A 72089-nucleotide genomic window follows, 5' to 3' on the forward strand; every position below is an offset into this window, starting at 1 on the left:
AGGTTACAGGGTCGCGCCGATGTTCTGTGTTGGTGAAACGAGCGGGAGTCTATCTGGCTGTGCGTCCTTTTCTTCTTTTCGTCATGTCGCCAAGGCCATGGACATAGACCGAGGGTAGGTTGCCCTTCACACGGTTTATGTTATTCTCCGTATTCTGAATGTGCCATGACTCCAGTAGTAGTCTCTTTCGCCAGTTCGTTTCTGTTTGAAGGATTTCAGTTTCCTTGAAAGCAATTTTGTGATCGGCGACTTCAGAGTGTTCAGCGACGGCGCTGCGAATACAGTTGAATGTCCTGACGTCGTTCTCGTGTTGTCTGATCCTTTCTTTTAGATTTTTGGTTTCCCCGATGTACGACGCCGGACAGTCAGCACAACTGATTTTGTAGACGACGCCTTGAGCTTTTTCTTTTGGTGGACGATCTTTTGGTTTAGGGAGGAGGATATTGAAAGTGTTTATTGGTTTGTGCGCCACTTTGAGGCCTTCTTTTTTTAATATTCGGCTGAGCGCTTCGCTGGTACCTCTGATGTACGGGATGGACACTCGCTTCTGGGGTTGGGGAGAAGTAAACGGCTGAAGGTCCCGCATTTTGTTTCTTCTTTTTTGTTGTCTGGTTGTCTTTCGAATGAAGTCATCTGTGTAGCCATTCCTCTTAAGTTCGTTGAGAACCGTTCTCTTTTCTTTCTTTAGATCCGATTCCGATGAGGAATGAGTTTCGGCTCGTTTGAATAAAGAATTTACAACAGACGCCTTGTGGTTTGCCGGATGGTCGGATTGGAAATGAAGATAGCGGCCTGTGTGGGTTGGTTTTCGGTAGACTGAAAATTTTAGAATGCCGTCTTTTCGTGTAACTTGTACATCTAAGAATGGGAGTGATCCGTTCTGTTCGCGCTCATATGTGAACTGTATATCCGGTTCTATGGAGTTTAAGTGTTTCTGCAAGTTTTCGACTTGGCTCGTCTTCACGATGCAAAAACAATCATCCACGTACCTGAGGAAGACTTTTGGTTTCGGGAAAAAAGTATTTAAAGCTCTCTCCTCGATGCTCTCCATAGTCAAGTTAGCCATGGCAACGGAAATTGAGGCGCCCATAGGAGTTCCTTTAACCTGTTTGTAGTAGCTGCCTCGGAAGGTGAAATAGGTATTGGACAGGCACAGTTCGAGAAGGCGGCAGATCTCGTCTACACTCAAAGGGGTTCTCTCACTGAGCGTATCGTCACGTTCCAGTGCATCTCTAGTTGCGGAAACAGCCAACTTAATGGGTACTCTTGTGAACAGAGAGATTACATCAAAAGAGACCAGACATTCATCATCTTCGATACGGATTTTTGATGTGAGTTTGATGAAATTCTCGGAGTCGCGCACGTGCGATGCTGTCCTTCCGGTGAGTGGTGATATGATCTGATGCAAGTAAGTGGATAGTGATCGTAGTTTCCACTATCCACTTACTTGCATCAGATCATATCACCACTCACCGGAAGGACAGCATCGCACGTGCGCGACTCCGAGAATTTCATCAAACTCACATCAAAAATCCGTATCGAAGATGATGAATGTCTGGTCTCTTTTGATGTAATCTCTCTGTTCACAAGAGTACCCATTAAGTTGGCTGTTTCCGCAACTAGAGATGCACTGGAACGTGACGATACGCTCAGTGAGAGAACCCCTTTGAGTGTAGACGAGATCTGCCGCCTTCTCGAACTGTGCCTGTCCAATACCTATTTCACCTTCCGAGGCAGCTACTACAAACAGGTTAAAGGAACTCCTATGGGCGCCTCAATTTCCGTTGCCATGGCTAACTTGACTATGGAGAGCATCGAGGAGAGAGCTTTAAATACTTTTTTCCCGAAACCAAAAGTCTTCCTCAGGTACGTGGATGATTGTTTTTGCATCGTGAAGACGAGCCAAGTCGAAAACTTGCAGAAACACTTAAACTCCATAGAACCGGATATACAGTTCACATATGAGCGCGAACAGAACGGATCACTCCCATTCTTAGATGTACAAGTTACACGAAAAGACGGCATTCTAAAATTTTCAGTCTACCGAAAACCAACCCACACAGGCCGCTATCTTCATTTCCAATCCGACCATCCGGCAAACCACAAGGCGTCTGTTGTAAATTCTTTATTCAAACGAGCCGAAACTCATTCCTCATCGGAATCGGATCTAAAGAAAGAAAAGAGAACGGTTCTCAACGAACTTAAGAGGAATGGCTACACAGATGACTTCATTCGAAAGACAACCAGACAACAAAAAAGAAGAAACAAAATGCGGGACCTTCAGCCGTTTACTTCTCCCCAACCCCAGAAGCGAGTGTCCATCCCGTACATCAGAGGTACCAGCGAAGCGCTCAGCCGAATATTAAAAAAAGAAGGCCTCAAAGTGGCGCACAAACCAATAAACACTTTCAATATCCTCCTCCCTAAACCAAAAGATCGTCCACCAAAAGAAAAAGCTCAAGGCGTCGTCTACAAAATCAGTTGTGCTGACTGTCCGGCGTCGTACATCGGGGAAACCAAAAATCTAAAAGAAAGGATCAGACAACATGAGAACGACGTCAGGACATTCAACCGTATTCGCAGCGCCGTCGCTGAACACTCTGAAGTCGCCGATCACAAAATTGCTTTCAAGGAAACTGAAATCCTTCAAACAGAAACGAACTGGCGAAAGAGACTATTACTGGAGTCATGGCACATTCAGAATACGGAGAATAACATAAACCGTGTGAAGGGCAACCTACCCTCGGTCTATGTCCATGGCCTTGGCGACATGACGAAAAGAAGAAAAGGACGCACAGCCAGATAGACTCCCGCTCGTTTCACCAACACAGAACGTCGGCGCGACCCTGTAACCTCCCCCCCCCCCCCGCGGCCCATCAAGGGCACCCTCGTGAGCACTCCACCCAGCACCGGTCATCGCAGCTCCTTGGAAGCGGTCAACAACACAAACCCCCCCTTTCCTTTTGTTCCCCCCCCACCTTTCCGTCTGTGGAGTGTCTCCCCACCTCCCGTGTTCCCCCCCCCCTCCTTTATTCAAAAAAGACGCTTTAAAAGCGGCACACCGCCACCCCCCGAAGAACAACCCCCTGAAGAAGGAGCCGAATGGGCTCCGAAACGTCGGGCTAATAAAATTCAGTTATTTGGTTGGAGTCAGTCTCAAGTTCTAATCAATTTCCCAACCAGACAGGCAATTCTGTCGAAATGTTTAGCTTCTATCTGCTCCTTTACGGTTCACACTTCCTTGCAATAAGAGCAGTGTCAAAAATCTCTTCCGAAATGACTTCTACGCAAACTGAATTGCTGTGGCACGCATGGAGAGAAGGGCGCTTGCCGCTTATAGGCCCGTAAATTGACGCTCATTACAGGCATCCATTAAAACAGCCTTGGCGCGAGCCCACGCGTACAATCACCCGCGGTTAATACACGACACGCGGGTGTGCGCGCAACGGCACGTGCACGCTGATCACGTCGGACTTATCGAGCCGAGAAAGCCGAGGTCTGACGCCACCGCTATCAGTCCCCCACCTTCGACGCCCGCTTCCCTTTCATCGCGCCGTCCATTGTTTCCGCCACGCTCCGCGCGGGACCCGACCTGTGACGACCTCGCCTCCAATGCAGTCACAGCACGCATGTCACCGGCTCAGTCGTGTGGCCCAGTAGTGACGCGCACCGCTGACCACGCCTCAACGGCTCTTGCTCAATAGCGATAGCCATACCCACCCGTCGACGAGCAAAATAAAAAGGAAGGGGAACAAGGCGCAGATCAACGGCGATAGCGCAAGCCCCTCGAGGCATCGCGTCAGTGTGTTGGCATGTGTTGGCTTGCTGGGCGGGCGCAGCTGTCAATTTCTGGCAAATGCGGAAGCGTGCTCTCCGGCCTTCTTTGGTGGCAGACACGTCACTGTAAGTGTGCAGAAAGGAGCGCCAGAAGTAGCAACCACATGGAGCGTATTTTTGGCATTTCATCGCCAGGCATCAGCAAGTCCATGTAATGCTGCGCGGTAACTGTGTCATCATCATGACCTCAAATGCGCGCCATGATATATTCGCTCTCATCGATAATCAAGTGGAACAGATTTCGGTTTTGACTACAGGACAGCCACCGCGCAGTGCGTATTTAAAAATAATTTCTGGAGTTTCTCATGTCAAAGCCCCGAACTGTTGTGGAGGGCCCCGGATTATCTTTGACCAACCGGGTTTTTATTTTAAGTGCATCTAGATCGAAGTACACAAGCCGTTTTGCATTTAGCCCTCGTCTAAATGCGATCGCCGTGGCCGGGATTTGATCCCGCGACCTCGTGCTCAGCAGCGCAACACCAATGCCCCTAAGCAACCGCAGCGGGTCGCGCTTGATCGTTTTAAAGTCCCATTTTTGGCTCTACCAACGCTGTATCGCCTTTTGCGAACGTCAGAAAAACGCTCCTAAACAATCCCCTGAAGTAAAAATTCCAGAAGTGTCGCGATGATTACCTTTGCTAGTGTTTTGACGCCAGCAACAACGTTACGTAAGTCATGCGCTTGCATGCGCATAACGTTAGATTACACCATAGGTCAAATTAACCATATTCTCAATAAACACGCCCTCAAGAAAAGCCATTTTCAAAGCGAGACTTCCAAACATTCCCCATGTCCACGCAAGACTGCGTAATCGACAATTCCGCCTGTAGTTTGGGGTGCGAAATACAGCTGTATATTGATTAAGCGGCATACGAAATGCACCATTATCAGCGGGCAATTTCGTTTTATCTTTCGCTTTTCTGGCAGAGATTCAAAGAGAAGACAACAAGAAAGAACTAAACCACGACTATCTTACGCTGAGATGTTGTTACATGTGCGGACAATGCCACAGTCAGCGCGAAAAAGGGTGCGTCGTTCGGTTACCTTGCGTGACATGAGCCACGACGCAATCATCGTTGCAGAACGAGCTCGGCTCGCTCGCTACCGAGAGACGCCGAGCACCCCTGCTTGTGTTTGCTCTTCCGGCAACGGGACGCATGCACGTTCCCCTCGACCTTCTCCTTACGCGCAGGAAAAGTGGGTCCCAGACAAGAGACGGATCTCTGCTTGGAGGATATTTGGCCACGTGGTACAGGTTCTGTCATACTGCCCATGGGACCTGCGGATGGCGGCGAAAATACGCGGCTAAGCCGCACTTCCTGAGCTTTATCTTCGTGGCCCTCACCTCGAAAGAGCCATGCATTGGAGGACACAGGGACCACAATTGAAAAGGAGTTCGCAGAAATGGAGGTCAGATTCAGGTGTTTTGCGTGCCAGAACCATGACCTGATTAGTAGACGCAGCGTGCGTTGTGGGGGACTCCGTATTGATTTTGTCCACCCGGGCTTAACGTACACCTAATTGTAAGTACTCGAGCATTTTCGTCCTTTTTTGGTATTTTCTTTTTGTTGTTTTTGGAAACGCATCCGCTACGGCAGAGATTGTACACGCGACCCCGAGTTCGCTATCTAAAGCGACTCGTAAGAACACACGCTTCTCAATCGCGCTAACAAACGGGTTATTTAGAGAGTGCGCGCGACCCGCTGAAAACAGTTCTCACGTACAAAAACATCTTTGGATTAGGCCCGAAGGCCAGAATTTGCAAAGCTTTTCCCAAAGTCTGCCATCTAACTGCACATGTCCAGGCCCGCAAGGAACCGTAGCGTGCCACTTCTGGTGAGCACCTGACTAGGAGCCCTATTGATCCTGGTCAAATATTAAAACCTTCCACTGAGGATCTCCTGAATTTTAGGCACGCTGCCGGCCTTCTATGAATTATTTATTCCCTTCCTCTAGGCAACCTTTGCTGCTGGGAATAAGCGAACAATCACTGACTCGCAGCAACGATGAAGAAGCTAAGTGGAGTGTGATGCCCGCTGCGTGCACAAAACAAAACAAAAACGAACAAACAAACAAGCAAAAAAAAGAAACGCGCGACTGCAATGCAAATGCAAGCGACGGCGAATTCAGGTCTTTGAAAACGCTATCTTCTTTTCCTCTCTTTTTTTTCTTTTGCTCTTTTGTGACTGCCTCAGTTTTACCTATGTTCGCCTTCGGTGATGTCATTTTCGCTGCATATATGCCACATAAACGTGCATGCTTCTGTACGATAGTTACTAAAGAAGGGCGAGGAGTAATCTGGGACGTAGGACGCGAGTTTCGGGGCATATTCTGGCAAGAAAAATGTGGGAAGGTTAGCCTAATAACGATCCTGCAAAGAAATGGATGCTTAGCATGAAGCCAGTCACAAAAAGAAACTGCTGGCGTAAAGCAGCCAACAGGCATATGAGACATGGGGTGTTCGAAAAGAAGCAGGAGATATTTTTAAGACAGCTTTGTGCCAACCTTCTCTCTCTTTCTTATGCGCCGCGTGGCAAAGAAATATCAACTGGTACACAGCGAATATAGTAAAAAACCCTAATTACACATTTCGTGCATTTCCAGCGCTTTAAATAAATGGGGAAAAGTAGTTAAACGCGCTGGAAATGCATGAAATGTCGATATTTCATTTAGCCCAGCTGTCCGCGTTGAGCTTAGTACTTATTTCTTTAATTACCTTAACCATCAGATTTGATTCGAGAGGGCGATAGTGATACTAAACATTGCCTTACGTAAGTCAGTGCGAAGCACACATCAGCATAAAATGTCCCTGAGTAAAAAAAAAATGGAATCTTGAACTTCGTTGAGCTACACAAAATGATATCCCTGAATAGAACATGTATGAGAAGTACATTCCCAGACCTTCCTCTTTACTTCTCTTCTTACTATTTCGAAGTTCTGTTTCTATCCCTTCCTTCCTAAAGATTAGACATTCGTTGTGCCCGTTCGTTGGCAATTGCCAGTCTGCTTCCCTTCTTATTTCCCCCTCTGTGCATTGTATATATGTTTTCAAACCGAATAGTAACAGCACCTCGTGACATCATCTTAAAGGAGTTGAAAATATTCACACATGACAACTGACATAGCATTGTTGGGACTTCGGTGAAACTAAAGAAAGAACAAAGAAAAGAAACATTTCCTTATTTTTGTTTGGTTCGACCTGTTCTTTTTTTTTTTCTTCCTTGCAGTGACACGCGGAGGACACTTGAAGTATATGACTGCAAAGCCCGCATCGGCCTTCGCCGCACTTCAGCGAGCCATGACTTTGGCAACAAACGTGCAGCACTCCTGCGGTAGCGCTGGTTCGTGCGGTTGCGTTAGTCACGTCAGTCACGTCAGTCACGTCCCATAGCGCTGATCCGTGGCTGTAGCAAGCGAGGGTTGCCGCCGGCACGTAGTCGGGTTATCAGAAATAGCTTACTATAGTTATACAACGAATATGGTCTGCAAACAAAAAAACAAATTAGGGTCTATAAAAAACACAACGTTTCGGTGTCAACTGTGCACCTACTTCGGGGATAAAACGACGGATCATGCCGGGGTGCAGTTTTGCAGATGTTGATGATAGATGGCAGAGAGTTTTAGGTAGACTGGTTCTGAAGGTTCCTAGCCGAAGCCTTCTAGTCCTTAAAATAAAGTTTACCTATAGCGCTGGGGCGCTATAACGTAAAACTATTCCAAACTTTTCTATTCCAATTCTGCTATCAGCCCTCCGCGATTGGTCAAAAACTTTTTTCGACCACCCCCCATTTCACCTGTCTGTCACGCGACGTTACAAAAACCGCAATACCTCCCCATCTGATATGATGTGTGCACACTGATTATGCATGATTTGACAGAAAAAAAGAAAAACAGTTATTTCTGATTCGACCCCTTTTCGCCACTAGCCCTCGGCTATTGGTAAAAAGTTTTCGGGCTGCACCCACTTCACCTGCCTGTCAGGCGACGTCACAAAACCGCACGAACTCACCGCGTCAAAGTGACGTGTACGCGATAAAGATGCATTAATATGCCGAACAAAACTGAATTTTTTTCGGAATAGCCGCAGGCTGCCCCGTTCTGAAAGGAATAAAAGATAGCTACCGCCGATCGCTGAGACGCTGGCTACTCGCACCTGCCGGGGAGCATGGGTGTATTTGCGTATAATAAAACTTCTTGCGTGACCTTGTAACGTTTGTAAGCACTTTCAGCACGTTTACTACCTCATTCTGCCAACCCTTCTTTGCTGAGGGTCAATTTTAGTGTCATTCTTAAGCTTCCGTTGCATGCCGCCGCGATTTTCGACCAGCCACCACAAGCTAAGTAAGGGAAAGCCGACCAATCGCAGACGCCGGCACCACCCTCTTCATCCGGTTATCGGTTTTCAGTGAACTGGCTCTGCCCTAGTGAATCCCTCTCCACTTGAGCGTTCTCCTCGCCTCTTGTCAGCCAATTAGATACAACAAGCCGCTCAGTGTAGGCAATGTTATTCGTTTTTAAAGCAAACAAAAGGGACCTCCTATGAACGAGGAGAGCGTTTGATTGGTCTGTTCAGACAACCCTATGGGTGACCACCCGGTGCTTGCGTCGGTGGTTACGCAAATTTGACGTCAGGAAATTGGAATAGAAACATATTGGAATAGTTTTACGTTATAGGGCCCCTGCACTCCGGTAACCCATCGATCATTTAATCCGAGCAAGGAGCTCACCCCCGAAACGTCCGATTCGGCTTTACTCCTTACATTTTCTTGTTGGGTAATTTGTTCACTCTGAAATTATAATAAATTATTCAGAAAAGCATTTACCTCTTCAGCCCCAGACTGATAACTGACAAAATCTTCAGAGCTAACAGCTCACCATGGTTGTACGGCTGGGTATCTTCGTGTCCACATTCATACCTACTACGCGTGCTGCCTGAACATTCCAAATAAATATATTTCAGATGTGACAGCATCCACATATAAAGCCAAGACTCACTCTAAAGAAAAGCCATTCGCGAAGGGGTTTGAATGGGAAAAAAGCAAGCACCAAGTAGCACACCGGCGAGCAGTACGTGTATATGTGTCATACAGGTGTCACCCGGCGTACCTTTGATCGCGATCAACCAGAACCGGATCGAATTTCTCGGTCGTGATTGGCTCCTTTGCACAATCTGAGCGAGGAAACCAATTGCAGTCGTGAATTTCCATTCAGATCGGGCTTGGTAATCGCAATCAAAAGTGGAGCGGTATTACTCTCGGTCAAAAAAAAAAGTGTTTGTCGCAAAACGCCACGAATTAAGAATATCTTCAACAGGCGGAGCAGAAGCACAGATACAGCTATTCAACTGTGTAGCTGTGCTTCACATTGAAATCAGTTTTATGAGCAGCCTTTTCATTCGCAGTGCGTTCTCATTTCTTGTACAGAGAGAAAAAGAGGAAGACTGGAAAGGTAAACAGGTTTACCCGGTAAAAAAAAAATATCCGGTTTTCTACCCTGCACAGGGGAATCGGGAAGTGTGATTTAAAGATATAGGGAGGGTGAAATATAAGTAGGGGAACAAGAAACTGGCGTAAGAAATTCTAAAGCGGCACAAGGCACATATAGCTCATTGGCGCGTAGACCGCAGAAAGCAAACACGCTTTACCTGCCTTTAGCGTATACGTCAGTTGTGACCACTGTCCTAATACTGGCCAGCTGTCCAGTGTCTCCGGCGTAGTCAGCCATGAAATCAAGGTCAAAGGCTGGATCAAAAACTGGCAGCTTGTACCCAGGCCACAAGACTGACAACTTATAAGATGCTTGTGCGCCCACTGTTAGAGTATGTGTGCAACGGTTGGGACACGTATCACAAAGAATCGGTGTCAAAACTGGAGAAAGTGCAGACACGCCGACTGGGCTTTATTTTCTCACAGTATAGGCGGCAAGACGCAGTAACACCGCTCTATGAGAAAGTAAACCTGCCTCTACATGGTGTTCGAAAGAAAGGAAAAGGACACCAGCTTTTCTATTCTATCATTAATAAGCTAGTCCTAGTCAGTACATAAATCGTAAGTTATGTACATTTTATGTTATCTGTACATAAATTGGACAAAGTCCAGAATTGTGCGTAATAAACACAATAGACCCGTTAAGGAAGGCCATTTTTCTAAAGATTGTTACAAATATTCCTTTTTTTATTTCTTTCAACAGTCCGTGATTGGGATTGTCTTCCAACACCTGTTGTAAGCGCGAGAACTTTCGAACAGTTTTTGTTATTCTTTCTGAATATTTGCAACCGTGGTATGATTATGATGATTATGATTATGATGATTATGATGCATGATTACATTGCTTCATCTTTTCATTCTCTCTCTTTTATTTCTTCTTATTTTGTTGACATAGTATGGTATATTTAACAATCATTATTTTCCCACCCCTCCCTTGGTCCTGATTTGGACTGACAGTATTTGTAAATAAATAAATCAACCAGAAAACGAGGTCGAGACCGATATCGAACTCAATCCCGGAGATGAAGTCAAAGGCAACGTATGCAGAGGTGCCGTCAAAGAAAGGACTGCATTGTCGTGATCTTAAATCGGTGTTTTTTTTTCTCTTATTTTCGCACTAGATGCAGTCGTACAGCTCCCCATTCTTAGCAATAATCCATGGCTTAAACATAATGTTGAAAGTCGCGCTAATTGCACATCGCGCGGAGGATCAGCGCTGCATGGCGAAATTGTGTTGATATCGTGTCAGATGATGTGAGCGCATTCATGGCGGTCGAGCTAGGGAAGTTTTCTTATGCCCAAAATTATTTCTTTCGCAGTCAGGAGGCCGAAACCATTCTTGAATTCCAAGGGAACCTGAAAAGAAAGTTACATAGGATCATGGAAGGCGGTGTTTAGGCCCAATCAAGACAACGTTAACTTGTCTCGAAATGACAACTCATGTGAGACTTTCCCTAAATTACGCGGCTGCTTTTCATTTTCTCTTCAAAATTTTGCGCACATCTTATTTTATTATTGCCATGACGTCGTTGCCAAGGCGGCGCAGTGATATGTGTTTCTTTTTGCGTGGGTTGTAGACGCATACGAAGACAGCAGAATGACTCCACAACTGCTACACCACACTAAACGAAGCACAAGGGACTAGATCAATTTGACTTGTTCAACCTCTCAACAATAACTGCAGTGACCACATTGCGCTTACATAATCTCAGCCGCTCGGATGTGCCTACATCGACACAAACGAGTCCCAAGGGTAACGCACCAATTTTCGTAAAATCGTTAATAAAGGCACGTCTTAACTTCAAAAAAAAAAAAAGACGTCAGGCATACAGGACCACAATTGATACAGATCCAGGTATTCGTTTGCTCGTCGACACTGCTCTACAACTTAGCGATACATCAATGAGGCCTGCCAGGGAAATATCGCGGGATGAAGGTGTACCATCGGAAGCGCGGAAGCATCACGTGCGCGTGCGCAAGCGCATTATTACACACATCTCTGGGAAATAAATCACGGTCGTAATGAAAATTCGCACAGCGCAATTCGCTTTCAGGGAGTACGTGGCATCCAGTGACAACGTTTAAGTCTTATCCATAGTTACGTACCTGCAAGATTATACGAGTAACTCTAACTCATTTGTTTGTCTGTGCTGAACCAGAAGCGTACATGTGGAAAGCGAGTGAGTTCGACGAAGAAATTCGGTACTTTTGTTTCTGAGCGATGTTACATTGTACATAAATCCTTTTACAGTCCACAAGTTCCGTCTGAGTACACAGGGCCTCTCAGGATGTATCTGATTGTGTGTTTATAAATTCACGAGCACAAAGTGCTAACGACAACTTTGATTGTCGAGAAACGCATCAAACGCATGAAAAGACCATGCTGTACAGTTCGTCATGTATGTTTGTTTTTTTCCTGAAGGAAAAATAAAGTGTGCTTGTGTGGGGGGAGGGGGGGAGGAGAAGGGGAGCGCGTAGTTCCCAACTCCAAATAAATTAGTATTTCACTTATGCGAATGACTACACGATTTAGATGACACTCCTCATTCGTGACTCCTGATTTTATGCACAGATGGGGGGGGAGGGGGGGAGCGCTCCTACTGAGCTAAATCGCCAGCTTTATGGTTGCATGTGGGGTACATAAACAGAATATAGCTTGACTAACGAAATCGGCTTTGTGCAAGGCTCCAGACCCAAATGCCTGCTCTGTGTGCCAACGGTGACTATAGCCTTCAATATCCAAATGATTCTTTACTTAAGAGACCTGAATTCGCAATTCCTACAGTCACTTGAGGCACCACAGTCCAAATCAAAGAGCTCCTTCTTAGAATGCCCACATTCACCACAAAAAAAAGAAAGCAAAAAGAAACAGCTCCACTAAAAGCGAATCCCCACAAAGAATACATGTTCTCGTACTCACTCTGGTTTTCTCGGTTCGAATCACCTGGATATTGCGAATGGTGTGAAGCACAGAAAGCTTCACAACTTGGAGGGCAAAGCGCAACGCCAAGCAATTCCGCGGTCCACCACCGAATGGGAGGTACGTGTACGGTTTAATTGAACCGACGTTCTCGTCGTCGAACCTGAAAGACATCCTCACGCTTGTGAAGCGCTCAAATGAGAATGCAAGCCACACAAGGTAAGTGCAACTCCTGACAAAATTCAGCCGTGGATAAATATTGCCGGAGCGCATGGTTAACGCCAGTAGAAATAAACATAAATTAAAAAGCAAATGCGGGGAGGCTAACCAGGCTGATCCCGACTGGCTACCCTGCCCTCGGTAAATCGGACTGAGAAACGATAGAAAATAACGGAACAAAATGTTCACATCACGCGCGCACGCACACCGACTGAAGCGTTCATTATTTAGTCATTCAACCGCGGTCACATGGGCTGGTGCATCATTGCAGCGACGCCTTTGTGGCTTCGTACATCGCAGACGCACGATGCCATGCATATGGTCCCAGAAACTTGTCTTCTCTAAAGGACACAGCGTCTAATTTCCCTAAAGTGATCCGAAGAAGTTTGAATTTCGTAATCATGGGCAATCACACAACAGGTGTTTTAGTTTCGTCCGTGCCACACATGTAGTAACTGGTGCTGTCCAATCGCACACAGATTTCAACTACTCTCTGTTACCATTTTCCGCGTTCTCGCACTTGTTCCCAAGTAATGGCGTTTACCCACTATTGTGGATTGGCCGATAAACAGGTAGCTTCGTCGTATATCTTCTTGGTGAATCTCATTCTAACAAAATTATAACTTAGAATATTAAACTATGGGTGTGTATGGTTGCTAGCAAGACAATAAGAAATTGCCGACAGGAAAAGAACTCAAATTGTATAATTAAATAATTAAATAATAGTCATAAAAAATAAACGGTAACGCTTTAGGAAATTAACCGCAGTAGTGGCTTTGTGTCGCAGATAAAGTTGTAAACTGCAGTACAAGCGATGCTGTGGCCCTAGCGAAGCTGCCCAAGAGGTTAAAATGAGTGGAGAACTTATAGGAAGCCTAAGCTGGAAAAATTCAATTTCTAAACAACTTTGTCTTGAAAGTGACGAACAAAATAAAAAAAGGCTTTTCAAGCTTTGATTCGGGGCTTCTTCCTTCTTCTCCAGGTCCCATCAACAAGTAACAATATGCTCAAAGGATGTGCCCCTTTGATCACCCGCGGGTGCCCCAGAGCGGTGACGAAAAACACTGTCTATAAGGCATCGCGCGAAACGGATGATTTTCCAACCTTATTAACTAAGCACCGAATTCTAAATTCCCAAAAGGTAAAGCCTCCGACTTAAAAAATATGAATTATACTCTGGTGTTTTACAAGCTAAAACAACTATATCGGATTACAAGGCACGCCGGAGCGTGAGACTCCAAATTGATTTTCGATCACCTGTGGTTCTTTAATGTGCACCTAAATATAAGTAAACAGGTGTTTTTACGTTTCGCCCACACCAAAATGCGGCCGCCGGAGCCGGGATCTAGCCCACGACCTGAGCAACACCGCAGTCGAACGCTCTCCTTCAATAAGCATGGAAATCAAAGGCCATTCAAACGAGCATGCCTAATTGGCTTATCCGTGCGAAGTCACGGAAGGTAGCCAACGGCGCTCACGTATTTCAATTTTCTTTGATATCGACGGTCATTGAAAGCGATCGGGTGAGTGCGGTATATGACATACAGAACAGCTAATGTGCATACAGAATATCGCTGTACGACACTGCGCTCTTCAAAGCGCGCGGTAGAAATTTGGTTTAATATGGAAACAAGCAGCTCGAGTAGAATGACCATTCTGTTCTCTGCGTACTTACAAGGAATTAGGAGATGTTGTAACGTACCTTTCCGGCTTGAACGTCCAGGGGTCAGGAAAGTATTGCGGGTCGTGGTGCATAGCATAAACAGGAATCGTGATTAAATCATCCTGCTTCAATTTCACGCCTTTGTCTCCGAGCGCGTAGTCACAGCAAGGCACTCGCTCAAGTCTGAAAAATAAATGAAGCAGAAATATTCCCATTTTTTGGTCTGAAAGTTTATTTTTCTTCATTATTTTCAGTAAAAACCGGAACTCACGATAACGATGCGCCATTGACGGGCGCGTTATGGCAAATTTATGTTTCGTACGACACTGCAAACACATTACTTGAATATAATCTCTTCCCCATATTGCCTAGAAAAATCGGCAAATAAGTTGTTAACTGCAGAAGCCTACGTTTACTCATTTTCATTCTGCATAAAAAAATTACATTAATCTCCGATGGAGTTGTTACCTTTTACTGCGAACGTCGCCCTGTAGCAGGCTCAGCCACTTAGTAAGTTCTCGCTTTCAAATACAGGAATTTAGCCCTATTGCTCATAGTTATAGCAAACTATTTAGCACCGTCAATTTGTTTACAAGCGGACATATAGTCAAACATCGTTATTATGTAAGCATCAGAACAATACGTGTGTGTTGCACAGTCAAAAACACATCAAAATGGTTTCATGACCGCTGAACCATAGCCGGGAAACCAAAGACTGTATAGCAATGTTTGCATAAAGACAGAACTCATAAAGTTCGAACGATGATACGCTTTCTTTATACTCACTTTCTTCAAGAACACCACTACGATTATTTTTCTGATAAACCAAACAGTTCACGTATGTTTCTTCGCTTACCTTATAACTGTTCTAGTTCTCTTGAGATTGCTGTGTTCTGATAGGAACATCTTCAACGTTCTTTGGTGCACGTCTAAAAAGGAGCCTGCTGTACTACTTACAAACAGACGGATTTACCTTATCGAAACAATTTAGTTTCCTTGCGGCGTTACCAATTCGGATAGTAAGATTGTTTCTCAAATAAGTGTTTCTAAAATTGAAACAATTACGAAGAATAAAATGATTTTTTTTTTGCTCCAGAACAACTTTCCACGTCAAAAAATGTATGGCGAGGTGCCCACAGATGGCAATAAAGACGCCAGCTACATAAATGCTTAGAATTGGTCTCTAACAAAATTATCACATGCGAACTGAGAAGTTGATGAAAAAAAACAACATTGCTGAAAATACAATTTTTCTTCTCTCGTAATCATGTCTTTTCAACGTTTTTTTTTTTTTAAGCAACGTCACTTTTTCCTAATGCAATGGAAAGTAACGTAACCTCATAACTGGCGGGTACATCCTAAGAGACTCGGAGATAACACAGTGCAGATATTTTAGCTTCGTGATAGCTTCCAGGTCAGGATGATCACCCTGGGAAGAAAAATACACATAAAATGCGTTCAAAATTATTCGTCTTAGAGTTCACTCTGAACACGATTTTCGTGCAATTGTGCCTGTGACGTAGCCACGAATAAATGCTCAAGCGACTTAGAAAGTAAAGTTGTTTGCGAATGAAACCAGGTGCCAGTTGGTGCGAGTTATGTATTGCATAGTAAAAAAAAAGCATGCTAAGGAAAAGGGCAAAATCCCACATGGTGACACTTTCGTGTTACACCACAGTTTATCTATTCTTTTTCTATCAAACCACTGCTAGACCAAAAACAATACATTTAGACAAAGCTCAGCGCTCCTTACAACTTCTAATACAAGGCGCTGTTTTTAGGACCATCAAATTTTAAATATCACCTGTGGAACACAGCATAGTGCTAGTAATTGAACTGAGCTACTCAAAGATGTGGACATTAACTTGCACGAGAAATCAAAAGAGATAATTGACTAGGGAAATTTGACTAGGGAAATTAGTTTACGGAACATATGGACATTTACGAACTGAAGCTGACGAATTCGCAAGGCATATCCGTTTAGAATGAATTCTCTGTATGACACCAGATTCGAGATATCAATTCCCAAAGTGGGCGATGAAATACATTGGTGCTCCAGTAATTTGTTGTGCTTCAGTCCGTAAAACCAACTTTCGATAAAAAAGCACAGTAAGTTATTATTACCACAAGGTTGACGGCTCGTATCTCGAAACAGCTGTCATCTTCAAAATTTGTTCCAAGTGGACAGGCCTTGCTAATTCACAGGATGCATTTCTTACAATAATTAGTGAAAACTTAATTAGTATTTATTTTATTTCGTTGGTTATGCATTTCGAGTTATTGTGCGAGTAAGGCCCGCCTCTTCGAGAAATGCCATTCTGTAGGATTAGCATTGCTCTACCTGCCAGATGCAATTATTTGAAAATTGTTAATAGCCTAACAAGAGATCTGGTATGCTATTTAAAAGCAAAGTTTACTAGGGACGCACTAGGGACGCACATGAGTTGCAAAACAGTCGTCGACTTCCTTCCTCAACTGTGTTTGTACGTCTGGATGAATAGCTAGCAAATACAACGTGTAGGCGATCGCTCTCGCAGTAGTTTCTTGGCCAGCAATGAAGAAAAGCAAGCACTGGGCCATGGCCTGGTCTTCATTAAGCTCTGCAAGACAAGCCACAAATAATAATTGTCACATGAGTCTTTTCTGAACGACATGATAAATCGTCTTTGTTTTAGCTACGTAAAATAAGTAATTGCACTCGAAACAACTTGAAAGCCTTTGTCTCGCTGTTTGTGACGCCTGTGAAGAAAAACGATGGAAATTTGAAGAATGAACTCAAGTCACAACATCAAATTTGCACCCCTCCTTAGATCAGTGCAAAATGTTTTGAGCTCTAATCAAATGCAAAGGTGAAAAGTCGTCTGTAAGACCACAAGTAAGCGCAAGCACAATTAACGCCTCAGATACATGTAATCCACGTGGTATCAAGTTCACTACATGTGATATACTGTCCGTACCCATGACAGCACCCTGCATATCAACAAGTGGTATGCACATCAGAATGAAACCTTTTCCACGTGTGTATCAGAGCCCAGTGGCAGATAATGCACCACTGTATTATCGGAGCTGCCCCAAGAATTTCCGGGACGATAATAACCATTCATTTAATTGCTACTCAAGCAATTCTTTTTAATAAACATGAACTTTTGGGAATGACAACAGGAACATGAAGCTTGAAATATATTCAGTAGACCTTGCAGTTGAGCTATATGATGAATGATTACTTTCAATAAACTTAACGCGGAACAAACGATCCCACATACGGACAGACAGGAGACAGGCGTTACCAAAGTTATACGCTCAAGCTCACAATACAAATCACAGGTAACTCGGCTTTTGCTGTGAATTTTTTTGGCATTGTTTTATGTCGCAGTAAAAATACCGCGCTTGAGCATTACCATGTGATAAAATATAATGAAGCTGAATGTTTTTGACACCGTGGGACGTGACGCATCCTGATTCGGGAAGTTGCTGTCATTCCATATATTTTTGTATATGTCAAGTTATTTAGCACAGTTGGGTAATTCACAATTCATGCAAATGTAAAAGCCGCAGAGCGTCATGCTGATGCTGTGAAGTGCAACCACGAGCTTTCCAAGCTGGTTTTTCGACCTTGATAAAATAATCAGCGTCATGAGCGTGAAACAGGCTTGAGCTACCGTACTTTAATTTCTCATGTTCAGGTGGAGAAGTCGAATTATACGCAACGTTACGATGTTACAGAGAACATAGGCAAAAGAAATGTTTCTGCGTGATGAACGAAATGCAATCTTTACCCCAATTTCTTTTTATGGCCACTGAATGCGCGTCTATCGTGGACCAAATAAAGTTTTTTCACTCACTCACTGACTCATGGCGACCGAATACACAAAAAAAACGCATTTGCACCCGGCTTATAGAATTGCACAAACACTTTCTTCACAGTTCGTGCCCTGACTTATGCCTCATATTCAAAGAAGGCCAATAAAAGGTAGTGAACATTAGCGCGGCGTTCTCCACAGTAACACCTGTGTTTCCTAGAGACGCTGAATCCCTTCAATCAATCAATAGTCCACCTTAAAGTGGGGAAGGAGAAATAACTCTGCTCAATAATACCATTCAAAATGTCAGCCGCAAGACTTCGCACAAGTGTCTGTTATGCTTGTAAGAAATATCCTTACTTCGAAGAGAGTTTAATGATGCATCTGGCTTCATATCAGAGCCAAGGTTGAACAGCCGCTGGTCCCTCTCAAAGGAAGTATCCTGTGCTTCTTCAGGTTTCTCTTGGGGGTTCAGAAACAAACGAAGAAAGTTCTCATCTTGCTAGGAAAGGAAGGAAGGAGATCACATGTAAGAAACAAGCACAACTACTTGGTTCTAAGGTTTTCAACACATTCTTACTGGTTCCTTCTCCGTGCTTTTGATTATATTCTGGCCTATGCTCCTGAAGTAGGCTAATACACTTGGGCTGAGCGGAAGAAGGCCAGTTGCTCTTGCTATGAACGGAAACAGTACTGAAATATAGAAAGGCACACATTAAGCAGCGAGGATTTTACGTTTACTTGTTTCTAGTTTAACGCCATTTAGCAAGTACTGTAAGGTCTGAAGAACATTGAAATAAGTCCGGCAACACAAGGCATCTGGTAACATCTGGCAGTTCGTAACACAAGGGCGTCCGGTGACACAAGGCACCAATAATGGTGAGGACATATTTGAGCCGCGACACGACATGCTGAGCGCCACGCGTTTCACGTCACAGTGCTATGTCACCCTCGAAACTCACCAGTCACACTCCAACTCAGTGTCACGGAGAAACTTCTTTTAGAGGAAGCCATACACTTCTCTACTGCATATACAGTGTCCTCGCGGGAGCAGAATGTCACTTGCACTTGTCAGTAAGACTATTTCACGGTTTGATCCACCTATTAAAGTTTGACGCACTGCATCAATTTTGCGACGTTCTAACAAATAACGTTCGGTGTCACCAAATGCTTGGCAGCGGAGCAAGCCAAGCAGTTGCCGACAGCTTTTGCAAGGCTAAGTGCGCCCGCTTCAAGCACCACTCCTCCTCCTCCTCATCTTGCCTACAAATTTAACACATGTGTTCCAATGAAATGAATGACTTCTGTCCATGAAATGCGCGCTTAAGGAAGAACCACTTTCGATCCAGCATACGCTGAGCTTTCACGCCAGAGGGAGCCTGGGTAGCGGAGTGCACGTTGTCAGCCTCTACGCTGAAGTGTGATCACAGAGGTACCATGCGACAGTTTACACCCTACATGCTTTACTGCACAATTGTCGTTGCTGCTGGGGCATAGTTCACCGAAACACGTCAAACACGGGGAAATGGGTTTTTCTTTTTTTTACAACTGACAATGAAAGCTCAGGAATCACGTGATCAGTGAAACGTGGGCCATCGCACTCGCAAGGGCATTTTTATGCTATAGGACGCCTAGTGTAACGTGGAGAGTGAAACGGCATGCTTAACGAAGTTACTGCCGAGGCGCCGCCAGTGACCGAGATATCACACAAACGAAAAGCTTCCCAAGTCCGCCTGCTGAATGACGTAAGATTTAATTTTCTGCAAATCAAATCATATGTTCTTGTGCACGCGATCTCAAATGGAATGAACAAGCTTTCAAATCAAGCAAACTGAAGCAACGAAGCATAAAGCGCTTTCGGTTGTAGTCTCATGACAAAATGAGAAACAAGCAGCAGTCCAGACTTACAGTGCATCAAGATACGCGGCGTAACGCTCCCTGAAGGAGCCTGCCTTGACTGCACGACGAAGTCGCTTTTCCTGTCAGATTGAGAGTCTATCCGTTTGGCGAAAACGCACCTTGCAACCACGTCCAGCGTGTAGTTCGCAAAGAACCTGAAATGTAAGCATCAAAAGTAAACGACAGTGGGACAGAACACTATAAAAGTCAATTCCATATAGGGGTGAAACGCGCAAGTAGATTCAGTGCCCCTTCTTAAGGCGTTATGCTAGGGGTTAAAGCAACGCATAACGAAAAAACAAATACAAGAAATGCTGCCCAAGTGGCCATGATTTCCAATAGTGCAGCGGCAGCTCTATTCATTTAGTGTGGCGGTTATGCATCTAAAAAAACTGGTCAAATATAAAATGTCTTCACAATTAAATGTCACTAAAACAAAACAAAAAACAGAAACCAAGCTCATTTTCTGAGCAAGTAAGCGCCTACAAGCAATAAATGTGTTTCAGAAGAACGTACCGTTCTTCTGAAACACAAGGACAAGTTGGTAATCCATACTGAAAACTATTGACAGCGCGCAACGACACGAACGACACAGTGTGTGCCTTGTCACGCAGAAAAGGCACACAGCACTTGCCCGTGTATCTTTTCCGTGTCGTTCGTGTCATTTGGCGCTGTCAATAGTTTTCAGTAAACGTGTATTACTGCAGTAAGCAGTAAGATGTCTCAAATAATTGACCAAGAGAATTGTTATCACGCAACCAAAACACAGTATTTACTTTTCTGCCATCGGCGCTTCCTTGCTAAGAACTGTAAAGGAGCCTGGAAAACAAAAGAGGCGTTCCAGCCAACAAAATCCTCAACTTTTTGATATCGATGTCCTCTTCACTCGACGCCGCTCTCTTCAGGTGATCTGCCGTTACTAACGCACAGTCTTCTATCAAAGAATTCATCTGCATAGGAACATGGTTAAAAAATTTGAGTCGGCGATCTCGAAAATAACGCGGCTGCATGCTCCACACTTTCCAGCATTGCACTTACGCCACGGTCGCGTCGAATGCGCGAAGCGGCATGTCAAAGGACGACAAATTATGTCTCGTTATCATATTTGTGAATACAAACGTGGTAACATCATAGCCTAGTCGGGGTTTTACATGTTGGCCGGGCTACTACACTGCGGCGACGCGTAGTTGTCATGGGACATTCGGAAAGCTTCTTTGCAACTTCAGCCATGCATAAAGCGTGCATAAAACATAAAACTACGATAAATTCGCCCAACTACCTATTCCGTTAAAACGAGAGTAGCGTAAAATCCAAAATTTTTAATCCTGAGAGCAAGGCAGCGCTCTTGTCAAATGCGGTGACTGAGGCCCTATAACGTAAAACTATTCCAATCTGTTTTTATTCCGATCCCCTCACGTCAAATTTACGTAACCACCAACGCAAGCATCGGGCACGTAAACAGCAGCGTTTGAAAAGCCCTATCAAACGCGGTCCTCGTTTAGAGGAGGTGTTATTTTTTTTTCTTTCAAAGCTAATAGCATTGCCTACATCGAGCAGATTTTTCTATAGAACTGGCTGAAAAGAGGCGAGGAGCACACTCAAGTGAAGAGGCTTTCAATAGAGCCGAGCCAGCAAAGTGAAAGCAGATATTTGGATGAAGAAAGTGGTGCCGGCGTCTGCGATTGACCCGCTTCCCCTTACTTATCTTGAGGTGGCTGGTCGAAAATCGCGGCGGCGTCCAACGGGAGGTTGGACCCTCAGCAAAGAAGAGTTGGCAAAGTGATGTCGTATACGTGCCGAAAGGGCTCGATAACGTTATACAGACATGAAAAAGTGTTTAATATTCGCAAATGAATTCATGCTTCCCGGCCGCTCCGAGTAGCTAGTGCCAGCGCAATCAGCGGACAGCCATCTTCTATTCCTTTCGGAACGCAGCAGCCTCCAGCTATTCGGAAAAAAATTACTTTTGTTCGGCATATTAATGAGCTTTTAACGCGCACACGTCACTTTGACGCAATAGGTTTTCGTGGTTTTGTGACGTCGCGTGACATAGAAGCGAAGTGCATGGGCGCAGCCTGAAAACGTTTGATCAATGGCAGAGTATTATGGCGAAAAAGGCGTCGAATCAGAAATAATTGCTTTTATTTCGTTCGGGCTAATCATGCATAAACAGTGTGCGCACATCATATCAGATGGGGATTTCGTGACGTCGCGTGAGAGACAAGTGAAGGGGGAGTGGCCCGAAAATTTTTTGACCAATCTTGGGGGACTGATAACAGAATTGGAATAGAAAATTTTGGAATAGCTTTACGTTATAGCACCCCTGATATGTTCAACGCTTTTTTTTACAACTCTTAACAAAGATGGCTTCCTCCCAAAACGTAAAGGGAAATGTAATGTCCCAAGCTCACATGGTAAAACTGTCAGCGAGGCAGTTGGTGCGAATTCGTTGTTACGAACTGCATCACATATTCCTTTCCTTGCGTCCCATCTGTTGAGCAGTTTGTGTGAACGTATACACATTTTATATTTTACTGAAATCAGGATTTATAGATTGACTGTATGATAGTGTATCCATGCATTCGACTGCTTTTAGACGACCCATGCTGCCTATTTTAGCTCGTTCTTACAGCTATTCGCTGCTTGACGGCAATTTATATGTCCACCTTACATAAAACGGTTTGGTTTAAATAGGTTGCAACTGCACTACACTGAAATAACAATAAGGTCAGGTACGGCTGCAAAATATCCAGAGACTTTCGTTTAGAAACGCACAAGGTAGCTACAGCTCCCTGATCTCAGCGAATTTTCAATTTACATTTGAGAACCTGCAAACGATAATTCAACAAATGTGGGACCTTTTTCACGTTTCCAATGGAGAATGCGTGCGCCACCGGCATGCGAATATCCCTCCATCGTTCAAAGGGCACCATGCTCATCATGTTGTCCAGCACGGGGTGGTTGAACTTTACGGTCTGCAAAAGGGAAATTTCAATTAGGAAGCAGGCAATAAACTTGAACTAAATAGCTAAAGTGTTCTAAACTAATGAAGTTCTAAGAAAGGGCGTGAGAAAAACATGGAACGAACTATTCCATGAGATGTCGCCAAAGCCTAGTTGCGCGAGAGAGCAGTTCGAGCGCTTTTTCACTACCTGAAAGCAACAGACTTGAGTGCCCGACTACAGACATCCTAAACCTAAGTTCTCTCTCTCTCTCTTTCACTCCTCATTCCCCTCCCCACGTGTAGGGTAGAAAACTAGACTCAGTCTGGTTAACCTCCCTGCCTTTCCTTCTCTCTCTCCCACTCTCTCTCTCTCTCACGATTTCTGGTCGAGTGATCCTGCGCGATTATTGATATGTATACGGTGGTGCCGGCTAAGCACTGCGAGAGCTTTCGGAAGACTTTGTTTAAGGGTCATGATGAGAGTTATACGGAACGTGCTTTTCCGATAAGTTCCCACGGCACTTCCGGAAGAACACGGGCAGCTTTCGGGACCCATACGTAAGTTTACGAGAGGTTCGTGTTCCGGAGCTGCAAGATCACCAACCAAGTGGAGGGTGCGAGACCCTGCAGCATGAATCTGTATTGGAGACACCCTCCACTTTCAAGGTTGGCTCAGTGAACTCTAAAAATTTTGGCAACTTGCTAAAAAACATTCGTCTCTGCGTCTTCTGGCACTGCGAACACAACCGCGTTTACAGTATGGCAAGGGTGAACAGCGGTGCACTTTTATTTAGCACGTGTAATGGGCCTAATCAACGCCTTTGTTTCTTCCAATGTGGGAGCGTAGTCAATACAGTTGATTGGCTAAAAAAAAACGAAAACAAATCGGCAGACTGACAGGCTGTGACAGCCTGACCACGTTTATACACACCCTTCGGTTGGTAAGCGATGGAAAATCGTTGACTAGGACCTGCTTGACCAGTTCTGCCTCTCCGACAAACAAAACGGCCTTTCCCATTTCGAAGGTGCTACGGATAACAAGAGGTGTGTCAGTAAACATCATAACAATACGATCGAAAATTGCATCCATTTTGTTAAAGAACAATCGCCCTCGGCTACTCGCGACATGACTGGGTTCACGTTTCTGCTGAGCCTATAGGCTCTCGGGAGCAGTTTTTTTGCGTCACCCGTATAAATAAGCACACACAGCACCAAACCATGACGTGATCAAATAATAATAATACTAATTGGCAAGGTTGCACATTTGGAAGTAAACTCACCCGAAAACCCTTCCATATCGTTGGTATCTTTCAGAATCAAGGTGGCACATGGGCTGAAAGTTTGAACAAGCACACCTGTTTACACTTGCGAGCGCATGCTCGTGAGAAATCTTTATCATATATATCCTAAGCCTCTGCCAACTGACTCATTTATGGCAGCCGCCTGACTTCTGTGGTATTTAATCGAACACTAATTGCTGCTTTATGGGAATAGAGCTTAAAAACTACAACAGGTGCCCATTTTTCTGGGTGGGCTTTTTCACCTGCTTTGCTGGAATTACTTTCGCTACCGCTTGACATAAGCATCAAGCAAACCAATTTAAATCCTTTGTATCACTAAAAAATTGTCTTGTTCCGTACAGAAATAAACCTATTGCTTTAAAAAGTGTCATTCATTCATACTGAGGATAAAAAAATATTACACACGCGACTGGAGCTGCACTCTCGACAAATCGCGTAGAGACCGTCCCACCCAGTCCATAATATATGAGTGAGGCATCGCAGTCTGCTCGTATACTATATTTCACACGTACGCATCGGGTACTTATACAGCAAGGCCAATTAACGCCCAATCAATTCTGCATGCCATCAGCACGAGTTGTAGAAAACGATACAGCTATACGCACCTCTTAGTGCAAAGGCACTACTGTTCAGGGGTAAATTTCTACGCGCTAAACTCTAAGTGCCATATGCTTACCCTGAGAAACAATTTCAAACTGGCGCCAAACGGAAAGGAAAATGGTTCCGACACGACATTCTGGTTTTTCCAGTAGTTTCGATTCCATGACACGTACCTGCAAAGTTCAAATACGAGATGAAGGCTACTGACGATTACTCGTTAGTTACTCGAGACAGTGGTCGAGCAGGGAACGTCGTTTGAGCCAGCGTTTAGACAAGGTACTTGCCTCCATCAGGCCTTGTCTTCATTGCTCTGATGAAGTCTGCTTGCCGAAACGTTGGCTTCAACGACATTCCTTGTTCTACCTCTGCTGTTCAGTTCGAACCTACATCTTTTTGTGAACTTCTGCATTGTTTGGACTTCATAACCCAATCCCCTAAAGGTCGACAAAGGGGTGATCAGCCTCGCTTCACGTGTTTAGCAAAGCTGCAGGTATGTCTCCAAACATGCATTTTCATTATATGCCGATGTTATATCATTTACATTGGAGAGGAGAGAAGTTTGTTGGGAACATATAAAAATAAAGTATTGCAAATTTCCTCGTCTGTATACGTTCATGCGAACGCGTGTACACAAATAAGTGCGTGAAGCAATCTATTCAGCACTTCAAGTAAAGAATATCTCATTACCAAAGTTAGCAAGTGTTTCGCAAAGGACGGTGTTGCTCCCAAGTACCAAATGTCACACATATAAGAGGTGGCTGTAAAAATGGGCCGCTGCTCCCACGTAAAGGTGGATGCTTGAATGACCGTTCTTGTAAGTGTATGCTTATCATGGTAGATCTAGTTGTGAAATGAGCTCTGAAACATTTACCTTTATAGACGCCAGAGTGAACGTAATCAGGAACGACAAGTGTTACTTGTAACATTGCTTGAGTAGTCTGAGTTTACATGGAAATACTTTTTACAAAATTGTCATGGTAGATTTACTCAACATTCTTTTTATATAATGCATACGCGACGACCCTAAATTGAAACACATATACCGCGTTAAGTGATTGAGGTTGAATAAAGTCGTTATTTGTAAACTTCCTTTGTGTCCGGAATTTAGGTGAATTATTGTGTTATAACAATCAACCTGTCGACATAAAGTACATGGACACAGAACACGCCTTTGTGTCGCGCGTTCTTAATGGACGTTCGCTGCTGTCCTTTCTCAAGTGTTTCTTCATGCTTCTCTGTCTAGTGAGTCTTACAGAATGACCAAGAAGTGTCACCAGCGTGAAACGAAACAGGGCGAACGGCAGGTATTCAGTGACTGACAACTAGGCAGCCGATTGCACAAGTGGCACCTTCGCACCGGGTTCTGCACTGCTCCTACATGCTCATCAATCAAACGGCTCACTTAGTCTACCTACAATTGGGCCGTTATGTATGTCTGAATGATTCCCAATGCTGTTCGCAAGCGCAATAAAAAAACTTGCAAGTTCAACTGATGTTGCTACTAAAAAAGGCCGGAGCTAACGAATCCAACAATTTATAGAGGAATAAAGGAGTCCCGATCGGGATCGATGTCTACCTAACGTGTGCCACGTGACTGGGGTACATAAGACGACATTAATTTCATAATTTGATGGCTTGATCATGTCGCACGCATCGCGATGGCGTGTCACTGGCTCGTTTCAATGCAGTGAACAAAAGTCCTCTAGCACTCAACCTGAAATCTGTTCAGACAATCTGGAATTCTTGAGTTGATGTTCGCGCGACCGTGCACACGCATACTATAGTATTACTTCATTGCCGCATGGAAATAAGGGTGAGAGAGGCAAGTATAAAGATTGAACTGGAGTTTATGAGAATCTAGCTTAAATTTATCTCTACACCGCATGAGATTTACCTATGTAGCACCCTCTGTCGGTAAAATCAGCAGGCGCGCACATTCGCCAGCATTTGAAAACGAATAAAATAAAGTTACGTGATCTGTGACGTGCCCACGAGCACGGTACGGCTGAAAAAACGCTTTCAGGCAACGCTTTACTACATAAATAACGTTCCTCTTGCAGCAGACAACTATTACAAATATCTGGGTGTCCATATGACGCCAAACCCAATTCACCTCGAGTACGTTATTAACATTGACCGTATGTTAGGGTATCTGCTCTGTAACTTTTCTAGAGCTCCATCTGATCTAAAACCCCTATTGCATAAAACTTTAATACAGCCTAAATTAGAATATGCTGCATCCGTGTGGGATACCAGACATGGTAATCTAATTACCGCCTTAAAACTTGTTCCAAATAACACTTTTCATTTTATCTTTTCTAATTATCATAGAACCGCGAGCATCGCCCCGATGGAATTTAATCTTGACCTTGGGTTTCCGTCTTTTCGCCGCAAGATTGCACGTTTAGCACTTTTCACAGGCTTTATAAGCATCCTACTTTACATGCACAGCTCTCTAAAAGACCACATTATGTATTGCATCGTACTGATTACTGTCATAAAGTTAGGACTGATGTATGTCACACAAGCCATTTCTTTTTTTCAGCCTTTTCTGCCTCGCATGTCTATATACTGAGACCACCTTGCTGCTGATATTGTGACTATAAGTGATAACGCTCTTTTTGGTGAAACTTTAACAAACATTGTATAACTAAAGAGGTTTTGCATTTTTCTGCTTGTTTTTCATGGCACATGAAATACTGTGTAGTAAGAAACTTTTGTATTTCACATTGTTGTTTTTTTTTTCTTTGTTCTTTTATTACTGCATTTGTTGTTTACTATGTGCCAAATATTGTATCACTACCCCTCTATAATGCCTCTGGCACTGAGGGTATGACAAGTAAACCAATGCATAAAAATAAACCAAACAGATTGACGTCTTTTACTGTTGTGCCCTCCTTACACGTATAATGTTTAAGTTCCTTAAAACAAAGAGGTGGTCTGCCAAATTCGCACAAATACCTACTGCTATGCTATAAGTGCTCGTATCGATTTTTGCGCAATAGAGGGCATTTACGAAAAAGATGCAGACTTATGACGGTGCACTATTCCCGGTATATAGCTTCTCCTCTCGAACTCGCGAATGAAGCGTTTATGTGAAAAATACAAACGCTGCTAACAGTGACAGCTGCCTTAAGCTCTCCTGAATTAGATTATACCGGGCTCACCCGGAGCCTGATTACATTCGTACAGCTCCAAGTGTTCTTAACCCTTTCAGATGCCACTTTATCCCGTTGATTGAAAAGTTGCTTTCACCACATCTCTTGCATCTTCAGGATCGTAGAAAGTGTACAGCTACAGAAAATATTAAGAATTTTCAATTGTTTAGCGAATTTTGTCAAGTTTACAAAATTTCAACTCCATGCGAAAACTCACTACAGGAACACAAAATATGACAACATGTATTATTTCGTGTTTTGAAAAGCTTGAAAAGCCCTTATCAGCCACTTGAAAATTATGCCTGGTGCATGACATTGTAAAAAACAATCAAAGAAGTGAACCCGCTACATACAACATACTGACACAGAGTAAAAACACCCAGCCGTCTACCTTCCCACCCACTTTGGTAAAGCATTCTGCACGTTATTCAAAATTGCAGCACAGTTCCAATAATAAGTGTTTCAAGATGTATAAAACACATTTTAAATACCATTACTTTCATCAATGCTTTTGCTATTGATGCACTCTCCTGCTGTGCACAATTGTGTAGACAGCGTCTCAAAGAGTTAACATTTAGGCAAACAAAGGTGTGCACTCACAGGTAAATCAGAACACAAACTGTCCCCGCTAGGACCGCCCATTCCGTCAGTCCGAGGAACAACTCCATACGGCAACCGCTGATACACTTGAGCTTCAGCAGTGGGCCTGTAGGCGGGTTGACAAGGCTTCTCGCGGCAGTGGGTGCCTCGTCCCCTCGGTCGAAGGGCGCTAACGTCTGCACTCAGCAGCGGTGCGTCCACATAGCTTCAGGAGCAACGTTTCTTGATCACTCCTTTGCCGCACACACTAAATCTACTACGTATCCATTCTGCACCACCCACGTCGCAACTGAGTTGTACGGGCAAATTCCTTTCTGAAGTGAACGACGCGGGCTGTTGCTATCTACAGCGAGCGAAAAAAAAAAACGGAAGAGAGAGGATAGAAGGGAGACGACACTCGGCCGGCCTCGCCCTCGTTTCATGGCCGCGAGGCAGCTAAGTTGCGTCGTTTCGATGCCATTATATACGCCGGAGCGACGGCACACTAAGCGACACATATCAAACGTTGCGCATCGAGCATTGAAACTGTTTCGGACGCCGTGACAATCTTGCGGCACCGGAATAACACGTTAACGCAGCATTAGTGTATTTATATAAGCGGACTTAAATATTTTGCTGTTTTAGTGACAGTTTTTGTGAGCTGGCTTTAGTGTATTTTTGTTATTCCACTTTTAAGTTTGAGCGTGTTTGACCTAATTATGAGGGTTAACACAGAGCTAGTAGCGTGTTTAAGGCGATTTTTCTGTTCCTGTTGCATTCTATTATAGGCAGTTCCATTAGAAAAGGAGCGGCAATCCTACTTCAGGGCACAGACATCTCCTAAGTACCGCATAATAAGAAAGGAAATTTTCATTTATATGAATACTGTAGTCCACCAAACTAATGGAGTAATCATTCCCTACGATACCTGTCTGAAAAGGAGATGAAAAAACTGGAGTGTTACAATGCGATGCAAAAGGCGTGCAGATAGCGACGCAAAAAGCTACATTATTTCAAAGCTAGAAAAGAGGCGACTGAAATACGCGTTAGAAACTGGACAAAGTGGACATTATGCATACATCCCGCATCGATATAAGGCGCAGTTGTAGCCACCTGAGAACTGGCTACTGCCGCTCCATGACGGCGAAGGACATATAGAACCGGTTGTGCAGCGCTCGGCTGCCCTTCCATTAGGAGCAAACAGCAATCGGGCAAAAAAAAAATTAAAAAAAATGGCGAGGAGATGCGAGCCGCAAAGATACTTAATGCAAGTAACGGAAGCGCAGACAGAGAAGAGGGAGAGAGGGCAGAGGAAGAGCAAACGACTGCTTAACACTCGCCCTTGAGCTCATTGCCCGCACGCGAACACGCTGCGCAGGGGGGCGTGCTTGTTGACGAGCGACCATTATGGGCTCACGTCGCTCTCTGGCGTCGAAGTGACCAACACGACTTTCTTTTTTTTTTTGTCAGGCGTCAGCTTCTTTCGAACGGAAAATACAAGGTCGCGCACGGTAGCATCGGTATGTTGTCAGGTGGATCATAAGCTGCGCTTACACGAACCTGACAAGATCGGGTCGAGTTGGCGTGTCGGGCCGAAAACCGGTCGCTGACACCATGTAAACGTTAGCAGGTCGGGCCGAGCTATCATCGATGCTAGTTCTGCCCACCCGCCTGTAAAGGATGGGTTGAAGATGCACGTAAACGTGGTCACGTCGGGCTGAGTCAGGTCGAACTTCTGATTCGACTCGTTCACTTTGATTTCGTATCAACGAAACAATGAAAGCCGCTGCCACCGAGTTTCCCGAAAGCTTCATATCTTCAGAGGCTAATACCGCGCTCTCACGACATGAAACATGTATGTGTATGCAAACGAAGAACACGGAGTAGCGGTGATAAAAAAGGTGCATGCACCACATACGATTCCATGTTTTCGAAAGCACCACCCTCTCCCCCCCCCTCTCCATCGCCCAGAGAAAGGAAAAGAAAGAGAAGCACGGAGAAATATATGTCGACTTCATTCACAGAAGTTCAGTTTAGCCAAGCATGATGAATGCTGTAGCATAATCTAGCAGAGGATAAAACTACGTGGCAGAGAAATACGCTCGGGGATATTGTAATCCTAGACTGTTACAGCGTCCTAGCAGTACATATCAGGTGTAGGGCTATAACTCATCTATATGAGCAAAGTAGAAGAAATGTATTTCTGCTCATTAAGTTGATTGCGGTAAAATGTAAGCATTATGAGGATCACTGGTTTCTCGGGCTACGACTACCCCATATAATGTGATACAGACAGTGAGAGCGCCTTTTTCAACCTACTGTTTGTGAATGCTTTTAGTTTCTTGATACGATAACACATTATGAAATATTTTTATTGTACTCGACCGCTCACTGACTCTATACTTGTTGTGGTTCGATAGCTTCTCACGCTTTAATTATATTCCAAATAAGAATGCACTTGAAGTGAATTGAAATTAGTACATAAAATTCGGGCAATACGAGTCGTTATAACTGTATACGCATTTTGGGCATTGGATGTTTCTCAAGGCGCATATTCAACACGTTGCACGGTTACCTTCCCATCATCTTGTCTCTTTACTAGGAGAAAGACCACAGGCGAGTTTCAGTGATATAACTGCTCGAAATTGTCTTCAAACTACTTAGATGCCGGCAGCAAGACCATCCTCGCTTTTATGGCGTCTGCGCCGAACTGAAGTGCAGCGAACTATACCGAGTACCACGAATAAATCTAAGATGTCATCGATGGCCCTCAAATAGGCCATAGTGCGACTGTCATATGAGGTTCACAATGGCTGCCTACATGTTTACACAGATGGCTCAGTCACGACTACGAGTTCAGCTGCCGTGGTGGAGGTTTCCGACAAGATGTGTGAAAATACAGCTCAGAACGTCTCACCTAACATCAACAACACCTGTTGAACTGGTAGCCCTCCATGCAGTTCTCTATATCATTATTGAGTAGCCACCCCATCCGTGGCTAATGATAATTCTGTGATTCCAAAGCCCAGGTTTTACCCTCCAGGTTTTACCCTCGGCTCTACGTCACGGATCACATGAGCAGCTCGTCGTCGAAATCCGTCAAGTCCACCATAGAGCAATTGACAAAGAACGCCCGATAATATTTCGGTGTTTGCCTAGTCACTGCGGCATCCACGTAAACGATCAAGCGGACGCATCTGCTCGATCTGTCGCTCTATTTAACAGGCGCGAAAGCGACGCACATATTGATCGACACATGCAAAGCCCTTAGACTGTGTCGTCATTGTCGCGCCTATTACGTATATATACAATACCAACATGCCCAAATTTCCATCCCAATGTCCGATCTTCCCATAACGACGTTAGCTATGTTTCCATCGAGATGCACGCAGCAAAAAAAAAAATTGTTCGCGCGCTGGCACGTCACCTAACATTGGACCAGTGGACTTATCCGAATCTACAAGCACACGTCTTCGTACATTGAACGCTAAGTTACAACTTCGTATTCTGTCCGACCTCTCACGACGTGATTCCAACCTTTTAGCCCGTCTATGACTTGGAGTAGCATTTTCAAATGCGTATACACTTTTCTCATTGCGATTGTCAATAGCCCTCTTTGTGAATTTCGCAGCAGCAGTGAAGCGTTCGCGCACATTCTCGGCGAATGGCCTCGCTTCAACCAGCAAGGAGCGACACTCACAGCGCTGTCAGCGAGCGCCCACTCACAGAAAATAAAAATTCTTGAACACTGACCCATCCGGACGGCAGCGCAAGTCGCTTGCGCTGCTACGTTTCCTAGAAACACCGGGTTGTGCGACAAATTGTGGCTGTGCACTGTGGGATGCTTTATTTCTCAGTAGGACATGCACATACTGTGTATGACTGTGTGGCGCCGTCACAGACTGTGTGACAGCGCCAACATAGACAGTTCTGCATCGTTCATTTCATTCCTTCGCTTGCTTCCTTTTCTCTGTTCTTTCTTTCCTACATGCCCCCATTCCCCTTCCCCAGTAGAGTAGCAAACCAACGATATCTGCTGGTTAACAGCCTTCTCTTTCCACTGATTTTACTCGCTCTCCCTCTTGCGTGCAGGATCAGACAGCTCGGTGATACATCTGAATGGTTTATTTTCACAACGACGGAATGGAGTATGCACGGTCGCACATTTCACAAGATAGTGCGATAACATAGAGCACCATAAATGTAAGGGAAAACACATTATTCGCAAGCAGTCGACCCATCTGCAGCGATGCTCTTTTGATTGCCCTTGTTTCCACTGAGATGAAGGCGAGACGAACAAAACACCAGCCTGTCTCGCTACGGACGTCTCCTGATTCCCAGCGTGACATCCTCAGCCGTCAGAGGCCTGAACCCATTTTGGAACACCAGAGGAACCTGAAAACAAGAACAGTCTTTCATTTAAAACAAATCATTGCTTCTGATTACTGAACTGCAACCATTGTAGAAAGCAAATATATCTATGTCCTCGTAGATATCTATGCTTGTGGAGCACGCGCACAATAATTGCGAAGCCATGTATCATAATCGCTACATAATAATTACGGGGGTGACAGCAAAAAGTGATGATAAAACGGCTGAAAAACTACAATACAATAGGGGGTGATTAAAATATCAGCTCAAATGCTGATATTCAGATTTGCTCAGATTTTCACTTTTCACGCCAACTCACATTTCATAGCTGAAAGACACACAAGAAAACAAAATAAGGAAAGCTTTATGCTTCATGCTAGCCGGAATTACGGTGCGTTGAAGATAAATCTCGTTGAGACAGAGAGAGATATGTTCTGTTATTAAAACTGGAGTGGTTTCTTTGGTGGTACATCTATAACGTGCAGGCTATTCCAGATGAATGCGATCATAAATGAAGAGATAAAATCACGTTGATGAAATTCCGGCATATGTGGCCGTTAGTGCGGCCGTTGGGGTCGTATATACGGACAGCGTTCCCGACTGATTTCTCTGACAGAACGTGACAGAGCTGGGTGTCACCGAATCACGCGGCGCATATTGGCGCCGTAGATGGAGTTTTCGACACGCGATTAGTTACAACTGGCAAACCTCATTCTTGGCTCGCACAATAAGTCGGCGATTTGGTCTACCGTGTATGAACTGACCTACACGCAAGCTGCATACATGTAAGGTGCTCAAGTTGGTGTTATGCTTGCGTGAGGTATATCAACAAAAAAAAACTGCATACAAATATCGAGAATGTTTCAGAGTGTTTCACTATGTCGTGCTGACGGTCCAGAATTCTCAACGAAAGACAATAATGAAATTTTACGGCACTGTTATTCCAGCAGGTAGTTTCTAATATAAAGGAACAAAGAGGCGGTGCTTACTTTGGTCTTTTCAGTCCGCACCACTTGCACATTGCGAATTGTGTGAAAGATGGACAGCTTCATCGCCTGCAGGGTGAAGCTTATGCCAATACAATTTCGTGGTCCAGCACCGAAGGGCAAGTAAGTGTACGGCTGAATAGAACCCACGTTCTCGTCGTTGAACCTGCAACAACATCCACATAGAAGCTCTATGCGACGACTGGTCGTGCATGATTATGGCTGTTAAATATTTCAGCTGTTAAAAATCAAGTGCAGGAAGCGAAAATTTGTTTCTTTTTTTAGTTATTCCCAGCGACGTTTATTGCAGCGTGCAGCCTTCGACTAAGAACAACACACGAAAGAAGTGAGACCACGTAACGCTGTGTGCTCCCCTCCGATTGCACGCTCTTTTGCTCATAGTCTTTGACTGAAAAATGCAATAGTCATGCGTATTAAGTTATATGCGCGTGCAGGTTTATGTGCTCAGCTCACGATAATATTAAAGCAACTTTTACCAGAACCAGGCACAAGATTTACCTCCAAGAAAAGTACCGTCATCGGGAAATAGCGTTACAAGTAATGACTCTGACCAGCATGTAGCGTAGATGACCGTCACACGGTCATGACGTCACGCCAGACTGATGCCAGATAGTCTGGGCTCTTACTCGTAGTCTGAATTCTGCTTCTTGTAACGCATCCTTCACTTCAGAATACACTAATTCATACTTTATCCTCCCACTCCCTGTCCCTCTTTACAGCGAAAACATATTCGCTCATTAAAACATCTCCCGGATCAATGAGGAAGGTTTTCTTTATTTTCAATCATTAACCTGCGTACAACAGTTACTACGAGATCAACATACTTCTTCGCAGAGGTGACGATACACACAGCCACAGCTGCGGCTGGAGATACCAGCACCGCGCCTGGCCCTCTACAGGCAAGACATGAGACTATGGCTGAGAGCAGAAACACAAAGAAGTTTCGCAGTGCAGAGGAAAGAAACATTTACAACAGCTTGTGGTCCTTCGTGACCTCTGTTCACCAAATGGCACAATAACATGCATGATAAGTTTGAAAGGGACTCTGATTATGCAAAAGTGTCTCTTAACCTTTCTGGGTCAAAGGTGAACGGCTCGGGAAAGTACTGCGGGTCGTGCTGCATGGCATAGACGGGAACTGCGACGATGTCACTTTTTGTCACTTTCACTCCGGTGTCTCCGATAATGTAGTCTTCACAAGGCGATCGCTCCAGTCTGCAATGAAGAAGCAACAACCATATCGGAATATGCTCGTCAATGACAGTGATTTTAGTCGTCAACGAACCCTTTTTCTTTGTTTGCTCGTTTGTTTGTTTCTTTGTGAATTTAAGGAATGTGTGGCGAATGGTACAACATATCTAAATAGTGCTACAGATACTATTTTCATTTTCTTTCCATCTGAAAAGGGCAGCGATCTCAACTATGCATGATCTCTTCTAGTAGGACTTTCTCAGAATTTGTCTCAGAGTGGATTGAGTCAAGCAGATATCAGAGTTAAATAATGGACAGCAATATTACCGCGATACCGGCGGGTGCAAGCGCAGAGTCTCCGAGACAACGCAGTGAAGATACTTCAGCTTCGTGATCGCATCCAGGCTAGGGCGATCCCCCTGGGAAGGAGTAATACAGCGCACATATTTGAGAAAAAAAAACACACTAAAAGCAGCAGGTTTGTATGCATTCCTGGAACACAAATATTTTTTTTTATAATGATTCCTGTGAGTACGACGAACGTCTGTCTAGATGATAAGGGTTGTTACTGTCACAGGCGTCATTTCCGATTTCTGGGCGTAATGATTCACGAACCAAACCTGCGACGTGCTCTCATAGTTATCAACTGTCGCTTCACTATAACCTGCTGCTGCAGGGTTCTTGCATTACTGTTACGTTTTATTACGCATTATTTATGTTGTAAACGTACCACGGAGTACTGTATCACATTTCTATTTATGCTTGCGGGCAAACGTCCCGGGTGGACACGCGCGTGCCATTTACATATAACCTTATAGTGCCCGTACATAATCGGTCTGTTACGCCCTCCAGTCTTAATAGTTTTTGTTTGATTGTCACGCACAGTTGTAGACATTAATGTACGTTTTAAATGCAGATTTTCTGTAAAACTGGCTTAGTGAGTGCGTTCATGCTATAAGAAAAACGTGCTTGTTTGTGTCTGTTTTCTTTTCTACGTCCTCGTGTTTTTTGCGCTACAAGAACAACCTCAAAACGTAGAAAGTCGTGTCAAGGCCACCCTTGATTAATACAGAGAGAATAAACCTCACTATCTCGTGCTATTTAACCGATTATCACTTGCACTAACGTTTTGCCCACAACAGTTTGAGTATACAATGCTTTCTGGCATACACATCTAACCACGCTTACGGCAATAACGAAATCAATGTCAAACTGCTTCACATACATGGACCATACAACATTCATCGACTTCTTTCCTCAGCCTATCTTGTACTTCCGGATGAATGGCCAGCAGGTAAAGGGCACAGGCTATTGAGGTCGAAGCCTTCTGTTGACCGGCCAGGAAGAACAGTATACATTGCGCCATGGCTTCGTCTTCCGTTAACTCTGCAAGAACAAGGTAGCCTTATATACATCCGTGCATCCGATATAGACAGTTGGTGCCAAGGTTTCGCTACTCATAGAACACTGCAAGCTTGCATACACATTTGTCTAGCGAGCATTTTCTTGTGATATTGTTTTGAAACATCCCTACGAAGATCAAGTGAGGATACAGAATCTTTGGTTAAAACTGCAAAGACGTTTTTCGTGACCTAACATCATAGTGCAAAAATACAAAAGAAAGAAAGAAAGAAAGAAAGAAAGAAAGAAAGAAAGAAAGAAAGAAAGAAAGAAAGAAAGAAAGAAAGAAAGAAAGAAAGAAAGAAAGAAAGAAAGAAAGAAAGAAAGAAAGAAAGAAAGAAAACGAAGCGCCAAGGAAACAGTGCTTGTAATATCTGTGCTCACCATGAGAAATGTACGCATACGGAACAAGTAGTAACACCTAAATCTATAATCGTCCTTTACACGTGAACTCTTGTCGACCGAACATCGCATTTCTCACTATGACTAAGCTTTAACGGGTCTTTCATCCTCTGTAAGTTATTTTCTCATGAATTATTCTATGAATTATAGTTACCCTAGCTAAGTGTAGACAAGGGTTTCAATTAATTATTGTCATCATACCTAACCGCAATTGAGCGTTCACAAATATTTCAACAATCAGCACATAAATTTTCACTGCCATTTGCAGAGATTGCCCCTTGCGGAGTAAATGCGAACGTAATGACTCTGACAGACTATTGTCATTAGAAATGCAAGTCAGCAGAATAAGGTGCAGCTAAACATATAATAAGAAATTCCCATACTTATTTCCAAGGATGATGGATCATCTGCCTTGATATCAGAACTGATGTCGAACAGCCGATGATCCCTTTCAAAAGCTTTTTCTTGATCCGCGTGAAGTTGTCCTGTCTTTCCGTCAATCAGCAATTGCAGAAAGTTTTCATGGTCCTGAACATGGAATACGCGAGAATAGACAAAATGAAGATAATCAATTACAGTTAAAGATGCGCGTTAAAGCGTTCTCACCATTTTGGCGTCTCTATTGGCTTTCATTGTGTTCTGGCAAAGATTTCTGAAGAAAGCGATTACGTCTGGCTTCATTGGCGCGATGCGAAGCCTTTTTGCCATGGCTGGAAAAACAACTGGATAGCAAGAAGAGAAAAATTCTATTTAATTGCCCTGTAGAATAAATTTTCCACAGCTTTCTCGGCAGTGCACCGCGTCGCAATGGAATGAGCCACATTTAAGAAATACGCGACTGTACTCCCTTGATCCCACACTAAGCCTTGAGCGCCATCACAGCTTCGCCGTAGAGACGCCACGCTTTTATATCGACTTTGGTTGAGCGTTGCCTTTACCAAAGCCTATGCATTCCGCATAGGGATGACCGACAGCCCAACCTGTGACCACTTCGGCGATGAAGAATCAATTGGCCATATTCTGTGCGCCTGCCCGCAGTACAGTCCACAGAGGGCATGTCTTCGCCACGAACTTGACCAACTGGACGACCAACCGCTATCCGAAAAAAAGAATTCTACAACATCGAAAGGACCTACCGTCACACAAGAAGGCCGTGCAAGCGCTATTGCGCTTTTTGCGATCTACCGGCCTGTGTGAACGACTTTAACTTGAACGCCTTTTGTGTGTGTGTCTCCATGTATGCGTATGTTTTTCTTTCTTTAGCGTTTTCCTCTCTGTCATCTTTCTAACCCCTATCCCCCATCCCCAGTGTAGGGTAGCAAACCGGAGACTCATATCTGGTTAACCTCCCTGCTTTTCCTCTTCATTCTCTCTCTCTCTTGCCACAGCATGATTCTGGTATGTACGTTCTCTAGAACAACTATCGAACTGGTTATACTGTCTCCTTCAGGACTGCCCAGGGCGTTATAATATTGTGCTGTGCACAACAGGAAGCGTAATGTCATAGTGATCCCTAGATTCAAGATACGGTAGTCAAAAGTCTGCGGTTGTAGATTCGTGTGCCTTCCCTTGAACAATAAAACAACCACGCCACTCACGGATCAAGTGTAGAGAGGGGGGGGGGCAGCACTTGGAACAGTTTGAACCTTTACTGATAAGTACGCTTCAAAATTTAATCCTACTGTGCGCTGTAGCACAACACTCTGTTTTTCGCTAAACACTAAAATTCTTGATTGAAATCTACAGAAACGGCTACAACGTTAAAAATATGTGAGAACTGTGAAAAGCGAGAACTTAAGAAAATAAAATTACTTTTCTGAACGCGGCGATAACTCAAGCCAAGAGAAAATGGAGACGTGCGCGACAAACAGTGCATGCGTGCTTGCGTGCGTGCGTGCGTGCGTGCGTGCGTGCGTGCGTGCGTGTGTGTGGGGGGGGGGGGGAAGCGAAGACAAAAACTAGGTGTGTGTGCGTTCCGGATACCCTCCCTGCACTTATGCAGGGCCTGTTGGATGAAGGGAAGGTGGCGATGGAGGTTTCAGTTCTGGGCCGTCAGCACGTCGGACAGTATTGGTGCCGAATGAGACATTAAAGCAGCTGTTCACAGTATGGCAAAGATTTTTTTTAAAAGACCAAGTACCGACTCACCCATCACAAACAAGCGTGGGGTGAAGCGTTGAGAAAGGACTTGCTTTGACTGGGTGACAAACTCGTTTGTTGGGTCCGAATGAGAATCCAGCTTCATGCCGAAGGCACATTTCGCGATCAGATCCAACGCGTAGTCCCACAATAGCCTGCATTTGATATGTCAAAATTAAACATAATAACCATTAACTTGTGAAAATGAACTATATAGGCCATGCATGCGTGGCATCGAACTCCGTGCAGCACTTTGATTGCATCTCTTTTAATATATAGTAGAATACATTTGAAGCTCTAGTGATGATGTACTCACGGTACACCCAGTAAGCGAATGCAGCCATCTCACACAAAAAACTGATACTTCACTGCAGATATCACATTAGCTAATTTCAGAAAATTCTTCAACGTAGTCATTAGGAATTCCGAATTTACTCTTTTCGTGAAACATTTACTCGGGCCTAACGCAGATGCCCCCAAAAAAAGTAAAGGCAGAACGCTACCCTGGCTCCTATATCGAACCGATTGAGCGAAGCGTGGCGGTGCGCCCGCTTGGCTCAATCACGCGGACGCAGAAGCTTCATGCGGCCACGCATGAGCCATCGATACCCGGACAGCACGGCGGCGGCGGCGGTGCCAAAGCGCCTAAAGTGTCCATATAAATTCCTAGAGTGTGCGCATAAACCCAGAGCATGTTAGGAAGAAATGGCTTGTCGATTCAGAATCGTTACAGATATGGCATCAGACCACAGAAGACGGCAGCAGACCAACATGTTCATTCGTAAATAGCAAGATAGTAGGGACCCTTACTGTTTCACATCGATGTCCTCTTCTTTAGACGCTGCTTTCTTAAGGTACTCCGTTGTCGTTAAAGCGCAGTCCTCAATCAAGCCATTCATCTGTATGTATTGAAGAGCAAAAATGGAACAAAAGAAAGGTATTGAAGTTTACCACGCCTGCTTGGAACTCATACACGTATATGTTGCTTAAACGTAAATAAGATTGGGCGGAGGTGATTGCATCGCGTTTGAAAACCCCGAAATAATCACCCTAATGAGTTTGTGACGGTTTCCTATGTGTATTTTTTTCATATAGAACAAGCCAAATACGCTGACAACGTTTATTTTCGTAATGTCAGAGTGATGTCATCAGCACCACAGTTACGGGAAAGGAAAATTCTATAGGCGTCCCTGTTCTCCAGTGACAATCAGCAGTTTCATACACATGAGCGACGCAAATAGAGCTCCGAAAAAATATACCCGGCTAAACGGAGAAATCTTTTTTTCCAGCAACCACTGCGTCGATTATGATAAGGCTTGTCGCATTCAAAATAAGTTAAAATCTGGTAATGGTGGCAAACACATTTACAATTTACTTCATACATACTTTTTTTAACTTTTGAAAGTTGCGAAATTTCAAAACACTGATCTCGAGTTTACAAATCTGTAACATAACAATAAAAAACTATATCGCAGTTCTGTAGACTGCATCTGATAACACACCCAACGCGTACGAAATTGGTGCAATTACGTCTGTCTGACATATACCACTATCTTGTGAGTCAAACTATTGCAAACCTCTCGTGAATGTTGTAACAATCTCACGAGAGCTGCGAATTCATACATCCCATTTGTCTGCTTGAGATCCTCTAACAGATACAGCTTACAGAACTGCGGTGTCAGTGCAGCCGTACACATATGTAAACGTCGTCCATCTTTATTTTTTTTATAAGTAGTAGTGATTTTTTGTTATTCTTGTGAAAAAGATCGCAATTCTAAATCGACCTTCTGTTTCTTAGAGTTCCTAAATTTAAATTTTCTCTCAAATTCAATATACTTCATTCAAATCGGTCCAGCGGTGGTCTAAAATACTTATTTTTGCGTTTATTTCCTTGTATTTGAATAGAGAAACGGAGTTGGCCCCTAGCTAAAGCTTCGTCTTAAGAACATCCGCTTAAATTGAGAACAGTAAAGTGTGAAAATCGAAATATCTCACTTTTCGCAGCACATTAGTTGAGAACGCCGGCGCCGAACCCAAGCGAACTTTTCGCCACACTTCCACTGGGGCCATGCTCATCATATTGTCCAGGAGCGGTTCATTGATACTCAGCGTCTGTAACAAGACAGAATTGAAAGAGGCAGGGCAAAAACTCAGAAAATAGACATTCACTAAATAGCTGTAAATACGACCGTATACGATTCTCGCTATCTTAGCTGTATTTCCTTTCTTTATTATTGTTCGCACGAGACGTGCGTGCTGCAATAATTGGACGCGCCAATAAACGCAATTCAGCAGAAAAATAGACTCGTGAAAATACCTTCGCTACGTTTACTCTCGCGTCGATCGCAACGTAATCATTCGACAAAATAGGCGGCCGAAGCACGAAATGAACGAGCGTCACTGTTTCCGTGAGTGCAGTTGAGTGCAGTTGAGTACACAGATATGTAAACACGGCTAAATAAGTGCGTGAAGTTGAAGCAATATAAAAACATTACCTCTGATCTCAAACCGTGCATGTTACTTTAAACTCGATCGAGGCACGTTGTGCTGCACAACTTTTTAAGATGAGTTTGAATCTTTGGTATAGCAAACATTCGCGCCAGCATTCTCGATTTTTACGTACCCTTCGGTTAGGCAGGGACGAGAAGTCGTCGACTAGCACCTGCTTCACCAGCTTTGGGTCCGCTACGAACAGGATGGGCTTCCCCATTTCGAAAGCACTGGGCGTTATCAAAAAATGCAAGGAAAAAGCATTGCCGTCAGCATACGTGATACTGAAATTAGAACATTCATCGCCTCCTATTATTTAGATTTTCTTTTTATCTATTCGTTCGGGTTACGCCATGATTCTTTATATTTTGCTACTAACTTCAACCACTTGTTTGTGACACTGCAACCCCTTACGGCATCGCGAAATTCGGAGTAATTTCGTTCATGGCAAGAAAGAATGTATAATAACACATCTTCTTGGGCAAGTTGGTGCGATTTGGAAAACCATCCTTTTTAGAGCGCTAAAAAGACACACGCAAGGGAGAGACACACAGATACACTGGCGGACTGTGTGTCTGTGTGTCTCTCCCTGGAGAATATATAAGCTTTTCGCGACATATTCTGTCTTATGTACGGGCAACCACCATGCGAAACAGAAAACACACTTACCCAAAAAGGTTTCCGTACTTTTTGTACCTAGCAAAATCGAGCTCGTGCACTGGCTGCAAAATAAAGCAAATTCAGAACTCAATTGCACTGTTGCTGTCCTGCTCGGCATTCTTCTGTAACTCAATACATGAACGTGTCAAGGGAAATAACAAAGAACTTGCGAAAATCCTATCTACGTATGCTTTTTAATATCATACCTGAAAGCACATTCACCACGTATTCATGCTCTCATGCTTACTTTCAAGTGTTGCAACGGAACCTTGTCATGTCACGTTGAACTAACATCTCTATTCTTTCTGTCCGATCGTTTCATCATAAAGCAATGCACCTATGTTTTAGCAGCGGGCTCGCATATTTTCTATGACGTACGGCTTCCTTCCTGCTGAGATTCAACTGTGAATGGGCTGTGCGAAGGTGCATATATTCACATCCTACTGCATGCCCTCATCGGCAATCATCATACCCCTTTTTTTCTACCCTCCTCTGCCCTTTGAGCAAAGCATAGCAAGCTGCAGGACTTTTACCTCAGGCTGTCCCCCTCGGCTCTCCCTCAAATAATTCTCTCTCTCTCTTTATATATATATATATATATATATATATATATATATATATATATATATATATATATATATATATATATATATATATATATATATATATATATATATATATATATATAATGAGAAGCCAACAAACACTGACACCAAGTACAACATAGGGGAAATTGCATGTGCTTAATAAATGAAATAAAGTAATGATAAATTAATGGAAATTAAAGTGGATGAAAAAACAACTTGCCGCAGGTGGGAACCGAACCCACAACCTTCGCATGTCGCGTGCGATGCTCTACCAAATCACGTTCTCGTGACGCCTGCGGCAAAAGAGACGTTCCACGTCCGCCGCCAAGGTCTGTGAGTGGGGGCGCTGGCTATAACACTCCCAGGGTTCTACTAGTACACATAAATACCCAAGAAAGTGGATGGGGAAACGCCGCCGCGGTAGCTCAATTGGTAGAGCATCGCACGCGACATGCGAAGGTTGTGGGTTCGGTTCCCACCTGCGGCAAGTTGTTTTTTCATCCACTTTAATTTCCATTAATTTATCATTACTTTATTTCATTTATTAAGCACATGCAATTTCCCCTATGTTGTACTTGGTGTCAGTGTTTGTTGGCTTCTCATTATATATGACTAATAATTATCGGGTCCCTCGGTTAACCCCCTTTCTTCTCGTTCATATATATATATATATATATATATATATATATATATATATATATATATATATGTCTGTGTGTGTGTGTGTGTGTGTGTGTGTGTGAGAGAGAGAGAGATTTTAAACCGAATGTTCTGTCGGTCCGTTATGCACGTAGATTAGAAAGGTGCACACTTACGAAAAATGCACGTTTAAATAAACATGCATTTTTCGTATGTGTGTTAATTCGTTCTAAACTACACACGGCGTTGCTAAACTACGTACTACGTGCACGTTAAGGAACCCCAGGTGCTCAAAATCAATCCGGAGTCCCTCATTACGGCGTGCCTCATAAATCGTGGTTTCGGCACGTTAAATCCCATAATTTTATTTTATTCTTTCTTAACTACGTGCATACCGCACCTACACACGTTGTTTGAAATTATGTAAATAAATAAATGGTTCTGTCTGGTATGCTCACAGAATCTGTTATGATTGGGTCCGTTATGTTGCTACATTTATATTTTTTCACCCATTTAGGTCTCTACTCACGTTCGTGAAAAGCTTTAACGTGGCACCGAATATGAGCGAGAATGGCTCCGATGGCACGTTTTGGTTCTTCCAGTAGTTCCGATTCCGTGTAACATATCTGCAACGATTGAATTGACAATAAGAAGAGTGAACAAAAAATTGTCAGGAGTGCTCGCACATGATTTTTCTATGTGACCAATAAATGGAGGTTTGCCGCGTAGGGAAAGAAAACGAAATCGCTTTTTCCAATGGACGCTGATGTAAGCCAAGCATTGAAGGCTGTTATTATTATTATTATTATTATTATTATTATTATTATTATTATTATTATTATTATTATTATTATTATTATTATTATTATTATAAGTCGGCAGTCGGCAGCGATACAGTGGCCTGTTAAACTGATCGCCTGTACTTCCACAGATCACCTGGCCTGCTGAAGGTTTTCCCGCTGGATTGGCAGAAGTACGCCCATCGACGCCTACCGACACTGCTCGGCTGATTTCATCGCCTGGATTCTGCTCTTCTGGCAACGCTGACCCGGCGTTTCAGCATAAAACGCCCACTCAACCCAGACCGCTTCGCAGTCGGCAGCGATACAGTGGCCTGTTAAACTGATCGCCTGTACTTCCACAGATCACCTGGCCTGCTGAAGGTTTTCCCGCTGGATTGGCAGAAGTACGCCCATCGACGCCTACCGACACTGCTCGGCTGATTTCATCGCCTGGATTCTGCTCTTCTGGCAACGCTGACCCGGCGTTTCAGCATAAAACGCCCACTCAACCCAGACCGCTTCGCAGTCGGCAGCGATACAGTGGCCTGTTAAACTGATCGCCTGTACTTCCACAGATCACCTGGCCTGCTGAAGGTTTTCCCGCTGGATTGGCAGAAGTACGCCCATCGACGCCTACCGACACTGCTCGGCTGATTTCATCGCCTGGATTCTGCTCTTCTGGCAACGCTGACCCGGCGTTTCAGCATAAAACGCCCACTCAACCCAGACCGCTTCGCAGTCGGCAGCGATACAGTGGCCTGTTAAACTGATCGCCTGTACTTCCACAGGTATATTTTCCTTTGTAATCTTTTGCTTCCCATTGTATGTGAAGTGCTGCCGACTGCCAAGCGTTGCTCTTATAACGTGTTGCGATGTCCGAAGACAGCCTTTGTATTGCCTGTCAAAAAAGTCTGCCTAGTGATGGGCGTATTATGGCGTGTTGTGAATGCAAATATTCATATCATCTCGGACAGACTTGCTCGGGTATTGCCCCTAATACCTTTAACACTATGGGACTGGCGAAACGTGAGGGTTGGGTATGCAAGACCTGCAGAGCGAACAAAAAGCAACCTTCTTCATCCCAGTCGGATTCAGCGCAGGCGGCAGGCAACAACGACGCTATTTTAGCTCTTGTTGCGGAAATCAAGGACGTAAAAAAAAGCTTAGAAGTACTACCGGCACTGCATTCTAAGGTTGACTCGCTCTTGTTTCTGAAAGCCGAATTCTTAAATCTGTCGAAGACCGTCTCTGACCTTGAAGACGCCGTCACTTTCTTGTCAAAGCAGTACGAGACTACACGTGAACAGCTCAAGTTGTCTGAAGAAGCAGCCAGGACTAGAGACAGAGAAATTCAGAAGTTAAATGAGACTGTCCGTGTTCAGGCTGAGATTTTGCAACGATTGCAGCACGATCAAAATGAATCTGAACAGCACAGCAGAAAGGCAAATTTGGAAATTCGTGGCATGCCAGTTGCTGATAAGGAAGACTTGAAAAAAATACTGCATGATCTGGCTGATAAAATTGATTTACCCGAATTTTCTGTGGATACTGACGTCGTTGCTGTCCACCGACTTTCTGGCAAAACAGACACTGTCCCTACAGTCTTGGTTCGTTTCTCAACGGTAAACATGAAAGAAAACTGGATGAGGGCTCGTGGAAAGCTTCGACAGCTCTGTGAATCCAAAGTACTTCCGAAGCTCTACTTTAATGACAATCTAACCAAGGCAAATCGGCATCTGTTCTGGCTTGCCCGGGCCGCGGGCAAGCTACACAAGTACAAGTTCGTGTGGGTGAGAGCAGGCAAAATCTTCGCTAAGAAGGACGAAGTCTCTCCACTCATTCGCATTACCAATGAAATGGATGTTGAAAAAATCCAATGAATATGTATCCGTCTGTTTTGCTTGATTTTCCGAGCTTTCGAGCTTTTAAGGACAGCTTCGGTCCGAATTCCGAATCAGACTTTACTTTGGTCAATATAAATATTCGCAGTCTACGTAAATACTGGGACGAGTTTAAACATATTGCAGAAGATGCCAGAAATTTTGTAGATGTATTTGTGCTAACCGAAATAAATATTCCCGAATCAAGCACACAATTTTTTGCCATAAAAGGTTATAGTGAAAAATTTATCACTCGTTTACACCGTCGAGGGGGTGGAATTGCAGTTTTTGTGAATGAAAAGTACACAGTATCATGCATTGATGTAGATCTGGCTCATGCTGAATGCCTGTGTTTAAATGTAAGCTTTCTTCAGACCACTCTTACTTTGTTAGCGATCTATCGGCCTCCTGCAAACAGCGTTAGTCGCTTTATAATAGAATTAGAGACTGTTTTGAAGCGTTTCAGTTATGAGGAGGTGTTTTGCCTCACCGGTGATTTAAATATTGACGTATTATGCCCAGGTAAAGCTCAAGTGTCAGACTATTTATCTGCCCTTTCTGCTTTTGGCCTCGAAAGCATGGTCACCACCTTCACACGTGAAGAAATTGTGAATGGCCGAATAACGCATTCTTGTTTAGACCACATCGCCGCACGGGCGCCTAATCATGATCTGCATTCATGCGTGATTACGCAACGCTTAGCAGACCACTATTTCACTGTCTGTCGTTTCAGCTTGAGGCGTCTTTTTAACACACCTCAACGTTGGAAAGTAAATAGCTCAGATAGGCGGACGCGCGTTATCGTTGTTGATCAACGCAAATTGGATGAAATGATTGGCAGGTTCGACTGGTCTTCACTGATTGTTTCCGGAGTGCCAGTGTTTATTTATGAACAATTCAGTTCGAAAATACGCAGCTTTCAAGAAGCCTGCACTCGAGTTGTTCTAACTAAACAGAGAAGAAATCATAACTGGCTTACCGTGGATATAATGAATGCAATCGCCTACCGAGACTTGCTGTGGAAACGCCTTAAACGAACTCCTAACAATGCTGAGCTTCGCGCTAGCTACAGAAGCGCAAGGAATAAAGTCGTCGCCCTTATACGATGCGCAAAACGCCGCTACTTTCAACGTCAGTTTCAATTATCCGTTCGAAATCCGGCAAAGACGTGGTCACTGATAAATCACCTACGCGGGAAAGACACTAATAATTCAAAGCTAGCTGACACTTTCCCATGTGATCTTGCACAGACAGCCGCAATCTTTAATCAACATTTCGCGCGCGCTTCGGGAGCAACTTCAATGGTGCCAGCTGGCCGCTCTGGAAAAGAAAAAATCTTATCGGCTTCCGCGTTCTTACCAACGATAACATTCGACACACTCGCAAGAATAGTTGCTGGGTTTAGGCGACATAAGCCAGCTGGTATAGACGGTATATCGGCATCTTTGCTCCAACGAAACTTCAACGCACTATCGCGTATTCTTCTTGTCATACTTAATGGATTCCTAGAGACGGCTACAATGCCGGCGGAATTAAAAACGGCTATTGTATCTCCATTATTTAAAGGAGGAAAGAAAGGTATTGTGGACAGTTACCGACCTATTTCAATCTTGCCTATCATGTCACAAATAATAGAAAAATTTCTCTTAGAAACTATGACGTCATTTCTAGATAAGTTTTCAGTTATATCGAGTCGTCAGTTCGGCTTTGTCGCGGGACGGGGCACCATTGCTCTGCTCGAGGAATTTTCCGATGAATTGAACACAGCTTTAGAACAAAACATGTTTGCATGCGCGTTGTTTCTCGATACTTCTAAAGCCTTTGATACTGTGAACCACGAACTCCTGCTTGAAAAACTATACCTGCTCGGCTTCAGGGGTCCATTTTACCAGTTCCTAAAAAACTATTTGTCCGGCCGCTCGCAGGTGATATCTTTAGACAACGAGTTATTCATAAATAACAAACTACCCTTGAAAGCTGGAGTGCCTCAGGGCTCTATATTGTCTCCTCTTCTCTTTAACATATTTATAAATGACTTTTCTTCAGCTGTTTCGAAGTGTATGATATTTCAGTACGCAGATGACACTGTCCTTTTAACTAAACATATCTGTTACTCAAAAGCAATTGCATTACTTCAAGAGAGTGTGTACGACGCAGTGACCTGGTTTGCTAACAACTGTTTGTCAATAAACAAAGAAAAAACAAAACTGTTATGTTTTAGAAATCCACTTAAAGCCACGGTTACAAATTTACCCTTGTTTCTACACTGTCGTACTTGCCAATCGTGTCAGTGTGCCCCTGTAGAATATGTTAACTCCATTAAATACCTTGGTGTTTTCTTTGACAGTGACCTCTCATGGAATGATCACATGACGTATCTTTGCGGCAGGCTCAGAAGTGTTTCCTCGCTGCTTTTTAATATTAAATCCATTGTTCCGATGCCTGTAAAAATCACTATCATGCACGCCTTAGCATACAGTGTGTTACGTTATGGCATTACACTGTTCGGGTTTTGCTCATCTCGATGGCTTTGTCGAATTGACAGTATTATAAAAAATATGTTGAAGTCCATTGTTTATAACTCTTCCTCGGCCGACAATGTGAACTTATTTATACATCTGGGTCTTCCGTCATTTCAAACTTTGTTCACTCAAACGGTTGTGGTGAGACATTTTTGGAACCCTGATTTCAAACAAGAATATGTTGCTCCCCGTGCACTGCGGAAAACATTGCGTTTTGTAGTACCGCACTGCAACACAAGATTTGGTAAGGCTAGTAGGTATGCTTATGTCCCAAGAATATTCAATGATCTTCCTGATCATATATTTACTGCAACTTCGAAACGAAACTTGAAAAAAATGTTGCAGGCACTGTAAGATATGTATAATACTGCATTTCTCTTTTCTTGTATTTCTTTTGTCACTGATTTCAGCTGATTTTCTGTTTCATTTTGTGTGATGAACTTCACGAGCTTGTCATTTCTGTACATGTTGCCATTTTGACTTTGTTTGCCGACATGCCGGGCCAAGTCACGCAAGCCACTTCGTTGGCTTTGACGGGCCTGCCTTCTGATGTACGATTATTGTAAGATGGCAACAATAAATATTATTATTATTATTATTATTATTATTATTATTATTATTATTATTAATGACCAAGTCACGGCATTCACAAATATTATTCACGATGTAATTAAGAACTTCATATCACTAAAAGGTACTAAACGCTCTAAATTTCCCCGCTGGTTTTCTCTTGAACTGAAAACAACATTGAAGCTAAAATACCGTGCTCAAAGAAAGGCACGGCGTACAAACCGGAAACACTGGCATATAGATTTTAAATTGTACAGGGCACTGTCTAAACGTCTTCACAAGGGTGATAATTCCATCTATATAGCACATGTGAAGCTAGTACTTCTAAAGATTCAGTCTTTTGGAGACACGTTCGTGAACAGTCATCCAACAATACGAAACAAGACGCCACTAAGCAGATATGTCGCGGGCGCCTTCGCCCTGCACTTCCGGTCTGTATACATTGAAGGGTACAGTGAGGGACCTGCGTAAAATAATTTATGTAGTTTGTCACGATTGCCTTATTACAAAGCTCGCACAAACGGACGCACCTTCTTCCATCACTGTCCTGGTATCAAATTACCGCAGCAATAGATCGTGCTTCGTTGGCATTAACGGACAGAGTTCTATCGGCTGTGAGGTCACTATCGGAGTTCCGCAAGGATCTGTTCTTTGCCCTCTCCTCTTACTACTGTTCATTAATGACATTTCGTCAGCAGTTCAACACTCTTCATTCTGTCTATACGCTAACGACTTAAAGCTATTTAAGACTGCCAACAGTGTTCGCGACTACATAAACCTCCAAAAGGGACCTTTTCTCACTCTCTAACTGGTTCAGAAACTATAGGCTGCTCTTAAATGCTTCCAAAAACCATACACGATGTGCAATTTCCACACACCCTTTGGGACGCCCCACTGCCCAGGGCCGATGAAAGGAAAGATTGTGGTGAGTACTTCGACATTCGACAAGCCGTTATAAACTTCTCCTTACACGCTAAATGTATGAAACAACGTGCCTTTTGCGCTCTTTGTATTGTTTGCCGCATATATCGCATGACTTAAACTCCTCTGTTGACTTTCTGAAATTGTATTCTACTGTGTGCTTTCCACTATATTAGAGTATGCCTGTGCAGTTTGGGGCGGTACGCGCAAATCTAATTCTGGCATAATTGAACGCGTCCAAAATAAATTGATATATGTTTTCAAGCATCGCTGTTGCCATTCTGGCGGCGACCGTATACGGCCCACTCAGTTAAACCTCAACTTACACTTCTAATATCGAGACGCATTAAATCAGACTTTTTGTACCTCTACAAGGTGGTTACTGGCATTATACATTGCCCAATGCTTCTTAATCATGTATACGTGACAACATTCCGCATTTTCTGCCCTCCCTTGTTGCATGAAAGACTGTCCCATGGCTAGACTCCAAAAAACATGTTATATATCTTCTGCCTGTATTATTTGACATATTTCAGAGCTTATCTCCTGTGTTCTGTATAGTTATAGATAATCGCGTTGTATGATTGACTCCCTTTTACGCCCGCCTCCTCGTTTTCTGTTTCCCGTTTTGTTTCTTAATCTCACATTGCTGTACCTACCACATATGTCTTCTCTGTACTTCTTGTCTCATGTATTTTTAAGTGCACCGCTACGAAAGCTCCGTAGTTGTTCCTGGGCACTATAATAAACATATGATCGATTCATTGACTGAGTCATTTTATTATTATTATTATTATTATTATTATTATTATTATTATTATTATTATTGCAGTAGGTTAAGTAATGAATGTTATGCGGTCAACTTCAGCGTGCAGAAATCACACCTTACATTATAAATCAGGAAAACTCGAGATAAGGAATAGATGCAGCTTCCATAAGACATAGCTTTCCAAAGCGAGATCCCCCTTACTTACTGCATTTTGTCAATGACATGCTACGATGGAAGCAACGCGTCATATACCACTTGAAAGAATGATACCGCTCAATGTTACCACCCACGCAAGCAAAACACCTATATATACAAAAGTTGATATATAAAGAAAGTTGATTCACTCACTCCCAGCTTAAACATTGCAGCACAGACGCGAAAAGCTAACGCGGGGTATCGTAGCACCGGCCTGCGTTCAACAAAAAAACTCCTACGCCAGAACGGTTCGTAGGTGAAAATTCTGGCCAGTACTTACACTGGATATTTCATTAACGAAGGCGGCTGGCCAATGGCAAGGAGTATTTACGAACTAGAAGCTTTGTCAATACAGGCCCTGAAGCGGCAGCAGTCATGAAAAACCGCGCAAGTACAATATTATGAAGCTTATGAACTTCTGTCTGTGTGCTCTAAAGGTTCCTCATTCAACAAGTATCAAAGCGTACACGGGTACTCACAGGTAAAGCAGAACAGTGGTCGTCGCCGCCAGGATAACCCATTCCGGCGACAAAGCATTCAGCAGGACCATGCCTGACCCAGATATGGTTGACACTCCGTGGCGGCAGCTGTCGTGACAGTGGGCGCGGCCCGCCGCGCGGTTTCTCTCGCTAAAGGAGGAGGCGCGTCACAGCGGAGACCTCGGCAACGGCGAGTTTCGATCGCTCTAAATATAGCTGTTTCAGCGCTCAACGACTAACGTGGCAGATTCACGCGCCGATTTGGCCGACGCCGTTTGACAATACGGAATCGCGGAATGCCTAATCAGTCGCGACCTACAGCTTGCACGTGAGCTGATGTTTACAAACACTCCGCGGCGGGACTGGATGCGCCGGCCGAGCGAACGAGCGGAGACGGTTCTCTGCGAGCGCGAGAAAGAGGGTGAGAGAGAAAAAAAAAGAAAGCTTTGGAAACCCTCGTCCTCAGGTCACGGGCACTCAGGCGCGCGTTATGCGCCACGCTATACATAGATATATATATATACACAGAAGCAGACGGAGCAGACGTATGTCGTCCGGCGCATTGTGCATAGCTGGCGACTTTATATCCTTCCTTGAATAAATGAACAACCTCTTATCTAAAAAGGGGATGGCTCTTCGGCCTTGGAAAGTGTCGGCGATTCAGGGAAGGCATCACATTGCGCGATGATCGGTGCCAAACGTTTGAACATTCATTCTGAATAGTTGTAGCCGACAATTTCACAAATGCGTCGGCTCTTGCGCGTTTTCAGTGGTGAAGGCCCGCGCCCACCGTTGTAAGCATCTTCATTCACCGTTCAAAGCGTGCCGTGCTCATCGTGTTGTCCAACACGGCATCTTTGCAGGCTGGAGTCTGCCGAAAGTGAAATTCCAGTGAGGAGGCCGGCGGTACATGTAAACAAAGTCTCTGAGGTGTTTTAAGGATGACAGAGAGAAAAGGGGAGTTGCCTATTCCGAGACATGTCGGAAAGCCAACGTGTACGAGAGACATGCCGAAAATTTTAGCCCATAAGCATTCAAACGCAAAGGGAAAAACACAACGCGAGCGCTGTACGTGTTGTGTTCTCTTCCCTGCGTATTTGTCTGTTTATGCGCTAAATTTTTCAGCATGAAATTTACAAACTTGCTCAGTTCATTCACATCATGTAGGAGAGATACATGGTTGCTCCATTGGACGTCCGCGATTCCTCAAGACTATAAATTCCAGTAATCCGAAAAAAACCTTCATGCGACAACCGCTGATATACTTGACGCTTCACGGTGTGCAAGTGGGCGTGTCGTTCATGCTTCTTTCTCTTCTGGGCACCTCTTCCCTGGGACGAAGGCCATCAACGTCTGTATTAACCATACGGTCTCCCACTGTCTGAAGAGGAACGTCTGTTATCGCTCTTTATCGCACACCTGTCCCCATTCTGCATCATGCACTTCGCAGTTTAGCTGTACGGGTACCTTCCTCCTGAAATGAACGGCGCGGGCTGATAGCCTCTCTAGCGAACAGTAATACACGGTATAGACAAGATTAAACGCAAATGACTCTCAGTGGGTGTGTCTCTTGATTCAAGACCGTCAGGCAGCGCGCATTTGCGTTCTACCAGCTGTTTCATTTTTGTTTATATTATACAGAATTTTTAAATTGTGGTAGATAAGATAATTCTAATTATTAAATGGGATTACTCTAAGAGGGCGAAACCATGAAGTACTATGTAATGCAAAACCTGTAGAAACGGTGAAGCACACTGCGACGAGAAAATCCTGCTGTGAGATGGACGCGATGGCTACATTATTTAGAAACAAGACGACGACAAACTGAAACAGACGTCGAATAGTGCAATATGCCCCGCAGACGGTGGACTCCATGGGGACATTGTGTGTCGATACATTGTGCACGGTGCACCACCTGCGAACTGGCTACTGCCACTCCACGACGGTCAAGGACGGACAGTACCTGTTGCGCAGCGCACGACGCCCATCCATTAGAAGCAGAGAGCAAGGAGAAGAGCAAAGAGAAGAGCAAAGCAGAGACAAAAAAAAAGGAAATGAGACAGGAGGTGGAAAGCGATGAGAAACCAGCTCGATGAAAGTGTCTTTCCTTTCTTTATATCGCTATCATCATGAAGGAAAGAGCCTCAGGAATGGCGGGGAATTTGCTCTTAGAAACACTGCGGTCGTGGAGTCGGGCAGTTAGCCTCTGCAAGCTGACCTTCCCTGACAGCACCCCTGCTTTCCGTCACGGTTGACCCTCGCGTTGACTCTCAGGAAGTTGGCCCTTCATGATTTCCGTAGTATTTACGGCATCGTTTCCTTCGTGGCAGCTTTTAGGGGTGCGCTCGTGTGGATCGGCTCTTACCGCCCGCTCTTCTCCCCCAATACTCTGCGCGCGCAAGGCCTTTGCCTATCAAGTGGTGAGGGTCCTTTTCCTTTGAGTCCTAATTCCTTTATACTTTTTCACACTGGGTTTCAATATGGTCAGGCAACGCTCACTCCTAGTCTTCTTCCTTCCGTTAAGAACGTAACTTAAGCGCATAGAAAAGGGAGATAGCATACGTTGCGCAACTGAACGTGTTTCTTGACGGGCGGTCATTAGTACTATGATGTTGTGTGGAGTTCGAAGCGACGACAACGATTCTTCGTTTGTTTCGTTAAACAACACTCTTTCTCGCATGGAGAGCGCATCGCCGCGGATGATCACACGGCAGTGTTTGGGCGATGGTTTGAGATAGTTACATCGATCATAGCACCACCACTGAACTGTCTCCGAGGGATCACATCTTCCGTGGCTCAGGCCGAAATATGATGTCACGGGACAGTGATGTGTGTGCAAACATTGGCGTAGAAATCATCTCGTGCACAACCGTTGAGTGACGCCTAGCTCAACGCTGCTGGCTGCGCTCCCCCACACGCGAGCGTTGGCAGACTCCTGTTGGTAACAGCAGTTTCCCCTCGGGGGCTGCGTCGGGCCAACATGTCGTCCCGCGTGTTGTTAGAACACCGGCCAACGAGTTCGAGCGCTCCGCGAAACATTGCCTTCACTATCAGCAGTTCACGCTTTGCGTGAATGCTGCCAATCTTTATTATATATATACATACATGAAGGAAGTAGTTCTTCGCATCCGCTGTTTAATAAACTGAAAGTGCAGGCGCACGTAGAAAAGCAAAAACAAGCATTTAATTTCGATGTTTCGGAGGGGTCCTGGTCTTCATCAAGAGTGCGATAGCAAGCATCCAGAGCCAACTTTGTACATTTTCTCTGTAAGGGTGAAGCGTACTTAAAGAAAAAGAGGGAGAAACGTGGGGCGTACATTCACGAGAGAGAGAGAGAAAAGTGAGGCGTACATTCACTCAAGAATCCTGTGAATGTATGACCTCCATTTCTGTCTCTCTCTTTCAATACGCTTCTATATATGTATATACCGGGTGTTCAAAATTAAGCTTTATGGTTTTCTTAATATTAGGCACTGGGAGGCAAGCGAATACGACCTGTGCAAATAAACTATGTGGCCAGAAGGACACAAAGTCAGATGATAATTATCGCTGTAAGCATCCCAATTAAGTACAATTGAATAATTAACTTTTGATTGACTGCGGTAAGTGTGTACGTTTGTATTCAAAAGTTAGAAGCAGTCGTGTATATATATATATATATATATATATATATATATATATATATATATATATATATATATATATATATATATATATATATATATATATATATATATATATTGTTGCGGGAAGAAAGCAGGCCCACGAGTGTAAAATAACTTATATTTACAAATGATGGATATGGCGTTCAGGCAACCGCCAGACTTCGTCTTTCTCTAGTCCAACTCAACGTCTTCCTTCACTTCACCGTAACATCACCCTCCCGGTGGGGGAGCTCCGTCCCGGTGCAAGTTAAACAGCCTCACTTATTGGGGGGACATAGGGCTTGAGCCTGGTGACGTGAACAACATCACTGGTTAAGTTGGGAGGCACGGAAGGCTGACCGAGTGGGGCGATCTCGTAGGTCACGTCGGACAGTTGGCGTAAGATCTGGTACGGACCAGAAAAACGGGACAGTAATTTTTCCGACAAGCCGACACGACGTGAAGGCGTCCAGAGAAGGACAAGGGAACCAGGTGAAAAATGGTGGTCTCGGTGCCGAAGGTCGTAGCGTCGCTTTTGAGAAGCTTGCGAGACTGTGAGGCGATGACGGGCGACATCTCGGGCCTGGGCGGCTAAGTCAATAGCCTCGCGAGCGTAAGCAGTGCTGGGTGACTGTACTGCGGAAGGTAGCAATGTGTCAAAAGGCAAGGTGGGGTCGCGGCCGTACAAAAGGAAAAATGGTGAAAAGCCGGCAGTGTCGTGACGGGAGGAGTTGTATGCGAAAGTGACGTATGGTAAAGCGACGTCCCAGTCGCGGTGATCGTTGGAGACGTACATGGCGAGCATTTCAGTGAGTGTGCGGTTGAGTCGCTCGGTGAGGCCGTTCGTTTGAGGGTGGTACGCGGTAGCAATCCGATGTTCTGTAGAACAGGAGCGGAGCAGATCATCAACGACCTTCGATAGAAAGTAGCGGCCGCGATCCGTCAGCAACTGGCGAGGGGCGCCGTGGTGCAGGATGACGTCTTTTAGTAAGAAGTCGGCGACATCGGTAGCGCAGCTGGTTGGCAGGGCTCGTGCGATGGCATATCTAGTGGCATAATCGGTTGCTACAGCAATCCATTTGTTTCCTTTGATGGAAATTGGAAACGGACCAAGGAGGTCGAGGCCCACCCGGAAGAAGGGCTCTGTAGGTATATCAATGGGTTGAAGCAAACCAGCGGGAGGCATAGCAGGCGTCTTCCGGCGCTGACACAGGTCGCAAGAAGCGACATAACGGCGCACAGAGCGATAAATGCCAGGCCAGAAGAAGCGGCGCCGCAGGTGGTCGTAAGTACGAGTGACGCCCAGATGTCCAGCAGTAGGAGCGTCATGAAGTTGCTGGAGCACGGTGAGTCGAAGGTGCTTGGGGACGACTAGGAGGAGCTCCGGGCCGTCAGGACGAACGCTACGACGGTATAAAGTTCCATCGCGCAAGGTGAACATCCGAAGGGACGGGTCATTGGGCGAGGAGCTTAGGCGGTCCATAAGTGTTCGAAGAACAGGATCCTTGCGCTGCTCGTCGCCAATGTGGAGGAAGCCGGAGAGGGACAGAATACTGATGTCCGAGTCTGCATCGGTATCGTCCGGTTGATCCACGGGATTGCGGGACAGGCAGTCAGCGTCTTTATGCAGGCGTCCTGACTTATATATAATAGAAAATGTATATTCTTGTAGGCGCAATGCCCAACGTGCAAGTCGTCCAGTTGGGTCCTTCAAAGAGGAGAGCCAGCAGAGGGCGTGATGGTCGGTGACAACGCAGAAGCTCCGACCGAAAAGGTACGGGCGAAATTTCGCGACCGCCCATACGAGCGCGAGACATTCTCTCTCAGTAATGGAGTAATTTCGCTCGGGCGTGGAAAGGCGGCGGCTAGCGTAAGCGATGACACGGTCTTGGCCCTGTTGACGCTGAGCGAGGACAGCGCCGATGCCATGACCACTCGCGTCAGTTCGTACTTCAGTGGGCGCAGAAGGGTCAAAGTGGGAGAGAATCGGGGAAGTGGTAAGCCGCTCAATCAGGGTAGAGAAGGCTTTCTCCTGTAGCGGTCCCCAAGAGAAAGAGGCGTCTTTCTTAAGAAGGTCAGTGAGAGGGTGAGCGATGTCCGCAAAATTTTTCACAAATCGCCGAAAATAAGAGCATAAGCCCAGAAAACTACGGACATCGTTCGTTGAACAAGGTACAGGAAAATTTCGCACGGCGTGAACTTTCTGTGGATCAGGTTGGATTCCGGCGGCGTTGACGAGATGACCAAGCATGTTAATTTCACGGCGACCGAAATGGCACTTGGAGGAGTTTAGCTGAAGGCCAGCCCTGCGAAACACGGAGAGTATGGTTGTGAGGCGCCGCAGGTGGCTCTCAAAGTTCGGCGAAAACACAATCACATCGTCGAGGTAACACAGGCATGTAGACCACTTCAAGCCGCGCAAGAGAGAGTCCATCATGCGCTCGAATGTAGCTGGCGCATTGCATAATCCAAAGGGCATGACTTTAAATTGGTACAGACCGTCCGGTGTGACAAAGGCGGTTTTCTCGCGGTCCATCTCATCGACGCTAATCTGCCAATAGCCGGAGCGGAGGTCAATTGATGAAAAGTATTGGGATCCGTGAAGGCAGTCAAGAGCGTCATCAATGCGAGGCAAGGGATAAACATCCTTCTTTGTTATCCGGTTGAGGTGACGGTAGTCAACGCAGAAGCGCCACGAGTTATCTTTTTTCTTTACTAAGACAACCGGTGATGCCCACGGGCTACTGGAGGGTTCAATGATGTCCTTGTCCATCATCCTGTCTACTTCTTTCTGTATGATGGCCCTTTCTGTTGCCGAGACACGATATGGCCGCCTATGAATGGGGCTGGCGTCACCGGTGTTGATGCGATGCGTGACAACAGATGTCTGGCCAAGTGGACGGTCGTCCAAATCAAAGATGTCCCGATAAGATGACAGGAGATGACGAAGAGCTGTTGTTTGCTCGGAAGGAAGGTCGGGGGCGATCATCTTAGAAACATCGTCCGCAGGCGTCGAGTACGAAGGAGTGGATGACAAAGGTCCGTTCGTACTGAGGAAGGATTCAGAGGTCAAAAAAGAAATCTGAAATTCTTCCAAAGGAGTGATATGCGCTATGGCGATACCGTGTGGCAAAACATGTGACGAGAACCCAAAATTGAGGATGGGCACGCGAGCGCAGTTTTCGCGGATCCGAATTAAGGTGCTCGGTAGGGCAATATTACGCGACAAAACCACGTCAGTAAGCGGCGACAGGACGTACTCGCCATCAGGTACGGGAGGACAGGGCGTCAGCAGGACATTTGTAGCAGCCTGTGGAGACAGCCTTGCAAATTCAGCAGCACATAAGTGGTGTGGAGCACAAGTGGTTGCGTCGGCAGGAAGTGGCAGGTCCAACTGTACAACACCTGCGGAGCAGTCAATTTGGGCAGAGTGTTTCGAAAGGAAGTCGAGGCCGAGAATTAGGTCGTGTGGGCAGTGTTCAAGGACGATAAATAGAACAACGGTATAATGGCCCCCAATGGTCACACGTGCTGTGCACATTCCAAGGACAGGTGACGTACTCCCATCGGCGACTCGCACGGTGCACGGTACGGCGGGGGTCAGAACCTTTTTGAGCCGGCGGCGGAGAGCAGCGCTCATAACTGAAAGCTGCGCTCCTGTATCAACGAGAGATCTAACAGGAACGCCATCGACTTCAATGTCCAGCAGGTTTCCACATGTAGGCAGGGTCAATAGAGGATTTGTGGGCCGGGTCGGAGTTGCAGCTTCACCTCCGGGAGCTGCACCGCCTAGTTTCCCGAAGCGAAGCGACCGGTTGCAGAAGGGGACGAAGAGCGGTGAACGAGAGGCGAACGGGACCTACGACCTTGCGGAGACGGGGATCGGCTGGATCTTGGTGGAGCACTGTCGGCGTTGCTGTTCCTAGTCGGCGTATAGGGCGAGAAAGTGCGATTGTCGGGTACTTGGCTGTAGTGACTCGGAGACGACCACCGAGGAGGCGACGACCAGTGGTTGCGGCAATGACGGGCGATGTGTCCAATACCGGAACAATTAAAACAGATGGGTTTATCATCCGCTGTGCGCCATTCAGCTGGGTTGCGACGGAGTGGTGGAAAGCTTTGCGTCCGGGAGCGAGCGGTCGGAGAAATTTGGTAGGTGTTGGTATGGCGGACTGAGCAGAGAGATGGAATGCCCAAACTTGCTATTTCCTCCCGAACGACCGCTTGTATAAGGGAGATAGCGGGTACGCTTTCCCGACAGTCTGAACGAACGGGAGCCGGGGCCATGGCCTCAAGCTCACGGCGAACGATGCGCGTTATTTCTTCCGGTCCTGCGGGTTGAACGAACCGCGGCGGGTCTTCGCAAGAAGATGTCGCGGCGGTATTGGGCAACCGGTCGAAAGTTTGAGTGACGCGGCGGCCCTTCGCTTGTTCGAAGCGCCGGCACTCCTTAATAATTGCATCCACAGTGGCACAATCCTTACACATCAAGAGATTGAAGGCATCGTCTGCAATACCTTTCAATATATGGCCAATCTTGTCTGCCTCGGTCATGTTGTCATCAGCCTTGCGACAGAGGGCCAGCACATCCTGTATGTACACGACATAGGATTCTGTGGACGTCTGAGCGCGGCACGCAAGTTCTTTTTTAGCTGCCAGCTGACGACCGACAGGTCTGCCGAACAGGTCTCGCATTTTTTCTTTGCAAACATCCCAGCTCGTTAGGTCAGCTTCATGTGTGTCATACCATTGCTTCGCAGTTCCCTTCAGATAAAATATTACGTTTGCAAGCATCATTGTAGGATCCCACCTGTTGTTGTCGCACACTCGCTCGTACATCGTAAGCCAGTCCTCGACGTCGACGTTGTCCGTGCCACAAAATGTTCCCGGGTCCCGTGGGTGAGTGAGGATGACCGTGGGCACGGGCTGCCGAGGCGTTGTCGCTTGTGTCGGTTGATTTGCCATTGTGGCAGCAGGTAGATGACGTCCGCTGCGAAGTTCCGTGGTGGTACCCCGCACCTTCCACCAAAATGTTGCGGGAAGAAAGCAGGCCCACGAGTGTAAAATAACTTATATTTACAAATGATGGATATGGCGTTCAGGCAACCGCCAGACTTCGTCTTTCTCTAGTCCAACTCAACGTCTTCCTTCACTTCACCGTAACAATATATATGGCTCATACGCCCCTGAAGGATGGCTCGCAATAGCAAGCAAAAAATCCAATGGCTCACACCCACGTAAGGCTGAGGCTACAAGCGCTCAGCATAGTGAACAGTGCATACATTCATTGAAATTATCCGCACAACACACAGAACAGCATACGTTTCAATGAAGAACAAACTCAAAACAAGCGTCCCAGCCATCAATAGAACATTGCATACCCCCCTCAGTAATTGTAGTGGTAGTTTTGCAACAGCTTTTCTGGCAGGTTGATAAGGACCGATAAGAGTTTATGAGGGTCTGATCATGCTCTATAATGTTTATAACGACCTATGAGGGTTGATAAGGATTTATACTTGTCGGATCAAGTTCCATAACATTGGTAATGACACCAGGCTTCGTGGAGATGAGCAAGTAGTCTAATACTTACGCATACATAGACAACTACCAAAGGAGTTTCTGTTGTGTTCTCTAACAGGATACCCTTACAGTCTTGTGCTATGGGACCCCCTCTTTTATACTCACATATCCACGCATGTATTTGTACACACTTTTTGAATAAAAAAAAAAGTCACGTTAACGAGAGTGTGCACTGTTGTGGTGGGGAACTTGTCACACGTGCCTTTGCAAATGTGTAGAAATACGAATATGTCCCATGATAACATTTCGTTACATATGTGCCCTATTCCAAATATTCTTTTTTTTTTTCGTAAGACGGTTTGGCCAATGTTAGCTGGGAAACGCGGTACATTGCGTCGGCAGTCATAATTCCGAATGATAGACAATAATGCGCTTTCACAACTCTAAAAAAAATATGGGGCTTTACGTGCCAAAACCACTTTCTGATTGTGAGGCACGCCGTAGTGGTGGACTCCCGAAATTTGGACCAGCATAAAACATAATTCTGTTACGCGGAAACTCAAACACAAACCCTTTTTTCCAGCGTTTCTACCGTTGAAAGAGTGGCGCGGCCCGCTCGGTTCCTTATAACAACGCCATCCAGATGGCGCTCGCCTCCACACATCCTCTCCGCTCATCCATCAGAGAGCCAAATGGAATAGAGTAAATTCAAAATGTCAAGAGCATCTTTGGTTATCAGGTACAATGAGCGGGGAAAGAACTTGGCTCAACGTGACGTATTTGTGGACCAGAAATAATTGCACAGAGAAGAATAAAGAGTTAGCGGAATGCATAAGCGCTGATATTAAGGGTTTCGGGAATGGTGCTGAAATTATCCTATTAGGTGACATGAATGTCCACATACAGGATCTAGATGGCTATACCGAAAGCAACGGGAATTCAATGCTTGACCTTTGTAAGCAGCATAACCTCGTAATCGTGAATACAGGGCCTAAGTGTGAAGGGCAGATCACGTGGGAAGTGGGAAACCGGCAATCAACCGTTGATTACTGTCTGATGACAGAAAAAATTCATGATAAGTTCAGAGAAATGGCCATGGATTAGGAAGAGTATAGCAGCATAGGGAGTGACCATAAACGCATCATTTTGAAAATGGTATATGTAGTTGGGAAAAAGAGCAAGGAGTGCAAAATGGCCAGTCCAAATTTGAACGCTGCACAAATAACACATATAGTCACTAGAGTCGAAGAAGAACCTGGCAAATGGCCAAATAACAAGTGGGAATATAGTGAGCTTCTAAGTGTAATAACGACAGAAATGCGGAAAGAGAAGCAACATGTTCGTGGGAAAGGAAAAAAGAAACCGAAAAGCTGGTGGAACAGAGAGATACCAGAAGCGATCGCCGAACAACAGAAAGCATCCTGAGAGCACAGGCAGGCAAAGAAGGCGCAGTTGCCGCAGGATGAAGTAGTCAGTAAATGGAAAATATACCTGGAGAAAAAGCCTATGGTTCAAATACTGGTGCAAGCAAAAACAAAAGGTGGAAGTGAACGTTGGTTGTAAGAAATACGTGACAAAAAGAAGGTCACGCCTAGAATATCTTCGAACCACATAAAATTATTAGGCAGGAAGTCAACAACAATACAACAACCGATCTTAGACGAAGATGGAAACAGACTCGAAGGAGAAGCGGCAATAAATGACATCCGAAAAATAACAGCCGAATCTTTCCAAGGCAATGACGAGGTTGTATCTGTAAAAAAAAAGAGCACGGAAGAGACCCAGGTGGAAAAGGAGCTGGTGCTGACAAATTTCAATTGGAAGAAAGCCGAAGAGAAAATTCCTAAGCGCACAACCACAGGGCAAGACGAGGTTCCCGTTAGGCTGATTAATGAACTAGGACCAAAAAGTAAGGAAGCTCTGGTGACCGCAATGCAAAAAACTTTAAACGATAGACGAATACCAGACAGTTGGCGACAAAGTAGAATGAATTTAATTATAAAGGTAAGGGAAAGAAAGATAGGATTCACTCGTATAGACCGTTGACCATTACAGCGGTAATACACTGGCTAGCAATGCAGGCAATTAAATTAAAGCTTCAAGCATGGGCAGAGAATAAGGGCATTTTGTGAGAACTTCAGAATGGCTTCAGAATATGTAGGCGTTTAGATGATAAGTTATTTTTTCTTACTGAGTGTAGACGCGAAGAAACTCGAAAATATCAGCACAATACAACTTGGCGGCACTTTCTTCACTGTAAAAGGCAACACGAGAACCCCGGACGATGTATCCAGAGGCGTAATAAGCGGGCTCTTGCCTGGCACGAGTGAAGAAGAACTCAAGGCCAGACTTCGCGCACCAGCGAGGTACACCGTCCTCCACGCTCGTATGCTCGGGCAATCGTCCGCGGCCGTGATCTTTTTCCAAGGACCGCACGTTCCTTATTACGTCCGCTTCCAGAGTCTCGATTTTCGATGCCGACCCTACCGGAAGTCAGTGCAATACTGCAGAACTTGTGGCAACACGGGACACCGCCAGGATGTCTGCCCGAGACCATTGCCAGCCTTCTGCTCTAAATGTGGCAAAACCGATCAACTACCCGATCACGAGTGCAAACCCGCATGCAAGTTATGTGGAGAAGGGCACGAAACCGCAAGCAAAGATTGCAAGAAAAGACTGAAACCCAACCCGCCACCATTCAACATACGACAGCAACGCATCGACAGGCTCAAAGTGAGAGACAGTCGCTGGAGCTCAGGCGGCGAACAATTCCCACAATTAGGAAGCTCAACCACCAGCTTGACGGGCAGTGATGGCAGCGTCCCCAAACGAAGTAGATCTAGATCTATACTCCTATCGCCTTCCCGATCACGCTCACGCTCGCACTCGCCCAAACGCGTGAGCTACGCGGATGTGGTAAGCGGATCGAGTGGATCGAGAACCACGAGCAGCTCCAAATTCTTGTCGGCCGAAGCTGCGGCCCTTCAGGCTCTCGAAAATAAGGTGCAAATTCAACAAAACACGTTGCACAATCAAAACAGTCAACTACAAAGCCAACAGGCTCTCATCGACAAGCTTATCCAATGTCAACAGATACAGCAAGACAACATAAACAGGCTTCTACAGAAGTGCGAGGAGCAAAAAGATATCATTGCTAAACTGCAACAGAGACGTACGACAGGCCAAGAGAACATTTCACAGCCGCGACTCTCACTTCCCGACGCAGATGTTCAATCCGTAGTTGACGCAAGATTCCAAATCCTCCAAGAAACTCTCATGAAAAATACCCACGACACAATTGAGAAAATCGTCCAGGCAGCAATAACGAATTTCGCCGCAAGTATAGCCAATAAGGTCACCACGCTAGACGCCAAGGTGGATGGACTCACAGCGCAACAAAACAACTTCATAGCCCACATCAAGAAGACGTACGTAACAAAACAGCACCTCAACACGTCACTAAATGACATTCAGCCCGACAGAAAGCGGCCGCGAGCAAACGACCGAAGTGCCTCTCGTTCAATGTCACCTACCCGCGAGCGCCGGCAGGGAACAGCAACAACCGAAGATGGCGGTCCCTAATCATAGGACTACAAATGCGCTTTCAACTCTCCGCATATGGCAGTGGAACTGTCGTTCCTATCGACCACGGCATGCTACCTTACAAGAATTTGTCAAACAAGACCCACCCGACCTCATAGCGCTGCAAGAAACAAATACACAAAACGTCCGGCTACAAGGGTACAACGCCCACGTACAAACGAAACGCACGGCAATTCTCACCAAGAAGAATCTCACAGTACAGGAATTGGAACCCGTCAATACACCGATCGAACACACCTTAATCGAAATCATACCGGAGAGGAAATCGCTCAAGAGCGTATTCGTAGTCAGTGTGTACAGCCCTCCCAGAGACGCCCTTTCAGACTTCGACCACCTTGTCCGAGAAATTAAGAAGCGCACCGATGGTCACCAAGTCGTTATAGTTGGGGACTTCAACGCCCCACACACGGCCTGGGGATACCAGACCACCACGAAGAAAGGAGCCCGAGTGCACGACAATGCACAACAGCACAGACTCACCATGTGGAATGACCCACTCCAAACAACGAGGATAGGTAATAGTGTCTGCAGAGACACAAACCCCGATCTCACCTTCACGCTAAACGTGCCCTCGGCAGAATGGAGCCGACTCCCAGAAACCCTCGGGAGCGATCACCACATCCTCCAACTAACCGTGGCTCACACTCGCAAGCCCGCTAGGCTTGGAACGGCCCGGGTAACGGAGTGGAAGTCATTCAGAGACGTGCTAAATGTCGAGACCACCATCGAGAACATAGATGACTGGCTGGAGAAAGTTCTCGACACGGCAGAACGCCACACGAAAACAATACAGCTAAATGAAGTAGTGCCAGCCGTCGACACGCACCTCCTCCACCTCTGGGAAGCCAGAAGAGCCCTCCTCAAGAGGTGGAAGAGACAGAAGCTAAACAAGAAATTAAAGAAGCGAATTGCCCTCCTCACCGAGCAAGCACAGGCATACGCGGAGAGATTACGAAGACAGAACTGGCACGCATTTTGCGACAAACTCCAGGGAACCCTGAGCACAAAGACGACGTGGCATCTCCTGCGCGCCCTTCTCGACAACGGCCCTACGAAGACGCAGCAGCGACAGAACCTCTGTAGGCTCGTGCACAACCACGCCGGATCAGAAGAGAACCTCCTCCTAGAAATTCAGAAGAAGCTGTGCGGCGACCCACCCGTTAATACGACGGCATATGACAAAGTTTACGGTGGCAAACCAAACCCCGACCTTGACCAACCCTTCACGCATGCTGAACTCTCTGCAGCACTATCGACGCTCACAAGAAACACCAGCCCGGGCAAAGATCGGATCATGAACAAGCATCTTCGGAACCTTCCGCAGCAGGCTACCGCAGCCCTGCTCCAGTACTTCAATGAATGCTGGGAGAGAGGAAAGCTACCGGCTGCATGGAAGCACTCGGAGATTACCATGATCCCCAAACCAAATAAACAGCTCAGCATCGAGAACTTGCGCCCAATTTCCCTTACCTCGTGCGTAGGGAAACTTTTCGAGCATATGATTCACAACCGGCTAACCTCGTACCTCGAAGACAACGGATATTTTCCAAACACTATGTTCGGTTTCAGGCAGAACCTGTCAACGCAAGATGTCTTTCTTCTACTCAAGGAAGACCTCATCGACCACCTGAGTACCAGAAGCAAATCATCGATTTTAGCCATCGACGTAAAGGGAGCCTTTGACAACGTCAGTCACGAAGCTATCCTCTGCAACCTCGAAGACGTGGGCTGCGGTTCCCGGACATACGACTATGTCAGGAATTTCCTCACGGGCCGCACGGCCACCGTTGGAATATACAACCTGCGCAGCGACAGCTTCCGACTACCGAGCAAAGGCACCCCGCAGGGTTCGGTCATATCGCCGTTGCTCTTCAACGTCGCAATGATCAAACTACCCAGCCTTGTTGACGCAATACCAGACGTAAGACACGCTTTCTATGCAGATGATATCACGTTATGGACAAGGGCCTCAAACACTGGAACACAAGAAACACGCCTACAGGAAGCAGTAGATACCATCGAGAGCTACTTGCACAAATGCGGCCTCTGCTGTGCTCCCGAGAAGTCCGAACACCTCGTCCTCAAGTCAAGAACGAGAGGCAGACCACCCGGCTACGATGAACCCGATCCTAACGTCACCCTCAATGGAACGCCCATTCCAAAAGTGGAAACCCTACGAGTTCTAGGGTTACACATACACAAAGACGGGTCCGGGGCGGCCACCCTCCCGCGACTACAGCGAACGCTATCACAGCTCACGCATCTCGTCAGGAGAGTTACAAGCCATAGAAGCGGACTTAAAGAACAGGACACGCTACGCGTGATACAAGCACTCCTCAGCAGTCGAATAACATACGGCACGCCCTACCTCGCGCTGAAGAATGCAGAGGTAGAAAAAATTAACATTCAAATACGGAAAGCCACCAAAATCGCCCTGGGCCTACCGTCTACGGCTTCGACTACGAGGCTTCTCAAGATGGGCGTACACAACACCTGGCAAGAGCTAGCTGAAGCTCACAAAGCCAGTCAATTAGAACGACTGAAGCTCACGCCCACCGGAAGATCAGTGCTGCAACGGCTGAGCTACGGTGAAACCTTTATAGCCACCACGGACCGAAAAGAAAAAATTCCTGCAAACCTCCGCGAATCCCTGTGCATAGCCCCAATTCCACGCAACATGCACCCCACGTACCACAAGGAAAGAAGACAAGCCCGAGTGGATGCTCTACGGCGAAGACACAGGCAAGATCCGGACGCCAGGTACACCGACGCAGCCAGATACCCGCAAAGAAACGCTTACGCCCTGAGCGTCGTAGATTCTCAGGGCAGAGAGCTAGCGTCTGCTACAGTCCGTGCACAAAACCCCGAGACTGCAGAAGAGACAGCGATCGCCCTAGCGACTACCACGTGCATGGACGCAGCTGTCATCTTCTCCGATTCTCAAGCTGCCGTCAGAAACTACGCTAAGGGTCGCGTGTCAACACAAGCACTGAAGCTATTGAAGCACCGCAGTACTCCGATCCCCTACACCTGCGTGACATGGGTTCCTGGGCACGAGGGGCTGGAGGGGAACGAAGCGGCACACGCCGCGGCCCGAGGCCACACCTGCCGGGCCAACCCTTCCTACTCTCGAGACGCCCGGTCTGCGCCAGCGGAGGCAGAGACCGTGCCCATCACGTACTCGGGGATCCTCCAACATCACAGGCTGGAACGCAGGGTGTACCCACCACCTCACCCACAGCTCAACAAAGAAGAAAGCACTACACTCAGAAGACTGCAAAGTAATACTTATATCCACGGAATCATCATGCATAGACTGTACCCAACGCTACAAGGATACCACTGCCCAATGTGCGGCGTACCGGACACCTTAGCGCACCTGATCATCGAATGTCCATGGCATCTAGACCAAGACGCATTGCCTCCACCGAGAGACTGTTGCAACGCCAGACAAAGCGAAGACCTCATGGAAACGTGGGAGGCCAAGCTAGTCTCCGAGGACCTGGAACAACAACGACGTCTCGTTGCCAGGGCCAAGGAAGCAGCGAAGGCCAGAGGGTTCCTGGAATGAGGAGACCTCCCACCGAGAGTTGAACCAGGGCTTACCCCGTAATACTGTTTCCAAAATAAAAGTTTATTCCTCCTCCTCCTTACTGAGTGTATTGAAATATCAATAGTAGAAAGCAGACCGTTATATGTGGCCTTTTTAGACATTACAGGAGCCTATGACAACGTAGACCGCAACATTTTCTGGGATATTCTGGAAGGGGAAGGCTTAGGTGACGATTTTCTACAGCTTTCGAGAGAGATTTACCTAGAAAATACCGTTTGCGTTGAATGGGAAGGGATGAGGAGCTAGGAGAAAGTTAATATCAACAAGGGACTGAAGGGACTGCAAGAGGTTAATGACATGGTTAATGACATGGTTAATGGCAAGATGTTAATGACACAACGCGAGTTAATGACATCTTAGTTGAAATCAAGAAAAAGAAATGGGCATGGGCAGGACATGTAATGAGGAGAGCAGATAACCGATGGTCATTAAGGGTTACGGACTGGATTCCAAGGGAAGGGAAGCGTATTAGGGGGCGGCAGAAACTGAGGTGGGCGGATGAGATTAAGAAGTTTGCAGGGACGACATGGCCACAATTAGTACATGACCGGGGTAGTTGGAGAAGTATGGGAGAGGCATTTGCCCTGCAGTGGGCGTAACCAGGCTGATGATAATGATGATGACTAAGCTTTGAGCTTCGTTATAGCCGCAATGGTGGGTGTATGGGTGTAACGTTAAGGGATAAGAAGAGAGCAGATTGGGTGGGTGAACAAAAGTGAGTTAATGACATCTTAGTTGAAATCAAGAAAAAGAAATGGGCATGGGCAGGGCATGTAATGAGGAGGGAAGATAATCGATGGTCATTAAGGGTTACGGACTGGATTCCAAGAGAAGGGAAGCCTATCAGGGGGCGGCAGGAAGTTAGCTAGACGGATGAGATTAAGAAGTTCGCAGGGACAACATGGCCACAATTAGCACATGACCGGAATGGTTGGAGAAGTATGGGTGAGGCCTTTGGCCTGCAATGGGTGTAGCCACGCTGATGATGATGATAGCCGCAATATCGAACGGCAACGGGCCTAGAGGCGCTGCCACATGTCTGCCCGCGATCGAAATAGGAGCCGAGTCAGAACTTGTCGATACGTAACATACGTGCAACGTGTTACTGTTGTATGTCTAGCCTTGAACACTATTAAGAGCAAGCTTTAGCTCGGGAGCTCCTATCTAAATACGTGGGAAAAGAGAAATCGTTTTTCTCGGCAACCAGTGCACTTAATTTGATGAGGTTTCTTGCATATAAGAGCAAGATTTAACAACTAGCGACTGTTAGTTGCGAGTTTTCGATTTAGGTCGTCAATGTTTCTATACAAATCGGCAAAAATGGCACATTGTCAAGAAACAAAGCTATCAAGTTTACAACTCTATAACCCAGCAATGAAAATGGTATCATAATTCTGTAACAACAAATAGTACATCTAAAGCGGACAAAGTTTTAAAAGCACTGAAATAAAGCGCTAATATGTGAGCAAAACTTTTGCAAAACCCTTGTAGTCAATGTAACAAATTCACATATGATATAAATTGGCACATCAAATTTGTCCGCTTTGGATGCTCAACGGATGCAGTTTACTGACATGCGATATCTGCTTTTGATGCAGAGTTGCGGATTTGTAAACTTCGTGCTTCTATATTTTTTTTTCAACCTACCAATTGTTGAAAGTCCATTTTAACCCATTCAGGCTCTAAATCAAAATTCCGTTAACAACAGTCACTAGAACTTTCTCTCTCAAATGCAACAAATTTCATTAAAATCGGCCCAGTGGTTACCTCAGAAAAGCGTTTCTGCGTTTTACATACTTGAATAGGTGGCATCGGAGTTGGGCCCGCGCTAAAGCTTCCTCTTAGGTATCACTCAGGTCACAATCAGAGGTGTTTGCATGTTCCATGCGGCGTGCTTCGCCAGCGTACATCCCAATAGCTAACTAGCGAAGCTCTGAGGAAGCACGTTTTGCTAGCTTTCGAGCTCCTAAAATTTTCGCGATACGAATTGCTAAGCATTGTTTACCTAGTATACGGGCATCAAGCATTAAAAGATAAAGAACAGCTCCAACCGAAGGGCTGCTAGCGACCGACAGTGGCCGCGAATGTGCCACGATCAATCAGACGCACGCCATGCGTTGAAAGAACATGCGCATTCTTAGATCTCGGGTGGAGCTTGTGCAGGGGCCCCTCGCCGATGCGAGGACGCTGAAAAACGAACTGCCCTCTGCAACAGCAACTTTATTTGTGACGCAATACAGCGCGCGATGTCCGCGGCGGCGGCCAGATAGCACGGGAGAGCCCCTGTGAACCAGGGGCGGACGGCACACGGTAGGCATGGCTTTTGTCGCAGAACGAGAAAGGTACTGTGACGTTTCACTTCGTGAACGCGGGTGGCGCCGAAGCGTATCGGTGCTAAAGCATACACGACGCTATCGGCCCTCGGTGCGCCTGAACGCCCACACTGTCCGCGTAGCAGATCGCATTCAAGACAGGGCTCGCGCGGCCGCGCCATACGCAGCAGCCGCCGGAGTAGAACGCCCCCTTGTAAACATGTTCCGGAGTAGAACGCCCCCTTGTGTTCATGCTTACTAAGCATGAACACTTTACACTCGATGAGCGCGGGCACTCGCTGTCAAAGCGCTGGCGCGAGAAAAGTGCGGCAGCAGCAGAGAGCTAAGTGGCGTTCCAACGCAAACCGAGTGATGAGAACACTGCATACCCAAAGCTACGAGCCGTCGGCCCACCTAGACTGTGCCCACGAAGCAGATCCCGTTCAAGAAAAAGCCCGTGCAACGCCCCGCCTCCCGCACCTCACCCGGTGTCATGCGCGCGACGGAATGCGGCGCGCTTCCTCCCTTGCGCACGTGAGATTGAGCCGCCATCGTAGGCCCATCGTCGCACGCTTTCACTCGCATACATAGCGTACGGCGCGCGAGGACGATGTTATCCCGGTACGTCTGTATTGCAAACAATACACGTAGCAACTACCAGAGGAGGTCAACTAGGTGCGCCTCTGCCTACCTTCGTCGCCCCTCCGCGACGCTTCGTCGTTTCGCCTCGTTTGTTCCTCCCGCCTTCGCTGCACGTTACCTGCACTTTCCTCTAGGTGGCGTTACTTAACCGCGCGCTCGCGCTTATTCGAACTTTTCCACGGCGCGCGATTTTTTTCACCACCAAGCGCCTTCGTTCGCTTGCTTCCTGGCTTCAGTCGGACACCGCCGATATGAAGAACTGAACAGTTGCGCGTAAAAAGTTCGGCAGGTGTTACACAACAGAGTATGGGTGCAGGCCAGTTGGTGATTAATGGTTTTGAGAAGCTTAAAGCTAAGCAAAACAGACTCGAAGAAAGGGACAACACATGTTATATTCTTGTAACACAAGAAGGCTAAAGTCTGCTGAACATTTGGTAATAAATAAGGTATACAATCTGGGTTATACTTCTTCGTAAGACATATTGGCAATAAAAATTAAGAAAAATAGAAAAGATATAAGAAATAAGAAAGGGAACAGAGGGGCCCGATTTTTATTGGTCATATCATAAGCGAACAAATAGACACCAAGGATGCATTAAGATATACAATCGGGGCTAGACTTATTGCAAGACATAATGAGCCGCAATGGGAAGTACACGTGTGGCACTAAGGCGACCGCACAAAAGCGCAGCTGCACCGAAGTGTACACTCTAGCGGCACAACACAACGCCTGGCGCGACAGCAATTACTAAACTCAAAATTTGGCGGACACTTAAGATTGCTTACATGTGGGAATGCGAAAGCATTATACCATTTGTAGACTTCGGAACGTCATCAACGTGCTCGTTTTATACACTCATGACGTGGCGCCACCTCCAAAGCGCGTCACGTGCGCAACTCGGTGACGCACGGTCTAGTCAGCGAGATGGGTGCAACGTGACGTGTGCATTCAGGCGTGCACTAGGCACCCCTTTAGTAAGCCAGAAGGGTGGAGTAACGGTGACTTTCACTCTGCGTACTGGACACGGACGCGTTCGGACGCAAGATGTCGAGCTCCATCGGTGCGGTATCCGCGGGTCGCGGGAACACGCTTTTTGCTCCTTCTGAAAACTGTCAAGTTACTCTGCCGAACCTGCCAACAGGAATTGTGGTAAACACAGTGTTTATGCATGCTGACGTTTCTGCTAGACCCTACAGGGTCAGACAGGTTGACTCATCTTGGTCTGCTCGCTGACATCCAGTTAGGCACGTACCAGATGAATCACGTCTGGACTATCACCCTCAAGGACACTGCCGCTATGGAGAAGCTACTTGCTGCGAAGGACATGAAGGTGAAAGACTGCA

The 72089-nt window shown here is 45.5% G+C and overlaps 1 protein-coding gene across 1 annotated transcript; it reads right to left on the bottom strand.

Annotated features, from left to right (window-relative positions):
- Nucleotides 1-10497: 10497 nt before the first annotated feature.
- On the bottom strand, nt 10498-51813 carry LOC135895802 (uncharacterized). Its single transcript, XM_065423979.2, has 29 exons — nt 51412-51813; nt 43823-43919; nt 42077-42129; nt 41541-41637; nt 40913-41029; nt 39728-39816; nt 38927-39072; nt 37385-37500; nt 37162-37306; nt 36201-36361; nt 35303-35394; nt 34856-34999; nt 33767-33929; nt 32732-32801; nt 30982-31004; nt 28428-28603; nt 24746-24842; nt 24049-24101; nt 23700-23796; nt 22683-22799; nt 20686-20774; nt 19834-19979; nt 18506-18618; nt 18286-18427; nt 16565-16725; nt 15463-15554; nt 14165-14308; nt 12244-12406; nt 10498-10679 (listed from the first exon to the last, which is right to left on the bottom strand). Exons 1-29 carry the CDS (start codon nt 51480-51482, stop codon nt 10602-10604), a joined length of 3252 nt encoding a protein of 1083 aa, XP_065280051.1. The 5' UTR covers nt 51483-51813; the 3' UTR covers nt 10498-10601.
- Nucleotides 51814-72089: the final 20276 nt, after the last annotated feature.

Source organism: Dermacentor albipictus, chromosome 4 (genome assembly GCF_038994185.2).
Source record: "Dermacentor albipictus isolate Rhodes 1998 colony chromosome 4, USDA_Dalb.pri_finalv2, whole genome shotgun sequence".
In the NCBI taxonomy this organism is placed as follows: Eukaryota; Metazoa; Arthropoda; class Arachnida; order Ixodida; family Ixodidae; genus Dermacentor; species Dermacentor albipictus.

Excerpts from the sequence above, each read along its gene's own strand:
- LOC135895802 (XM_065423979.2), bottom strand. The coding sequence starts at position 51,482 with ATGGTCCTGCTGAATGCTTTGTCGCCGGAATGGGTTATCCTGGCGGCG. Across the intron at positions 41,030-41,540 it reads CGTCCCTGCCTAACCGAAGG|ACGCTGAGTATCAATGAACC; the intron begins GTACGTAAAAAT and ends GTCTTGTTACAG. Across the intron at positions 36,362-37,161 it reads TCCATCATCCTTGGAAATAA|AGTTAACGGAAGACGAAGCC; the intron begins GTATGGGAATTT and ends TTGTTCTTGCAG.